This window comes from Triticum aestivum, chromosome 3B (assembly GCF_018294505.1).
Source record: "Triticum aestivum cultivar Chinese Spring chromosome 3B, IWGSC CS RefSeq v2.1, whole genome shotgun sequence".
Classification (NCBI taxonomy): Eukaryota; Viridiplantae; Streptophyta; class Magnoliopsida; order Poales; family Poaceae; genus Triticum; species Triticum aestivum.
This window is the reverse complement of record NC_057801.1, coordinates 837,022,186-837,094,274: the sequence shown is the minus strand read 5'-3', so window position 1 is coordinate 837,094,274 and position 72,089 is coordinate 837,022,186. Positions and strand designations below refer to the sequence as shown.

The 72,089-nt window shown below is 45.6% G+C and overlaps 3 protein-coding genes and 1 non-coding gene across 4 annotated transcripts; all 4 read left to right on the top strand.

Annotated features, from left to right (window-relative positions):
- Positions 1 to 14,701: 14,701 nt before the first annotated feature.
- LOC123066982 (11S globulin seed storage protein 2-like) lies at positions 14,702 to 16,746 on the top strand. The gene is made up of 2 exons (XM_044489952.1): positions 14,702 to 15,736; positions 16,396 to 16,746. Exons 1-2 carry the CDS (start codon positions 14,781 to 14,783, stop codon positions 16,544 to 16,546), a joined length of 1,107 nt encoding a protein of 368 aa, XP_044345887.1. The 5' UTR covers positions 14,702 to 14,780; the 3' UTR covers positions 16,547 to 16,746.
- Positions 16,747 to 35,377: 18,631 nt separating this feature from the next.
- LOC123072820 (protein SODIUM POTASSIUM ROOT DEFECTIVE 3-like) lies at positions 35,378 to 36,657 on the top strand. The gene has a single exon (XM_044496486.1). The coding sequence runs from the start codon at positions 35,482 to 35,484 to the stop codon at positions 36,403 to 36,405; it is 924 nt and encodes a 307-aa protein (XP_044352421.1). The 5' UTR covers positions 35,378 to 35,481; the 3' UTR covers positions 36,406 to 36,657.
- Positions 36,658 to 49,823: 13,166 nt separating this feature from the next.
- Positions 49,824 to 51,071, top strand: LOC123072819 (protein SODIUM POTASSIUM ROOT DEFECTIVE 1). The gene has a single exon (XM_044496485.1). It carries the CDS (start codon positions 49,908 to 49,910, stop codon positions 50,850 to 50,852), a length of 945 nt encoding a protein of 314 aa, XP_044352420.1. The 5' UTR covers positions 49,824 to 49,907; the 3' UTR covers positions 50,853 to 51,071.
- A 2,080-nt stretch (positions 51,072 to 53,151) lies between these two features.
- TRNAR-UCG (transfer RNA arginine (anticodon UCG)) lies at positions 53,152 to 53,225 on the top strand. The gene has a single exon. It is a non-coding gene; the product is annotated as a tRNA-Arg (tRNA).
- The last annotated feature ends 18,864 nt before the right edge of the window (positions 53,226 to 72,089 follow it).

Genomic DNA, 72,089 nt, shown 5'->3' with positions numbered 1-72,089 from the left:
AAATTTTCTGACGGCCTTTCAACTCGAACTTGCGAGAAATTAGTTCCTTTTTGAACCGGACATTGTAAACCGGATTTGAGAGCTTCAAAGCTTCGTGCGAGACAAATTCCCCTTGAACCGGATTGTAAACCGGAATCCTTTCTGATGATCCGGAACCTCTTCATTGAGCCGGGACTTTGTAACTGTCATATACTTTCTAAGCCGGAAATTTTCTGACGGCCTTCGAATAATAGTAGCCTCCGGGACCGGGTTATCTTTCCCTCCATCGTCCCGGGGTTCTTAAATTTGCTGAAACTGGCAAGATTTGTTGAGTTATGTCATCGTAGCCCCCAAGTCTCAAAGGTGACTCGAGGAGTTAGCTTGAGGCTCTCCATATTTGACCGTGATATAAACCGGCATAACTTGTATATCATTGGTGTTGATAGCACGATGTGAATCCATAGAAGGTTGAGGTGACTGCGGTGGGTTATAAATGATCCCGTATGAGCCGTGTCAGCAACTCGGCCAATGGTTCCTTCCAATTGGCTGTTTGAAGTTAACCAAAATGTAGTAGCGGCGACTGGTGCGCCTGCCCATTGAAACATCCAGTGCAGACGGGTGAGTCGGGTGAAGTTTGTAAGCCGGCGCGGACAGCGAGTCGACCGCGGCGTTATAAACCGGTGCGGGCGGGAGAATCGACCGCAGGGGCGAACAATAAGTCAATCGCATGTGTTGATGTAGCGGGGGTAGCAACCTGCGCAGGATGAGCGCTAGTGCAAAAAATAATATCTGCTCACACCCCTTTTGCAACACCTTTTTGTGTGGAATAATGGTCCTGTGAAGAAATAGCATAGACCAAGTAATTGTTCTTTGATAAAAACAATGTGCTAAGAAAAATAAACTTAGATGGATATCACCTGACTCGTCCGGATAACCGCGGCGCTATAAGCTGGTGCTGACGGGCGAGTCAATCGCAGGCGCGGTAAGCCGCGTGGACGGGTGAGTCGACCGCAGGCGCGGTAAGCCGTGCGGATGGGAGAGTCAGCCGCTCGTGTTGATGTAAACCGGACCGTAATATGCGTGCATCCGTGGTATAATGGCATAAACAATTGCCCTGTGTAAAAATGTTACAGGGCAGAATAATTGTTTTTTGACAAAAAACAATAAGTGTTAATAAGATAAACTTAGATGGATATCACCTGATGTTTTGTGAACGGCAGATGACCTGTACGTAAACACTAATTATTAGCTTCTATCTGATCTGATGTGGTTGTTGCCTCACGTAGCCTTCTCTTAACTTTCTTTTTCCTTCCTTTTGATTTCCATCTGGGAAGGAGAGTAACAGTACTTGGTTTTAATGACAGCAACTCCGTGGTCACGTCTATCCGTTTCCGGGTCGCGGCCTTCTCTCAACCTTTTCTTCTTTTTTTTAACTATGCCAGCGGCAGCAGTAGTACTTTCAACTACTCCCTCCGTTCCAGTAATTACGCGGCAGCAGGCGACTTGGTAGTTTGAGGCACAACAGCGGCTGAGGGAGGGTTGGAGTCGAGGGCGACTCGGAACAGGCCGGCTCGGGGCGAGTCGGTGAGGTGGGGACCGCGGCGGCAGCTTTGAAGCAAAGCGGCCGTGGCCGGCTCATAGTGGAGACACCCTACGGCAGCGAGGCCGTGCAACGAGGGCGGCTTGGGGCGGAGCCTGCAGAGATCGGCAAAACAGAGACGGGACGGTGCGTCAGACCGGCGAGGCGAAAACCGAGTCCATGTCCCACATCCTTCCCCGGTTGTCTCCGTACTAACACTACTCCTGGACCCCGTAGAAAGTTCTCTGAGTCCAAATCAATGTTGGGGCTTGCCTTTTATACTTAATCCTTCCTTGGAGTTCGTGCGTGTGTAATGGTTGTACTAGTTGAGAGATCCTTCACGTGAAACAATTTGGAAATCCATCAGGCTTTGGGTTTCGGATTGATTATCAGAAACTTTAATTCATGCAGATCAATCTGGCGATCTCGCGGCCGCAAGCAGCTGTCCCAATCGCAATTTGTACTGGCCGATGACATAGGACGCCTGTCAGCTGTCTCTGATCGCTTTGGGTTTGGACGATAGTACGTGGAGCAGTGACCGTTGCTGATGGATTTTTGACGTATAGCAGGTAGAAATTCCTCCAAACTTTGAAGTAAACAGTACAAGTACGTGCAGCTGCGTGCAGCTGCCGGTTGACCCGGCCTGAGACCCGGCCATTGTTTAATCATATTGAACTAGGCTTTCCTTAGACCGGCGCTGCTTTGAAGAGAATTGCAGGTTCGACGTGGAGTACAAAAATTGATCAATACTTCCCCGGTTGAATTGTATCGGGCTTGCGGCTTTTTCCTTTGCTCCTCACGAGGTAAATCTGAAACCGGTTTACAGGAGATCTTAGAGAAGTACCGATTGCAGACCGTCCAAGAACGCGTGTGTAGATGCCGACTGGATCCGCTTTGCGGTGGCGTGTGAAACATCGTAACGAAACTTCGGAGCTTGATCTTTAGACAAGGCTGACACCGATGCTGATAGAAAAGCAAATCCACCCATGGCTGACGACGGCCGACTAGATTAGACTAGGAAGAACGACCACGGCAGCGACTTTTGCACCGGCTCTTCTTCCGCCAGAAAATTGCGAGATTCTCGAACCCTAGAAAAGATCCTTCCAAGGACTCAACACCAGCATGCGCAAGCCCCACGGTGGGCGCCAACTGTCGTGGATTTGTCGCGAGGCCAACGCATCTATGTGGTAGCTTGAGAGGGGTTGAGCGGAATCGAGAGACGCGATACAAGACAGGGATTTAGACAGGTTCGGGCCCCAGGAAACATCATCCGGTAAAAACCCTACATGCTGTTTGAGGCTAGGTCCCATTATCATCATGAGGGAGTCGCCGGCAATCCGGCTCTCCTCTAATTGTGTCTAGCCCTAAATTATTGATCGTTCTCTCCTCCTTGGGGAGCCCTGCCCCTCCTTATATATGTTGAAGGGGCGAGTTACATGTGGAGTCCTATTAGGATTAGGACTAGTCTCCCTTCTAATACAAACCGGATACAAGTCCGGGTCTTCCTTGTAAAGTAAATATTCCTCACGCCTTTTCTCTTAAACCGGCCCACCATAGCGTGATCCGGCCTTCCATAAACCGCCCGTTGGGCCACCTGGTCTTGTCGCTCCTCTGACCCGCCTGCCGGATTACGAATGAACCGTAAACCGCCATGTCCAAGTGGGTTGCCAGTGAATCGCCAAACTCTAGCCGGGTCATACATCCGGCGGTTTATACCGCGGGGTATATCCCCGACAAGGACCCTGTCAGAAATATGATTCAGTGTCAAACACTGGCTCTTCATACTCGCTCTCGATGATCATGTTGTGCAAGATGACACAGCTAGCAATTTATCATCTCCCGCATCTAAGATCTTGATCAGGTCAGAGCGGGGTACCAGACAATAACAAATCGAGATTGGAGCACACCAAATGCCCGGTGGACATCCTGCCTGCAAGCCTCCTAACACTTAGCAAAGTAGGAGTTCTTGCCTCCTGGCACAGAGTTTGAGATAGTCTTCACAAATGTTGACAATCTTGGATAGATGCCATCTCCTAGGTAGTATCCCTTGTTGTAGTGGCTCCCACTGACTTCGAAGTTCACCGGAGGAGCATGACCTTCAACAAGCTTGGCAAAAACATTCGAGCACTTCAGGATGTTGATGTTGTTGGGGAACATAGCAGAAATTCAAAATTTTCCTACGCGTCACCAAGATCTATCTGTGGAGAGACCAGCAACGAGTAGAAAGAGGAACGCATCTACATACCCTTGTAGATCGCTAAGCGGAAGCGTTCAAGTGAACGGGGTTGATGGAGTCGTACTCGTCGTGATTCAGATCACCGATGATCAAGTGCCGAACGGACGGCACCTCCGCGTTCAACACACGTACAGCCCGGTGACGTCTCCCACGCCTTGATCCAGCAAGGAGAGAGGGAGAGGTTGAGGAAGACTCTATCCAGCAGCAGCACAACGGCATGGTGGTGGTGGAGGAGCGTGGCAATCCCGCAAGGCTTCGCCAAGCACCATGGGAGAAGAGGAGGAGGGAGAGGGGCAGGGCTGCACCAAGAGAGATCAAATCGCGTGTTATGGGCAGCCCCTAGGCCTCATATATATAGGGGAAGGGGAGGGCTGCGCCCCCTTTAGGGTTTCCCACCCCAAGGGGCGGCGGCCAACCTCCAGATGGCATCTGGTGCGGCGGCCAAGAGGGGGGGGAGGAGTCCATCCTCCCCAAGGCACCTCGGAGGTGCCTTCCCCCTTGAGGACTCTTCCCTCTAGGGTTCCCTAGGCGCATGGGCCTCTTGGGGCTGGTGCCCTTGGCCCATGTAGGCCAAGGCGCACCCCCTACAGCCCATCTGGCCCCCCGGGGTAGGTGGCCCCACCCGGTGGGCCCCCGGGACCCTTCCGGTGGTCCCGGTACAATACCGATGACCCCGAAACTTGTCCCGATAGCCGAAACAGGACTTCCTATATATATATCTTTACCTCCGGACCATTCCGGAACTCCTCGTGATGTCCGGGATCTCATCCGGGACTCCGAACAACATTCGGTTACCACATACAAGCTTCCTTTATAACCCTAGCGTCATCGAACCTTAAGTGTGTAGACCCTACGGGTTCGGGAGACATGTAGACATGACCGAGACGTTCTCCGGTCAATAACCAACAGCGGGATCTGGATACCCATGATGGCTCCCACATGTTCCACGATGATCTCATCGGATGAACCACGATGTCAAGGACTCAATCGATCCCGTATACAATTCCCTTTGTCTAGCGGTATTTTACTTGCCCGAGGTTCGATCGTCGGTATCCAATACCTTGTTCAATCTCGTTACCGGCAAGTCACTTTACTCGTTCCGTAACACATCATCCCGTGATCAACTCCTTGGTCACATTGCGCATATGATGATGTCCTACCGAGTGGGCCCAGAGATACCTCTCCGCTTACACGGAGTGACAAATCCCAGTCTCGATTCGTGCCAACCCAACAGACACTTTCGGAGATACCTGTAATGCACCTTTATAGCCACCCAGTTACGTTGTGACGTTTGGTACACCCAAAGCATTCCTACGGTATCCGGGAGTTGCACAATCTCATGGTCTAAGGAAAAGATACTTGACATTTAGAAAAGCTTTAGCATACGAACTACACGATCTTTGTGCTAGGCTTAGGATTGGGTCTTGTCCATCACATCATTCTCCTAATGATGTGATCCCGTTATCAACGACATCCAATGTCCATAGCCAGGAAACCATGACTATCTGTTGATCACAACGAGCTAGTCAACTAGAGGCTCACTAGGGACATATTGTGGTCTATGTATTCACACGTGTATTACGATTTCCGGATAATACAGTTATAGCATGAATAAAAGACAATTATCATGAACAAGGAAATATAATAATAATACTTTTATTATTGCCTCTAGGGCATATTTCCAACAGTCTCCCACTTGCACTAGAGTCAATAATCTAGTTCACATCGCCATGTGATTAACACTCACAGGTCACATCGCCATGTGACTAATACCCAAGAGTTTACTAGAATCAGTAGTCTAGTTCACATCACTATGTGATTAATACTCAATGAGTTTTAAGTTTGATCATGTTGCTTGTGAGAGAGGTTTTAGTCAACGGGTCTGAACCTTTCAGATCCGTGTGTGTTTTACAAATCTCTATGTCATCTCGTAGATGCAGCTACCACGCTCTATTTGGAGCTATTCCAAATAACTGTTCTACTTGGAGCTATTCTAAATTGTTGCTCCATTATATGTATCCGGTATCTCTACTCAGAGCTATCCGGATAGGTGTCAAGCTTGCATCGACGTAACCCTTTACGACGAACTCTTTTACCACCTCCATAATCGAGAAAATTCCTTAGTCCACGAGTTACTAAGGATAACTTTGACCGCTGTCCTGTGATCCATTCATGGATCACTCTTGTACCCCTTGACTGACTCATGGCAAGGCACACTTCAGGTGCGGTACACAGCATAGCATACTGAAGAGCCTACGTCTTAAGCATAGGGGATGACCTTCGTCCTTTCTCTCTATTCTGCCGTGGTCGAGCTTTAAGTCTTAACTTCGTACCTTACAACTCAGGCAAGAACTCCTTCTTTGACTGGTCCATCTTGAACACCTTCAAGATCATGTCAAGGTATGTGCTCATTTGAAAGTATTATTAAGCATTTTGATCTATCCTTATAGATCTTGATGCTCAATGTTCAAGTAGCTTAATCCAGGCTTTCCATTGAAAAACACTTTCAAAATAACCCTATATGCTTTCTAGAAATTCTACATCATCTCTGATCATCAATATGTCAACAACATATACTCATCAGAAATTATATAGTGCTCCCACTCACTTCTTTGGAAATACAAGTTTCTCATAAACTCTGTACACACCCAAAATCTTTGATCATCATCAAAGCATACATTCCAACTCCGAGATGCTCACTCCAGTCCTCAGAAGGATCGCTGGAGCTTTGCATACTTATTAGCATCTTTCGGGATTGACAAAACCTTCCGGTTGTATCACATACAACCTTTCCTCATTAAAATCGTCGAGGAAACAATGTTTTGACATCCTATCTGCAAGATTTCATAAATAATGCAGTAATCGCTAATATAATTCCAACAGACTCTTAGCATCGCTACAAGTGAGAAAATCTCATCGTAGTCAACTCCTTGAACTTGTCGGAAAACATCTTAACAACAAGTCGAGCTTTCTTAATGGTGACATTTACCATCATTGTCCGTCTTCCTTTTGAAATCCATCTGTACTCATTAGCCCTACGACCATCGAGCCGTTCTGCCAAAGTCTACACTTTGTTTTCATACATGGATCCTCTCTCGGATTTCATGGCTTCTAACCATTTGTCGGAATTCGGGCCCACCATCGCTTCTCCATAGCTCGTAGGTTCATTGTTGTCTAGCAACATGACCTTCAAGACAGGATCACCTTACCACTCTGAAGTAGTACGTGTCCTTGTCGTCCTACGAGGTTTGGTAGTGACTTGATCCGAAGTTTCATGATCAATATCATAAGCTTCCACTTCAATTGGTGTAGGTGCCACAGGAACAACTTCCTGTGCCCTGCCACACACTAGTTGAAGAGACGGTTCAATAACCTCATCAAGTCTCCACCATCCTCCCACTCAACTCTTTCGAGAGAAACCTTTCCTCGAGAAAGGACCCGATTCAAGAAACAATCCATATTGCTTTCGGATCTGAATTAGGAGGTATACCCAACTGTTTTGGGTTTCCTATGAAGATGCATTTTATCCGCATTGGGTTCGAGCTTATCAACCTGAAACTTTTTCATATAAGCGTCGCAGCCCCAAACTTTTAAGAAACGACAACTTAGGTTTCTCTAAACCATAATTCATACGGTGTCATCTCAACGGAATTACGTGGTGCCCTATTTAAAGTGAATGTGGTTGTCTCTAATGCATAACCCATGAACGATAGTGGTAATTTGATAAGAGACATCATGGTACGCACCATATCCAATAGGGTGCAACTATGATGTTCGGACACACCATCACATTATGATGTTCCAGGCGGTATTAATTGCGAAACAATTTCCACAATGTCTTAATTGTGTGCCAAAACTCGTAACTCAGATATTCATCTCTATGATCATATCATAGACATTTTATCCTCTTGTCACAATGATCTGCTACTTCACTCTGAAATTACTTGAACCATTCAATAATTCAGACTTGTGTTTCATCAAGTAAATATACTCAACATCTACTCGAATCATCTGTGAAGTAAGAACATAACGATATTTACTGCATGCCTCAGCACTTATTGGACTGCACACATCAAAATGTGTTACTTCCAACAAGTTGCTATCTTGTTCCATCTTATTGAAACCGAGGCTTTTCAGTCATCTTGCCTATGTGGTATGATTTGCATATCTCAAGTGATTCAAAATCAAGTGAGTCCGAACGGTCCATTTGCATGGAGTTTCTTCATGCATATACACCAATAGGCATGGTTCGCATGTCTCAAACTTTTCAAAAACGAGTGAGTCCAAAGATCCATCAACATGGAGCTTCTTCATGCGTTTTATACCAATATGACTTACACAGCAGTGCCATAAGTAAGTGGTACTATCATTACTATCTTATATCTTTTGGCATGAAAATGTGTATCACTACGATCGAGATTCAATAAACCATTTATTTAGGTGCAAGACCATCGAAGGTATTATTCAAATAAATAGAGTAACCATTATTCTCCTTAAATGAATAACCGTATTGCGATAGACATAATCCAATCATGTCTATGCTCAACGCAAACACCAATCTCGGTGGTAGAGGGAGCGTGCGATGTTTGATCACATCAACCTTGGAAACACTTCCAACACATATCGTCAGCTCACCTTTAGCTAGTCTCCGTTTTATTCCGTAGCTTTTTATTTCGAGTTACTAACACTTAGCAACTGAACCGGTATCTTAATACCCTGGTGCTACTAGGAGTACTAGTAAAGTACACATTAAAATAATGTATATCCAATATACTTCTATCGACCTTGCCAGCCTTCTCATCTACCAAGTATCTAGGGTAATGCTGCTCCAGTGGTTGTTCCCCTTATTATAGAAGCACTTAGTCTCGGGTTTGGGTTCAACCTTGGGTTTCTTCACTAGAGCAGCAGCTGAATTGCCGTTTCATGAAGTATCCCTTTGTTCCCTTGCCCTTCTTGAAAACTAGTGGTTTCACCAACCATCAACAATTGATGCTCCTTCTTGATTTCTACTTTCGCGGTGTCAAACATCACGAATATCTCAAGGATCATCATATCTATCCCTGATATGTTATAGTTCATCACGAAGCTCTAGCAGCTCGGTGGCAATGACTTTGGGGAAACATCACTATCTCATCTGGAAGATTAACTCCCACTGGATTCAAGTGATTGTTGCACTCAGACAATCTGAGCACAAGCTCAACGATTGAGCTTTTCTCCCTTAGTTTGCAGGCTAAGAAAATCGTTGGAGGTCTTATACCTCTTGACGTGGGCACGAGCCTGAAATCCCAATTTTAGCCCTCGAAACATCTCATATGTTCCGCGACGTTTCGAAAACATCTTTGGTGCCTCAACTCTAAACCGTTTAACTGAACTATCACGTAGTTATCAAAATGTGTATGTTCGATGTTCGAAACATCCACAAACGACGTTTGGGGTTCAGCACACTGAGCAGTGCATTAAGGACATAAGCTTTCTACTGATCGCATAATCGCTACTATCAACTTTCAACTATATTTCCTCTAGGAACATAACTAAAATAGTAGAACTATAGCGTGAACTACGACATAATTTGCAAAAGGTCTTTTGACTATGTTCAGGATAATTAAGTTCATCTTATGAACTCCCACTTAGATAGACATCCCTCTGGTCATCTAAGTGATTACATGATCCGAGTCAACTAGGCCGTGTCCGATCATCACGTGAGACGAACTAGTTAACGTCGGTGAACATCTTCATGTTGATCGTATCTACTATACGACTCATGCTCGACCTTTCGGTCTCCGTGTTCCGAGGCCATGTCTGTACATGCTAGGCTCGTCAAGTTAACCCTAAGTGTTTTCGCTGTGTAAAACTGTCTTACACCCGTTGTATGTGAACGTAAGAATCCATCACACCCGATCATCACGTGGTGCTTAGAAGCGACGAACTGTAGCAACGGTGCACAGTTAGGGGAGAACACTTCTTGAAATTTTTGTAAGGGATCATCTTATTTACTACCGTCGTCCTAAGTAAACAAGATGCATAAACATAATAAACATCACATGCAATTATACAGTTGTGACATGATATGGCCAATATCATATAGCTCCATTGATCTTCATCTTCGGGGCTCCATGATCATCTTGTCACCGGCTTGACACCATGATCTCCATCATCATGATCTCCATCATCGTGTCTTCATGAAGTTGTCACGCCAACGACTACTTCTACTTCTATGGCTAACGCGTTTAGCAATAAAGTAAAGTAAGTTACATGGCGTTCTTCAATGACACGCAGGTCATACAAAAAATAAAGACAACTCCTATGGCTCCTGCCGGTTGTCATACTCATCGACATGCAAGTCGTGAATCCTATTACAAGAACATGATCAATCTCATACATCACATATATCATTCATCACATCCTTTTGGTCATATCACATCACATAGCATACCCTGCAAAAACAAGTTAGACGTCCTCTAATTGTTGTTTGCATGTTTTACGTGGCTGCTATGGGTTTCTAGCAAGAACGTTTCTTACCTACGCAATACCACAACGTGATATGCCAATTGCTATTTACCCTTCATAAGGACCCTTTTCATCGAACCCGTTCCGACTAAAGTGGGAGAGACTGGCACCCGCTAGCCACCTTATGCACCAAGTGCATGTCAATCGGTGGAACCTGTCTCACGTAAGAGTACGTGTAAGGTCGGTCCGGGCCGCTTCATCCCACAATACCGTCGAAACAAGATTGGACTAGTAACGGTAAGCATATTGAACAACATTAACGCCCACAACTACTTTGTGTTCTACTCGTGCAAAGAATCTACGCAATAGACCTAGCTCATGATACCACTGTTGGGGAACGTAGCAGAAATTCAAAATTTTCCTACGCGTCACCAAGATCTATCTATGGAGAGACCAGCAACGAGTAGAAAGAGGAACGCATCTACATACCCTTGTAGATCGCTAAGCGGAAGCGTTCAAGTGAACGGGGTTGATGGAGTCGTACTCGTCGTGATTCAGATCACCGATGATCAAGTGCCGAACGGACGGCACCTCCGCATTCAACACACGTACAGCCCGGTGACGTCTCCCACGCCTTGATCCAGCAAGGAGAGAGGGAGAGGTTGAGGAAGACTCTATCCAGCAGCAGCACAACGGCATGGTGGTGGTGGAGGAGCGTGGCAATCCCGCAGGGCTTCGCCAAGCACCATGGGAGAAGAGGAGGAGGGAGAGGGGCAGGGCTGCACCAAGAGAGATCAAATCGCGTGTTATGGGCAGCCCCTAGGCCTCATATATATAGGGGAAGGGGAGGGCTGCGCCCCCTTTAGGGTTTCCCACCCCAAGGGGCGGCGGCCAACCTCCAGATGGCATCTGGTGCGGCGGCCAAGAGGGGGGGGAGGAGTCCATCCTCCCCAAGGCACCTCGGAGGTGCCTTCCCCCTTGAGGACTCTTCCCTCTAGGGTTCCCTAGGCGCATGGGCCTCTTGGGGCTGGTTCCCTTGGCCCATGTAGGCCAAGGCGCACCCCCTACAGCCCATGTGGCCCCCCCGGGGCAGGTGGCCCCACCCGGTGGGCCCCCGGGACCCTTCCGGTGGTCCCGGTACAATACCGATGACCCCGAAACTTGTCCCGATAGCCGAAACAGGACTTCCTATATATAAATCTTTACCTCCGGACCATTCCGGAACTCCTCGTGACGTCCGGGATCTCATCCGGGACTCCGAACAACATTCGGTTACCACATACAAGCTTCCTTTATAACCCTAGCGTCATCGAACCTTAAGTGTGTAGACCCTACGGGTTCGGGAGACATGTAGACATGACCGAGACGTTCTCCGGTCAATAACCAACAGCGGGATCTGGATACCCATGATGGCTCCCACGTGTTCCACGATGATCTCATCGGATGAACCACGATGTCAAGGACTCAATCGATCCCGTATACAATTCCCTTTGTCTAGCGGTATTTTACTTGCCCGAGGTTCGATCGTCGGTATCCAATACCTTGTTCAATCTCGTTACCAGCAAGTCACTTTACTCGTTCCGTAACACATCATCCCGTGATCAACTCCTTGGTCACATTGCGCATATGATGATGTCCTACCGAGTGGGCCCAGAGATACCTCTCCGCTTACACGGAGTGACAAATCCCGGTCTCGATTCATGCCAACCCAACAGACACTTTCGGAGATACCTGTAATGCACCTTTATAGCCACCCAGTTACGTTGTGACATTTGGTACACCCAAAGCATTCCTACGGTATCCGGGAGTTGCACAATCTCATGGTCTAAGGAAAAGATACTTGACATTTAGAAAAGCTTTAGCATACGAACTACACGATCTTTGTGCTAGGCTTAGGATTGGGTCTTGTCCATCACATCATTCTCCTAATGATGTGATCCCGTTATCAACGACATCCAATGTCCATAGCCAGGAAACCATGACTATCTGTTGATCACAACGAGCTAGTCAACTAGAGGCTCACTAGGGACATATTGTGGTCTATGTATTCACACGTGTATTACGATTTCCGGATAATACAGTTATAGCATGAATAAAAGACAATTATCATGAACAAGGAAATATAATAATAATACTTTTATTATTGCCTCTAGGGCATATTTCCAACAGATGTCATTGTGAGTTCCTGGCATACCAAAGAAGGAGTGATAAATCCAGAGGTCCTGTGTAGCCACTGCCTCAAGTACCACACTGCAAGCTCCTTTCGCGCCTTTGTACATCCCCTGCCAAGCAAATGAACAATTTTTTCATGCCCAGTGCATGCAGTCGATGCTTTCAAGCATCCCAGGAAATCCTTTTGCTTCATTCTATGCTAGGATCCGAGCAGTGCCTTCAGCATTGGGTGATTGCAAGTATTGTGGTCCAAACACTTCCACCACTGCCCTGCAGAACTTGTACAAACACTCAACGGTGGTGGACTCGGCCATGCGTCCATAGTCATCCTGTATATCACCGGGAGATCCGTATGCAAGCATCCTCATAATTGCCGTGCACTTCTGGAGTGAGGAGAATCCAACTGTGCCGGTACAATCCTTCTTGCAAATGAAATAACTGTCGAACTCCCGGATGACATTCACAATCTTGAGGAAGAGCTCCCGACTCACCCGATAACAGCGCCGAGCACTTTCTCGTCGTGTAGTGGACCGTCAGCGAAGTAGTCGGCGTAGAGCAAGCAATAGCCCTCCATTTGATGCCTCTGCTTGCTCTTGCGGCCGCCCTGCGCCGAGCAAACTCGCCGCGGCTTCGCATTCTTTGCGAACAGGCTTGCCAGAGCGGTGAGGATCATGAGGTGCTCTTCGTCGTTGGTGTCGACCTCGGCTTCCTCCTCCATCAGAGCCGCGAACGGCTCCTCGTCGTCAGAGTCCATCGCCAAACAGACAAATTGTCGAACACCTAGCGGGTGTAGTGGGCGGGTAGCCGTCAGTATCCTCGCCTGCGTGGTCGGAGCCCTGGAAAGCTCGGCCAGGAGCGGGATGAAGGCTGTCACGGCGAAACCCTGCCTTTCAGGCGTGGGAATGGCCTTTCAAGTGGCGGGGCAGCGGTTGTGAGTAGGGGGGATGGCGCCGGTACCGGCATGGCAGCGAAGGGGGAAGTGGCGTTCTGCCACGTGTGGGTCGAATCTAGGCGGGGAAAACACATTTCTCGCATGACAGTGGTGGTCCACGTGCCACTTTTCCTTCCGTCGGAGCCCCCAAGTGCCCGAACAGGTGGAATTTGGCGTCGCAACAGTTCGTATTATTGATGACGGTGTTATTACCACACCATTTGTGACTAATGTATCGCACACAGTTTCATCAGGGGAAAACCCATCGAAGCGAGAGAAAGAAGTATGACCGCATGTAGCATGTAGGAGTGTCTCAATCAGTAATAGTTTATACATATTCATACTCATTGTTGCAAATAATGAGTACAGGTATATTAAAAGTAAAGCTTAATGTCAAGGGATAATTTTCCCCTGCAAAAAAAAAAGTTAAGTGGCAATTTTAAGTAGAAACTAATATTTTTCTTAGAATTGTTACAAATATGTTTCACAGGTTGTCCGCTTGCAAAACTGGACACGGGAGTTTCTTGTCATCCAGCTCCTCGCAAATAGAATGAGAAAGCATGTGAGTTTCTCTAATCCCATAATATTCAAAAATATTACAGTACAGTTAGACACACATTAATAGCCCTCACAAAAAATACACATTAATAGGTAATAGAAAAAGTTAGGGTTTTTATATTGTTTTTTAACATAAAAATTATAATATATATAGTCATAAAAAGATCTAGAATATATCTAAGTTTCTTAGAGGCAGAATGTATCTTGATTTTTTTTTGAGGGCAGGTAAAATATATGTAGATGTGTGTGTATATTTATCAAGTTTGTGAACATGTGTCTATTTTGGATCCGTTGCATTGCACGGGCACTTGGCTTTTTTTAAAGATATGTCCACTTTGCTAGTATTTGTCTAAACAGCTGGCAACCCAAAGCCCATATAGACAACACAACTACCAGGCTCGGCCCATGAATAGTGAAGCGGGCACATGCAGAAACCTACTTCTCAAAAAAAAAACTGTGTCTAAAAAAATTTCTAGTATTTCTTAAAAAAACAAAATAAAAATCTAGTATTTATAAGAAAAGCAAAAAGAAATCTAGTACTCCAGTAGATAATCCTAAATCCCCGAAAAAAAGAAAGAAAATCCAAAACCCGTTCCTGCATGCATGCATATCCGATCATGGCGAAGTCGTTCAGTTCCTATTCAACGGGATGATAAGATCTAAGATGGGATCAAATCAGGCCTCATCAGTTGGAGTCGTTAGCTCCAACAAACTGATCGTTAATCTCTCCGCAAGAAGAACTATTCCCATCGCTAATCATTATCCAACCATCAGGTGACGCACCTATAAATACGCACCCTTCCACCTCCTCCATCGCATCTCATTCACGTCCTTCTCCCCCACGCACGTACCACAATCTCATCGTCTCCACAGCAACAATGGTGCAGCGCAGCTCCAACGCCGAGGTCATGTCCATGGACCTTTCCCCCAAGAAGCCGGCCAAGGCCTACGGCAGCGACGGCGGCGCCTACTACGACTGGTCCCCCGCCGACCTGCCCATGCTCGGCGCGGCCTCCATCGGCGCCGCCAAGCTGCACCTCGCCGCCGGCGGCCTCGCCCTCCCCAGCTACTCCGACTCCGCCAAGGTCTCCTACGTGCTCCAGGGCGCCGGCGCCTGCGGCCTCGTCCTCCCGGAGGCGGCCAAGGAGAAGGTCATCCCCGTCAAGGAGGGCGACGCCCTCGCGCTCCCCTTCGGCGCCGTCACCTGGTGGCACAACGCCGAGGGCTCCTCCGCCGAGCTCGTCGTGCTCTTCCTCGGCGACACCTCTAAGGGCCACACCCCCGGCCGCTTCACCAACTTCCAGCTCACCGGCGCCTCCGGCATCTTCACCGGCTTCTCCACCGAGTTCGTCGCGCGCGCCTGGGATCTCGACCAGGACGCTGCCGCCAAAATCGTCTCCACCCAGCCTGGCTCCGGCGTCGTGAAGATCGCCGCCGGGCACAAGATGCCGGAGCCGCGCGCCGAGGACCGGGAGGGCGTGGTGCTCAACTGCCTTGAGGCGCCGCTGGATGTGGACATCCCGGGCGGCGGCTGCGTTGTGGTGCTCAACACGGCCAACCTGCCGCTGGTGAAGGAGGTCGGGCTGGGCGCCGACCTGGTGAGGATCGGCGGCCGCTCCATGTGCTCGCCGGGCTTCTCGTGCGACTCGGCGTACCAGGTCACCTACATCGTGCGCGGCGGCGGTCGCGTCCAGGTGGTTGGCATCGACGGCACCCGCGTGCTCGAGACCCGTGCGGAGGCAGGGTGCCTCTTCATCGTGCCAAGGTTCTTCGTCGTCTCCAAGATCGCCGACGACACCGGCATGGAGTGGTTCTCCATCATCACCACTCCCAAGTACGTACTACAAGATATACATATGCTCTTTCTCTTGCTACGTACAAGTCACAGGATCTAGACCTAGACTAAACTCGCTTCTAGTTAAAACTCTTCAAGCATGCATGTGTATCTCTGATCTGATGCATTATTTCTGTTTGCTATATTTTGGTTCAGTTCTACAAAATATCACTCTTTCTAAAATAGCACTAAAGCACAATTTTCACGGTATATTTTGCACGGATCTAATGTTAGGTGTCACGAATATAAACATGCATATAGTATAAGATCTGAATGCATATGCAAATTTAGTTTTGTAAATTTCTCAGTGGACTGAAATTGTAAATTTCTCAGTGGACTGAAATTTAGCAAGATTGCTTTCAATTTTATTCAATAATTTTGGATATTCCATATTCTCAACATTGCAAGGTATCTTTTCGAATTGTAGTTTTGTTGCCTATAGCGATATAGGGAAACAAATACTAAAACTGAACTCCTACTGTCATATATACTTTCTATAGGGTGTAGTGTCCATATAATTTGAACGGAGGTATACAAAATTACGTTTGTAGAATTATTGTAATCTCACCGCATGTTGCATTTTACTTTCCCATACATTTCCATTATACTCTCATCAATCTGGTTAACTAAAGTTGTGTTATTCTGTCAAACAAATGCAGCCCAATCTTTAGCCACTTGGCAGGGAAGACGTCGGTGTGGAAGGCAATTTCGCCGGCAGTGCTAGAGACGGCATTCAACACCACCCCGGAGATGGAGAAGCTGTTCCGCTCCAAGAGGCTCGACTCCGAGATCTTCTTCGCCCCCAACTAGATGAGAAGTACATCCGTCTCCGGCATGCTAGGAGCTTAGCTTTTGTTTCTAGATCGTGAATCGAGAGGATAGTTAAATTGGAATGCAGCTATTGAATTCGTAGATGTATTTATAACCAGGAGATTGGTATGATCGTGGTCAATTAGTATTCATGATACTCTTTTGAAATTATTAATATTCAGTGGAGCTCCTCCCATCCATTATTCTAGCCGCTACTTAATTATTTATCTTTGCAATGCAGTGTTCCTTTTTTTCCTCAAATATTAATGGTCGTAGTGTGAGGGTGGGATCGTCGCCTGAATTTTCATTGAAAATTGGCCAGGCGATATAGTAGGCAGAATACAACAGGGTTAAAGGGGAAGACATTAACGCTGTTAGATGCGGTTTTGCCACAGCAGAGCATCCAGAAGCAGGGACGGGTCGTCGAAGACCATCGCATTTTGCTGCTTCCGCAAAGCACCAGAAGCAGTAGCGACGGGGAGTTGCATAGGCAGGTTGAGGAGCTGAAGATCATTAAAGTGATATGCTCTTCAAACTTCTATCTTACATTATGGGATGGAGGGAGTACTACTCCCTCCGTTCGGAATTACTTGTCTCGGAAATGGTTGTATCTAGAACTAAAATACGTCTAGATACATCCATTTCTACGACAAGTAATTCCGAACGGAGGGAGTAGATAGTATCGTTACGGGTATGGTTTTACACTTCGATGTATTTAATTTCTAGATAGTCGATCTGCAGAGAGAACATCCATGCACACCGTACATTTCTGGGCTTGTGTACCTTCAGTACGTAGCTAGCTACATATATAGACGTTTCTTAGACTGTTGTGCTCGCTTTCTTTTTTTTGGAAAGCATAATGAATAGCTTTTTTTAGGGGTTTATTCAGAAATCATAATGAGCGGAATACAAGCAATATCCGGCAGAACCCCTAAGCCACAGATGGCGACCCACCTCCAGAGACGCAACTCCTTTTGCTAGAGAGTGGGCTTCAATTTATTTTCTCTAAACTCAAATCGGAAATCTATGAAAGCAAAGTTACTAGTACAAAGTTTAATATCGTTCAGGACCTGTGCCTATGAAGGTGAAGCTCCCTTATGTTTGTGAGGACCTTGAGACAGTCCGAGGCAACAACCAAATGCCGAATGTTCAAATCTTGTGTCAGAGCAATGGCCTCGCAGCAAGCATGCGCCTCCAAAATAGTCGGATCAACTAGTCCATCAAAAACTACAGCTGATGAACCTAGATAGTTACCGTCCTTGTCCCTTATCAGTGTCGCATTCCACCATCTACATTTGCCTTGCAAATGTGGATGAAGGTCTGAGCGTGTAGTCTCTTGGGAGCCAATTCTCTTCCCATATATGTGTACTTGAACTAGACCCAATGCTCTTAATTAATCCCAAAGCTAGAGTGTCTCTTCATTCTAGTATGGATCTCCACATTTGTGATGGAGCTGACCCCAATGTAGCGTCCATAAGATGATCGTTGGGGTAATACCTTGCTTTTAGAACTCGGGCACTAGGTGACTCCGGTTCCTGTAACAATCTCCATGCTTGGCGAGCAAGGAGAGAAAGGTTAAAAAGCTCGATATCGCGAAAGCCAAGCCCTCATATGAACTTTGGTTTTGTCATTGTTTTCCAAGACACCCATGCCGTCTTCCTTTCTCCATTCTTGCTACCCCACCAAAACTTTCGGATTGGGCCATTAATGTGCTCACATAGACCTCTAGGCAACTTAAAGCAAGCCATGGAATAAGTAAAGATTGATTGAACAACCGACTTAATTATAACTTCCTTACCACCGGCAGATAAACTCTTCTCCATCCAACCTTGGATTCTTTTCCAAATTATATCTTTCAGGTACTTGAAACAACCTTCTTTTGATCTTTACTACAGAACATTGATCCGCGGCATTCAGGCCGGGCCCATCGGCACACAGCAACCGGGCTGTTTCGAGCGAAAGAGTCATACTCCCTTTGTTCCTAAATATTTGTCTTTCTAGACATTTCAAATGACTACTACATACGAATGTATGTAGACATATTTTAGAGTGTAGATTCATTCATTTTGCTCCGTATGTAGTCTCTTGTTGAAATGCCTAGAAAGACAAGTATTTAGGAACGGAGGGAGTACATGCTGTGCATGCATGCGTTTTATTTTCTACGTTCTGCATGCATGCACCATATAAAGTGAACATGGACAAATACTGAATATCGCTCTACCTCTAGTCCTGGATTAGTAGACATTCTAGTAATTGGCTAAGCACAATTAATTTTACGAGATGTTGTAGCAAAACAAAAGTACGGGTAGTGTGAAAGAGTCGATGCAGCAACGAAGGGAGAGGGGTATGCCATTACAATCATGGAATCCATCCATAGACAAATGGTGAAGAGAAAGAACAAAGCTACTCATGGAAGGGGGCCCTCCTATGGCCGTGTTTTTTTACTAAATCACCCCTTTTTAGACTTAATTTGTCCACTGGCCCCTTCAATCTTATTTCCGGATCTGACCCCAAAAATCACGCCAATCCATTTATCATTTTTTAATACACGTGACGACGTCAAACAATTTTCACAATTTAATCCCTGCTGGCTGCCCATCCTATTTGGCAACAAAAGCCAAACACACCTAATGATCTGGCATGTATCCAATCAGTGGCAGAGCTTGACAAGGTTTAACGGGGGCGCCAATTAGAAATCCTCAACAATCGAACGTATTCATCTCTATCGAACAGCTAGTGGTCAACAACGGGAAGGAGGGCAAGAGACGGATCCACTGAGGTAGCCAAAGAGGAATCCCGGAAGGTCGATGAGACGGTGAGGTTTCTGGTGGTTGGCAATGTTGCCTCCGAGCTTAGTGGAGGTTGTCCTCAATGTCGAGAGCACCAGCCAAGCAGAAAGGATGTAGCGCGCACCAGTCAATGAGGTGTGGATGGGTTGGAGTTGCTCCGGTGTGGTTTAGTTGGTGACGGGCGGTGCCATGGTTGAGCGCGTCGGGTGACCGGGGAAGCACCATTGCACATCGCATGCTATGGTGTGGTTGAAGGGAAGCACCGCACCGCACCTTGGCCAGTGATTAGCCGATTTAAGGAACTATAACCCAATTCTTAAAAAAATTTGAATTAGAGCCCCATATGCCCTAGAGAAACCAAGCTAGCTGCCTCTGTTGATATTTGTGTTAACGTCCTCCTCCTCTTGCATTGTACAACAACACTAATGAAATAATGGCCAAGAAAGGATACTGTGTGATAGCCAGAACTCCCCAAAAAACCCGGGGAAAATGTTTTGCTTGAGATCGGTGAATGGAACTCCACTTGCCTGTTTTGGTGCAGGAGCTCGACGCAAACAATTGTTCAAGCGACCGCGACCCCTTTGGGCCGGCTTTTGGGTCATCTCCCTCGCTTGCCGCTGATTACATACATGCCTATCAGATGATCTAGGTGAGGGATTAGATATATCACAAACAAATTGCATGCTGGTCGGGTGCAACAATAGAATCATGACAACATACATGCATATCGGTTGCGAGCATGCATTTGCCTGGTATATATACATCTTCCTCCAGAAGCAAATACTAGTAGCAAGTGAGCTAGCTATGGTATATATAGATGGAAGCATGTAGTGCTGGAATATATAGTAGGTATCCCAGTAATTCACACTAGCTAGCTTGTCTCAAAACCAAGTTATTGGCTATGTGTATACAATTTGGGTGAGATGTTGGAGTGAAACAAACATGCGAGTGTGAGATAGTCAATCCAACTATGGAGGGAAGGAGGTGTGTCATTTCTATCTATACTACTATTAAAAGAGCAAACATAAACTCCCCTAAAACCACACAGTAAACTATACACAGAGTAATCAGGACCCTCGGATTAAGTCAAATTAAATGCATCCTACTGCTCATATTACATCAGTGGGGTAACAATCCGATGAACGTCTGAGATCAATTGTTCTGCCTGGCAGACGCCGTGGTCTGCGAACAGCGGCCGCTCCACCTCGGGTTCCCTGACCCTTCTTCTCTAGGCTGGGCAGAGAAACCATGGCGGTGGATCCGCAGCGTTCACGTCCGCTCCACCTCTGGTAGCGCAGATCACGGCCAGCGGTCCGATGGAGGCGGGTACCGGCGCGGTTGCTATTCTGCCCTGCGCTCCCTCCATGTCTCCTCCTGCGCCTCCGGTGGCCAGACACCTCTTCCACTCCGGCCTAGGTAATTCTCTGCGCTCTGCTCTCCCTCGTGCGTGCGCCCATACCTGCTCCCGTGTGCTATAGGCATCGAGCTGCGGTGAATCATATGCTGGCCATGTCAAGTTCTAGGATTTTCGTCTTTGCATAGGAATCGATTTTGCAGGCGTGGTTCCTTGCTTTTCTAGGCTGATTCAGATTTTTTTTTCTTTTCGATTTATGAATGTCGGAAGAAGAGGTTAGAGACAAACTGTCCAATCTGTTGTGACTTCATATTCACATCAATCTGAATGTAATGTAGACAAACTTCAGTGGTATATTGAAAATGGTTTACCCTTTTCTTCTTGAAACAGATAAATGTTGGATTAGTTGACCCTGTCATTATCTCATTCCACCCCAACACATGGTATAGCTTTTCTTCTTTGATCATCGCTGATCTTACAAACTGCAGGGGCACCCTCATCGTTGGCGCATTTTATATTTCTCAGGTCAGACAGTGTGCAGCCACACCTGGTCATCCAGTTTTAGAAGAATGTATATCTGCAGGTAACCACGACGAGTAAACGATCTTCCGCTGCCTTCCGCTCAATTTTGTTTGGATGGTGCATAATTTCTTTCATCGAGTCTTTGATAAACCAAATAGTTACTAAAGTAGTTAATTAGGAGCCTAATCATGTGTAAACTATTGTGCATCGAGTCTTCAATAAACTAGAGCAGTTTCTTTTTTTTAGAACAAAGATGCCAGGGGCGTTTGGCTTTAACTTAATAAAGCCCACAACAGGCAGCGTGACATGACACAGAATCTTAGTACAACACCAATAGACTAGCTAGAGCAGTTTCTACATGCAAGATGCATCGAATAGTATTTGTTCTTCTTCCGTGGAGTAATGAGCGAGAGAGAGAAAGTGAAAAATGTTTGCAGGTTATTATATACGGTGCTTGTTTCTCACAGCACGCTTTTACATGTGATTATATAATGTCCATTGATTAGTTCGGTTGAATCTGGGCATGCTTTTAGACTTAAAATCAAGGAAAAAAATAGCGCAGCCTTCAAAAAAACGCTATAAATGAAATAGCATGCTAATAGCGCGCTATTTTGCAAAATAGCATTTCACAAAACATTATTCAGATTTCAACATATAGCATACAAATGACAGATATATCAACACAAATGACATATTTCAGCAGCTAAAACCAAGGCTAAAACATTGTTCAGATAACAAAGCACGGTCCAGATATAGGCATATAGCACTGTTCAGAGTTCATACATTCAGATTTCAGACAAACAAAGTAGACAGATAAATTAAATAGCCAACAAGCAAGGTCCAGAATAGCAGAAATAAGGACTTAGAACTTTAGGAGCCAGCCAACAATGATGCAGCAGCTCAATCAGAATCAGATGAACTTGCTGACATGGCGACAACGACCCGAGCAAGAGGATTAGAGGAGGCAACGAAGACCCGAGGAGGCGACGGCGACCCGAGGAGGCGATGTGGCGACCCTAGGAGGCGGCCGACCGTTGCTGGAGGAGACGGGCGAAGCACCGGCGGCCGCAGCTGCCACCGTCGCCTCGTTCGATTTGGGAAGGGCTCGCTCGGTAGGTTGGTTAGGGTTCGCTCGGCTGGAGATATGCTTGGTTACTGGGCCAGAAGGCCCAAAAATATAGTGGGCTGATGAAAAATTCGTCTGAAAAAAAACACCGTCGAAAAAATAGCGCCGATACGCGCTATAGCGCGCAATCGCCGTATTTAGCGCGAATAGCGCCGTAGCGAGTGAAATCTGCATAGCGTAGCATTTAGTTTCCAGAAACGCTATAGCGCGCTATTTTTTTCCTTGCTATGTATTTGTGCAGCGCAGGCGAAGTCGAATGACAAGAACCAGCTAGACGAGGGCATCCATTCGAAATACATATCTAATCTTCTATGTGTGGGATCCTTTTTCTGTTCTGAATTTGTTGTTAGGGCGAGCTTGTTACTCTCTACATGGATTTCAAGTTGGATGAGAGCTACACGCTGAGCAAGATCTCCATCTGGACTGGCGACGGCTTCCACAATCTCAAGGCAATTCCTCTTTTCTGAAGATAGCAGCGAGGTGCCCAGTAAGAGCACACACGAATCTCTGAATTATAAGCGACGGTGAAATTTGTGGCCGGTGAAGGTAGACGGCTACAACCAACTACCAGGGGAGATGCAAACCACTGACAAATACGCTACAACCTGCAAATGGAAAAGCTACAACGCACCGAGAGCTGCAATGGTCAGTGCGCAGAGCTGCGATGGTCACCATGGCGTTTGGGACCATGGTTGCGGCAAGCTGCAGCAGTCACTACGCCAAGCTAGAACGGTGGCTACGATTTGCTGCATCAGCGGTGATGAGCCGGCAAGCTTCGACGCCAGTGTCTCCACTCGTCCATGGTGGAGGGTCGGCGGGGGCTTGGTTGCGGCCGCGCTTCGCCGGTGGCAGCACTGGTTTAGGCAAGCTGAAGAAAAATGTGTTGCTACAAGCCTACAAGGAAGAAGAAGGAACAGAGATGGCAACTTCGTGAAGAGATAAGGTTGTGTTAAAAAAGATGGAAAAAGTCTAAAACAAACCTTAAACTTGTAGACAAAAGCTAAAACAAACCCTGAACTTTCAATCCCTGAAATCAGCACACCGAACTTTTCGATCCCGGTCTATTTTGTACCTAGAGAGTAGTTCACTGGTATTCACTGACGTAGCAAGTGAAATCAGGCCGGCCCATTAGAGCAGTCGCTCACACGCTGGCACTGCTCTGATTTTAACTTGTTTTTCTTTTGTTTTTTATTTTTCATTGATTTTCTTCGGCTTTCTTTTTTACTTCCCTATATTTTTTATTTCCTGATTTTTTTTTGTATTGTTTGTTTCTTCTTTCCTTTTTGTTTCTTTACCGGTTTTAACTATAAAAAATTGTACACACGTCTATTTTTTCTCAGCACACAAAGTACATTTTTAACACACATATGCAATATTTTTTGGCACACTATTGACATATTTCAAATATTTTTTGTATATTTTTTAAAATACATGTTTTCACATTTTTTTGAATACACAATAACGTTTTTCTAAATACACGTTCAACATTTTCTAAAACCGTACGAACATTTTTAACATTGTTTAAAAGGTTCTCCCATTTAAAAAATCAAAAAGTTTTCGGACTTTAAATTTTTGTTCAGGTTTTAAATTCTGTTCAAATTTTTGAAAAACATTAAGTTTCAAAAAGTATTCAATTTTTCAAAACTGATTCTGTTTTCAAAAAGTTGTTCATTTTAAAAAAATTATTCAGCATTTTTCTAAGTCACCTGTTCAGGTTTCAAAAGTTGGTCGCATTTTAAAATTTTCAAAAAGTTTTTACTGTTTAACATTTTGTTCAGGTTCAAAATTGTTTATGTTTCAAACAATGTACCCTTTTTCAAATTGATTCTGTTTTTAAAATGTTGTTCTATTTTTTAAAAAATATTCAGAATTTTTAAAACTAGTCGCGCTTTAATTATTTTCCAGAGATTTCAGAAATTATTTACATTTTTCGTATTTGTTTGACTTTAAAAATGTTTTTCCTAATGTCGATGTTGCGGCGTGTGTTAAATGTTTCGAGCATCCCAATAAATCAATGAGTGCGGGCTGTTGTAGTGGCTTGCATGAGGAGTTAAGTATTGCCAGGTCTCAAGTTCGATCCCTCGGGACGCTCCTTTTGGACGCTCGCAACGATCAGCAGCCATTCACCACGTGTCTTGCTCTGGACGCGCCCTCCGGATTTTAATTTATTTTTATTTTTACCCATGCGTTTTCGGCTTTTTAAACGGGTTTTTCCAGTTTTTTTTCGATGTTTTGGTTTTTCACCGGTCGAAAAAAATTTGCGCGGAAAAATGCTTTTCTTTTTTCCCTTTCGCGAGAGTCACGGTTTTGCTTCCGCGAGAGGCACGTTTTTTTTCACCGGATTTTAATTTATTTTTATTTTTACGCACGCGTTTTCGGCTTTTTAAACGGGTTTTTCCAGTTTTTTTCGATGTTTTGGTTTTTCACCGGTCTTCCTTAGCTTTTCGTAAAAAAAAAGGAAAAAAAATTTGCGCGGAAAAATGCTTTTCTTTTTTTCCCTTTCGCGAGAGTCACGGTTTTGCTTCCGCGAGAGGCACGTTTTTTTTCACGACAGTCACGCGCGTGCCTCTCGGAAACGGGAAAAATAACGTGTTTTCTGTTTTTTCCTTTCGGTAGAGTCACGGTTTTGCTTCCGCGAGAGGCACGGTTGTGCTTTAGCGAGAGTCACGGCCGTGCCTCTCGGAAACGGAAAAAAACGTGTTTTCCTGTTTATGTTTCTTTCGCGAGAGTCACGGTTTTTCTTCCGCGAGAGGCACGCTTGTGCTTTTGCGAGAGTCACGGCCGTGCCTCTCGGAAACGGAAAAAAATACGTTTTCTATTTTTCTTTCCTTTCATGAGAGTCACGGTTTTGCTTCCGCGAGAGGCACGGTTGTGCTTTCGCGAGAGTCACGGCCGTGCCTCCTTGGAAACGAAAAAAAACACATTTCCCCTTCTTTTTTTCCTTTCGTGAGAGTCACGGTTTTGCTTCCGTGAGAGGCACAATTGTGATTTCGTGAGAGGCACGGACGTGCCTCTTTCGGAAAGGAAAAAACCCGTGCTCGTGGTCCGGTTTTTTCGTCCGGTTTTTTTCGTGACAGAAAAGTCATGAAAATCTATCAACATGTGATCTAGTTTTGGAGAGAATTCAACGGTGAAAGCGGTTTGAAATTTGGACGTACGGTTTAAGAGACAAAACGTTTTGAATAAACGGATCTACAGAAAAAGATAAAACTCTCAGGTTGCGACAAGTGGCGCGCTGCATGTGCGCCACTTGCCGCAACCATGGAGTTGGAGTGATCTTTGCAACGAGTACTCCTCAACTAGTGATTTCGGTCTTTTTACACCACATATTATGAAAAAAGAAAAATAATAGACTAAAAACGAAAAAGAAAAAGAAAATCTCGCTTCGCGCCTGTTGGGCCGGCCCAATCGTGTCCGCAGTGAACAGTCCCGGGATTAAACCCGCCACATCCATAATCCCTGTTTGGGAACGCACTCAAGGCTCAAAATAGACTGGGATCGAAAAATTTAATGTGTCCATTTCAGGGATTGAAAATTCAGCGGTCAATTTAGCTTTCGTCTACAAATTAAATGTTTATTTTGGACTTTTTTCAGAAAAAGATAGAGGGCCTAGCCTGTGTGAGCGTGGGTTACGAAGCACGCGATCTAAACAAATCACGTGGCCAGCGCGCGTCTGGCGCAGCGTTTCCGCCGGCGCCCCGGCTAGAAACGTTTACCTTCACATAACCTAGCATGGTTGGAATTGATGAATTTGACTAAAAAAGGTAAGAATTAATGAGTTTGCAATGGATATGGATCGAACCTAATAAATGACAACCTAATTAGCAATTACTAATCACCTCACTTTACTAGCGCTGCTACTATTTAAACCGGGCTAATTGTCTAGGGGATGCCATTCAGACATACTCCTATACTTCATGGAAAAGATGCATAGAGGCCGATTGTCCACCATGGCGAGGTCGGTCGTCACGATGGCGGTGATAGCAGTGCTGCTGGTCCGCTGCACCGCCGTTGGTGCTGATTCTCGTGGGGCGACAATGGAGCGGAGGTTCCCACCCATCCCGACAGAGCCCTTCCCAATGCCACCGTCCCACAAGCACCCACCGCCGGCGCCGGTACATGCGCCTCCTCGCCGCCGGTCCCCGTCGACCGAGCAGCCAACTCACGGCGGCGTTGCTGTTTAGTTATGTTCTATGTGTAGTAGTCTCTTTTGATTATGGATGCACCAGAGATTAAGGTGCTGCCTTCTTACTTCGTAGAGTAATAATTGTCAACCAAGAATAAGATATTGTTAACCCTACCTGGCAAAAAGAACAAAAATAAGATGCATGACCGTGTGTCCGTGTTTCCGAACTGCGATACCGTTGAAATGTGTGGGCATTGGAAATGCCTGTTTCAATTGGGCCGAATAGATTCATGTCGAGATGAATTATAAATAAATAAAGCATTGTGGGTGCCTCCAGCACACAAGAAAAAACAAAAAGGCAATGTGCATATATGACAAACCAAGAAAGAAAGCCCCCAGAAGGAAGCATCGGATTCTATTCGAGCCCATCGTCGTTGTGGCTCCCTCTACCAAACATCCACTGCCGACTATGCTTGTATATGTGCCGCGGTGTGTGTCGATCAAACAAAGCTGGCCAGTCCTTCCAAAGAAATATTCCAAACAATCCATCTCCACACGAATCAAAATCAAAGCAGCACATACACATGTACACGCGAGAGAAAAGGGGGAAAAGGAGATGGAGAAAGATGCGAGTGATCGCTTTGCTTTTGGAAAGACGCTGAGATTTTCATGCGTATTTTGCTCGTTTTAACTTGATGCTTTATCATTGCGTGTACGTTTCTAAGTAGACTTGAATTTTCACAACATGCACCAAGGGTTCGGACTACTAGCACTAACCAAGATTACTGGAGTCGTTTGAGAGGGATTCATGATACTAGTAGTATTATCGATGCCTCCAAACCAGAAGTTTGGCCGCTAGCTTTTATTGTAACATATTTAATATGTAAAATACAACATGTAAAGGTCCACATAGCAAAGCACATATGCTAGATAGATAGTACTCATTCGTGGAGTATTAAGTTTCATCCAAAAAACTGACACCATCAGAAAATGATCCTGTGGCTATGAGGGCGTTCGCTGGAGATTTCCTCCTGGGGAATGGTCGCCAGATAGCATTTCATAAAGAAAATATTAGCCTGAATGGAGCAATGCAAGGAAAGAAAAACATAAAGATGAATGGAAAGGCTATACTACTACCTGGTGCACAAATTAAGAGGACGGTACCCCATTGTTTCAGACTTTCAGTGCAGCTTCTCCGGACGAGGATGAATGCCGGCCGGCCATGATTACACCAGAAAGTCAAAAAGGTACCCAAATTAGCCTAGGTATTCGTGCCGTAGTTGGCTTATTATCTAGTTACTCCATATTGGGCAAGAGGTAGAGCTTGTTGTGGTGCACAAATTAAGGGATCGATTTGACCATTGTGCCAGCTGTGCGTAGCATGTTCTACCGCAACACTTCAAAACATTTCTAGTGCATTCTTTTCTCCCGCCGCTACCGCTGCCTAATTTCAGGTATGCAACTAGCTCGGCGTTACATATGGTTTCATGTTTAGTGCGTCTTTTCTTAGCTTCATGCAAGAAGCTTCTTTTTGTATAAAAAATTGGTAGCTTGTATAAAAAATTGTATAAATTTTTTTGTTGGTTCTTCGCTGGTGCAGGTGTAAATGTGAACAAACTGAAAAGCTCACCCCGATTTTTGTAGCTATAACTTTTTACCGTAAAAGAAGCTGAGTTGGCCGAAAGGTACATGCACGCTCCTATCGGGTCCTTTTCTTCTCTTCCGAGAGTATACACGTTAATAAAACTGTGAGAAAGAAAGGAAGTAAGTAACAAAGGGTGGCGGCTGTGGTTCCAAATGTCTCAAATCCATTCCTCTGGTCCCTTTCTTCTTATTCTTCTTAGAGTATACAATTTCGGTGCATGGATAGCGACGAGCAATAGGCCGGTGAAGATGTACAAGTCGATATTTGTCTCTCGCTCTCTCTATGTGACTTATTTCACAAAGGACCTTTCCTCTGGCTCTATGCGTGTTTGCGCGCGCGCAGTGTGCTACTAGTTGTATTATTTATTTATTTTCAAAAAGGAGGCTACTAGTTGTATTTGATTTAGGTATGTATGAATTTAACCTACTTCGTTCTAGACTGATTTACTATGGATGGATGGTGAATTCGTCCGCCTTGGAGGAGAGATAGGTGCGACCCCTCCCACCCCTCCCGGTCACTCCCGCGAGTGACGCGAAGGGGAAACCCTAGCCGCCAACCTTCGGCCCCCCTCCCACCCCGCCTTCCCTCTCGTCGCCGCCGGCTCGCGCAGAGGGGCGAAGCCCTTCTACGTCGGCGGCGGCGGGACGTTTCTTCCCCTGCATTGTCAAGGGCTGGCGCGGGCCGACGAGGAAAGGTGGTGGCGCAACGCTGGCAGAAGGCGCGGTGGCGGGCGGCGGCGGTGGGACTGGCGCTTGGCGGCTGTGCGGAGGGCCCTGTGGTGGCGGGGCTTGCGCGGGCGCGAGCGGGGCCTCCTGCTCATGTCGCGCCGGATCTGCGGCAGCGGCCGCTGCCGGGTGGCGCACCAACTCCCCTGCGGTGGGTGGCCAGGGCTGATGAGGAAGGCCGCCGTGTCTGGCTGCATGGGCAGCGGGCTGGCGGCGGGCACGGAGCTGGCTCTGGGGTCTCTGCGTTGGCCCCTTGGAGCGGATCTGACGGCGACGACCTCCTCCCCTGCGCCTCTTCTTACCTCGCCGGTCTGCGAGCCGGGCATCCGTGTGCCCGGGGCTCGTGGCTGGTTGGGGATGAAGGGTTGGTGGGTTTGGACCAGGGGAAACCCTTGGTCTGCGGCTGCGTCCACGGTGCCGGCGGCGCTCCGGCGTCTCCAGTTGGGGCGGCATCGAGGTCCGTCCCCCACCCTCTTCCTCCGCGACCTGGGTGAAAGCCTAAACTCTCCGGTTGGGTGGTGATGGCGCTCTGGCGTTGTTGTCCTTCTTGAAGGCGCCGCCTTTGGTCGGCGGATGGGTGGTCGAGGCTTCGTAGGTGGAGGCTTGTCTTCCTCAGTGGTGCTCCTGCTCAGCTTCTTTTGGTCGACGTTGGTCTGGGCTACGGCGGTGATGAAGTATGGGTGTGGCGGTGCGAGGTGAGTCGGCCGTGCTTGCGTCCTCTCCATGGCGGCATGTTGGTCCGGCCTTCCGCTCGGGTGAGCGGCTTTACCTGCCGACGGCGTGGCGCCCTACGGTCTGGGGCGAGAGGGCAGGGGGCCTTCTTCGGGGGTAGAGATGGCTTGTGGACCGACAGTGTTTGAGCCTCGGTGGAGTTGACAGTGCGTGGCCTCCTCCGGCTGCGGGTTACTTCCCTGTCTTTGTCGTGTCGTAGGCAGGACCGGGTTAGCCGAGTTAGAAGTTCTTCCGGTGTCTTGTATCTTTACCGTTCTTGCTCTTTTCTTTCTGTTGTTTTATGCTGGATGTGGTGCTTTATAATATAAAGCGGGGGAGACCCTTTTTCTCAATTCATCCGCCTTGATATTTCTCAGGTAACTGAGAATTTATTTCACGATTAGTCGAATCCGGTGAAACTTTCAGGCTAAAGACAGCGGCACCGGCTGACGATGACGTCATAAGTGGAGGTCAATCCGAGGCATGAGTGGTTTGAATAGGGGCAATGGCGGAGCTATGTTCATGTCGGGCAACTTTGAAATATTTGTGAAGATATTCTTTCTAAAGAGGCACAGATTTAGAGAAAAATAGTTGTTGACCCCCTCAGATTTTCATGATTTGCATTTAGCCCCCCTAAACCTTTTGCCTAGCTCCGCCACTGAATAGGGGTACGGGCTCATCAGAGAAATCTTATTTCCGAGGATGTTTAAGGGAAGGTTGGGGCCGCCGACAGCACAACGGTCTTATGGATGAAGAAGATGAACATAAAAATGCCTAAGGAGAAAGACAGAGGGATTGGTTGTTCCTATTCCCTCCTTCCATCTATACAGTGTCTAATGCGTTTTTCGAGGCAAACTTTGACCAAATGTTAGAGCAATAATATATGATATGCAAGTTACACAAAGCATACCGTCAAATTCGTATGTGAAAGGAGCTCCCAATGATATAATTTTCACATTATACATCTTATATACTATTAATCTTATCAATAGTCAAAGGCGGTCTTAGAAAAAGACATTAGGCCCTATATAGATGGAAAGAGGGAGTAATTTCATTCTACACTGCATTATACGTACATACATGTCTGAAAATTGGATTCTATGTATGTACATTTATTTATGGCGAGAGACAAAGATGTGCGGTGGTGATATTATCAGCATCGGCACTGAAGTAGCTAAATGATTTGTCGCAGGATTCAGAGCATGCTTCGATCTGTTGAGTGAATCTCTCTCTCTCTCTCTCTCTCTAGGTCCGAGCACAAGCGCATGTGCAGATTTGGCACCATCTATCATCGTCGAATCTCTTGGCTGTAAATTAGTAAATACTATTACTAGTTTAAGCAGACAGATCCAGCTCGTACAGCTTGTCCGCATTACACAACAACATTTTGTTTTTACGGTCGATCTATATCTTGCCGACTGGTGAAGTCAGTGTGCAGCGTGCGTGCACTATTCTGCTGGTCTTGTCAAGTTCCAGTAGTGTGGCAGTTAACGAGGTTAATTACAACTCCGTCCATTTCAGATTACCTGGCGTGGTAGGAATTGACGAGGTTGCAATTGACATGAATCGATTGTATTAAATGCCACTTAACTGGCAATCCTTGTGAGCTCACTTTGTTTGATGTACTACTACTTAAACAGGCTAACTAGTGAGGGGATGCAGTTCTCACCCGTCGATCCAATATGTTTGCAAACATATACTCAATGCAAAAGATGCAAGAGTTCCCTTTCCATCTGGAGGATCCCTCCCAATTCCGCCGATCCCAAAACCCTCGTCGCCGACGCCGTTGCATGTGCTTCATCCTCCTCCCGCTCACCACCGCATCACGTAGACCAAGCAACCAATGCACGACGATCCAGTAACTGGACAGGGGATGCAGTTCTCCCCGTCGATCCGATATGTTCGTATACATATACTCCATGCAAAAGATGCGGAGACTTCGGTTAAGGATCATATCGAGGTCCGTGGTCATGGTGGCGGTGATAGTGGTGGTGCTTGTCCATTGCACCATCATTATTGTTGACTTTGGTGGGGCGAGTAAAGTGTTAGGGTCCCCTTCGGACTCGAGGATCCCTTCCCAATCCTGCAGAGCTCAAAGCCCCAGTCGTCGACGCCTGTGCATGCACCTCATCCTCCTCCCCTCACCACCACCCCATGTAGACCAAGCAACCAATGCACGACGCCATTATTGTTTAGTTACATACTACGTGTAGTTTCATTTGATTGTGGAGGCACGAGAAATCAAGGTGTCGTCATTTTGCTTTGTCGAGTAATAATAACTGACAAAGAATAAAATATCATTACCCTACCTGCCAAAATGAAACAAGAATAAGATGCATTATTGCCGGTTGGCATTTGGGAACTGTGATAGTACAATTGAATTGTGTGGTCCTTGAGAACTACCTGTTTCGATTGGGCTGATCCATTGATGTGATGTCTTTGTTTTGGATTATGGAGCAGCACAACCACAACCTAGCTCAGTCATCGGAACATTTGTCATGTTTTTCTTAGTACTACAATGTAGTAAGAATGGATGAGTATCGACAAGTGAAAGGTGGTGTACGGTGTACTTTTAGTGTGTGTTTTTTTGTGGGCAGAGCTGTGAAAGTAACTGTTAGTTTTACAAGGGGTCATTGTTGCCCGTGTTGTTGTTGGGGTTTCAGATCAGTTGAATGAAACCACATGTGCGTGAAAGACGATCAAACAATAAACTAGCTAGTGAACCCCGCAAAAAGTTAACTAGCTGAGAGTTATTTTGATTAAATAAATTAATAAACAAATAAAGCATTTTGGCGCCTCCATCTCTCCAGAAATTTTCAGAAAACAATGTGCACTTTTTTGAGAAAAAAAGGCAATATGCGCATTGCATGAGAAAGCAAAGAAAGAAAGCCCCGCGGTAGGAAGTATCGGATTCTATTCAAGCCCATCGTCGCCGTGGTTTTCTCTACCAAATGCATACATGCCACGGTCGACCACAAAGCTGCAGCTCCTTCCAAAAATATGTTCCCAAACGAAAGAAGCCATACACACACGCGTGAGAGAAAAAGGGAAAGAGGAGATGGAGAAAGACAGGAGTGATAGCTTGCTTTTCAGAAAGACACCCGTGCCCGTTTCTCAGTTGACTACTCAAATTTGGACTGAATGCACCAAGGGTACGTGCTACTAGCACTAAACAAGATTAGTCGAGCCCCCATGAAAAAAAAAAGATTGGTCGAGCCATTTCAGGGGGATTCCTGCACCTTTGGAGGCAAGTACGATGGATGCCTCCAAATCAGGACTTTGGGCATTAGCTTTTATTGTGCGCAAGAAACTTATAGAATGGAGCACCCGAGGGGCCGCTGAACAAGGATATTTGATGATAAATTTTAAAATATTGCATTACCGAAATGCCGCTGAATATATTTCAGTTTTTAGTTTTGATGTATATGTTTTCGTAGTCCAGTTAAAATATTATTTCTCAAAAAATTATGGCTATGTCTAACACCACTACTACTGTTAAGACTAATCTGCATGGGACCGTGGGAGGAAGGCACACTTTGTTTCATCAGTGCAGCTTCTCCGGACGAGGATGCATGCTGGCCGGCCATGATTACACCAAAAAAATAAATTAAGCTTGCCCAAATTGGCCTAGGTATTGGTGCAGTCATTGGCCTTTCTTCCATTATTGGCCAAGAAGTGGCTAGTTGTGGTGCACAAAATAAGGGATCATTTTGACCATTGTGCCCAAATACTACATCTACTGCCTACGCTACACTACTCACCTTTCCTTGAATTTTCTTACTACTTGTGTATTAATCATTCCCTTTTAGCCCTCTCCCGCCGCTGCCTAATTTCGGGTACGTAGGCATCTAGTTAGGCATTTCACGTTTCATGTTAAGTGCGTATTTTCTCAGCTTCGTCATGTTTTTCTTTTCGCTCCTTTTAATAAAAAAAGGAAATTAAAAAAGAAAACGCTAGCAGCTCATGCAATGCTAGTTTGATGGAGCTAGCTAGGTACAAGTCATGAGTAGTAGTGGTAGTAATTGAGCATGACAATAACGGAACACCAACTACTCACGACTTGTGCAGCAATTTGATTATTACACGGGTAATCAAACATTAACACACGAATTTCTATGAACCAAATGCTGCTACTACTAGCTAGACATACCACTCAGTGGAGTTGAGACCAGCCAGTGAGTCGGTCGTCAATAAGACAAAGTTTAATTAAGAGTGGTAAACAGGATTATCATGGTTCTTTGCTGGTGCTGTAAACGTCAAAAAGAAAAACTAAGAGCTGCTGGACACGGATCAGTTTATGTAGCTGTTACTTGCTGCAGAGACGAAGGAAGTTAGCCGATCGAAAGGTACACATGAATACTCCTCCGCTCTCAGGTCCTCTTCTCCTACTCTCAGCTAGAGCAAGTGAGAAAGAAAGGAAAGGGAAAAAGAGTAGATAAAAGGGTGGCGGCTGTGGGTCCAAATGTCTGGAATTTATTCGGGTCCCTCTCTTCTTCCCACTCCCACGTATGTGTATGATTTCGATCGACTGGTTTATGGCGATGGCGAAACGATATAAATCGTTCACTTCCTTTCGCAATCTTACTCGACGAACGATCTCTTCCTCTGACTCTAACTCTACTTGCGTGCGCAGTGTGCTAGTTGTATGGTAAAGGCTTGCGAACGGATGGATGTTAATTCCATTCTACGATCAACTATGACACTAGAATATACTTGCATACTTCCTCCGTACGGTGAAAAGTGTACGTTGGCTTTAAATTCTGTCCACAAAAGAGTGTACATATCTTCCCAATGCACATTAAAATAGAAAAAAATGCTTCTTTCTTATCACATGGTAATCAAGACCAATAGCATTCTACACATGGTCTCCTTAATTTTTACACGCACTTAGATCATTTAGGTAGGATAGTTAAAAAGGAGAGAGATGGTGGCTTGCACCTTTTCAATACATTTTTACTCCACTACATAATTTTTCATAAAATTTCTGTATATAAACATTTCAGATTTCACAGGACTAAGGGAGTATATGTTTACATATCTGACCATCGGATGCCTTCTAATATGTACTAGTGGTATGTTTATTTATGCTCATAGACGAACATCTGTAGTACACTGAGCTTTGCTGCATGATCTATCTGTCTCAGACGCTCGTTTTCATGATTTGATTCAGCAGGCCCATGTGCAGACTTGGCACCACGTAGCGGCAGCTTCATCGAATCTCTAGGCAGGCCGCATCATCTTATCTCTGACCTATACCATAAGCAAACTACTTCATCCGTCTCATAATATAAGAACATTTTTGACATTACATCAGTATATAAAACAGACAAACCAATCTGAAGTACTTGTCCGGCCATGTTACACGACAAAATGGTGCCTGTGGTTACTGACATTGTCGATTACACTCCGTAGTCGCTCGTGTGATCGATCGATCGATGCTGGTCGTGCACGGACTCGAGTTACTAACGGGCTGATTCCACGACATGCATCTGCAGTCAGTCAGTGTGCAACATGCATGCAGTCCTTGCTGATCTTGTCCAGTTATTTGGTGGGTAGGTAGGTGAAGTAGTAAAAGCCAGTAGCTCAATGACCGTAGCCAGTAGCTCAATGACCGACTCACTCACAAACCTGAGTGACTTCTAGCTTTACTCTGACATGGTGTGCACACGTGGTCAAGAAGTTGTGCCACGTGTCTAGTGGCCCACGTCAACACAAGCAGAGTACTCCGTGGCAGTTTTGGATTTGGCTTTGGCCCCTCCCTTCCTTCCAAAGTTGAAGCACGCGAGCGGCAGTGGGCACATACAAATACAATACAAGCCGAAGAAGAAGAGAATCGTCGTTCATTTCATTTCATTGTGCACCACCAACCCAACCCAACCCCAACCCAACCCAGAGACGCAGAGTAATCCGGCCGGCCATCTTGCTCCATTACAGTCCATGGCGTCTCTGCTTCTCAAAGGCGTGCACAAGCGCCTGGGCCTGCCGTCCATCTCCATCTCCTGCTCCTCCGCCGAGGCCACCAACATCATCGCCTCAACCACCACCACCAACGGCGTCGGCAGCAGCAGCGGCCGGGCCCTCGACCGCCACTCGCCCCGCCTCCGCGACCCACACCGCTCCTCCACCTCCAAGCCGCCAAGGCCAAGCACCAGCGCCAGCGCCAAAGACTCGGCGTCCTCCGGCGACTCCAAGCAGCAGCGCGGCCACGGCAACAACAAGAAGAAGAAGAACAAGAGCACCACCGCTCCTGCTGGGACTAAATCTTCAGAGAAGAGGCTGGTAAGCCCGGCGACGTCGTCCAGGTTCCTCCTCAACTCCTCCCGGCTGCAGTCCGACGACCTCGACGTCCTCGCACTTGCCCCGCCGCCGCCGCCGTCGTTCATCGACGTGTTCCCCGGCGGCGAAGGGAAGCCGCCGTCCTTCATCGACGCGTTCCCCCCCGGCAACGCCTCGCTCCCTCTTTCCTTCGCGAAGGAGGCACCGTCGCCGGTACAGCAAGCAGAGACCTCCTCGTCCTCCTCCTCTGCTTCGTCGTCGTCGGAGATCACAGCCCTCCAAGAAGAAGAGGAGCAGCAGAAGGCGGCGGTGCTGGCGCGGTCGTCCACGACCACGGAGAGAAGAACGACGCAGGTGGTGGTTTTGAGGGTGTCGCTGCACTGCAAGGGGTGCGCGGGCAAGGTGAAGAAGCACCTCGCCAAGATGGAGGGCGTGACGTCGTTCGACATCGACATCCCGAGCAAGAAGGTGACGGTGGTCGGCGACGTGACGCCGCTGGGCGTGCTCACCAGCGTCTCCAAGGTCAAACCCGCGCAGTTCTGGCCGTCGCCGCCGCAACCGCCCCGCGCCTCCGCGTCCTTCTGAACGCGCCGGCGATCTCCGCTCTCTCTGAATCACAGCATGATGATTAGCAGAGCATAGCTAGACATCAACGTACGTACGTCAGGCTAGCTGCAGCTCTATCTTTCATCCTTTCTTTTTCATTGAAAGAAAAGAAACGGCACTGAATTTTCTACATTTACTGTAGTGATATGCTACAGTTACTGTACTGATATTTTGTTTACCTTTGCCTGCTTTCTCGTCTGAATTTCGATACAAAGCATATAACTTGTGTAATCGATCGTGCACCCAAAACATCGAGATTCATAAATACTCGCAAAAAAAAAAAATGGAGATTCGAGAGAAAACAAAGGGGGAAATTAAAGTTGAGTGGAGAAGAAAGTGTAGAATCGAACTTATTTTGTCATTGTTTAGTACTAACATTTTGATTCTACTCCGGTGGACGACATGGATGGGTCTCACAAAGATGACTACGAGTATCACATTTTTCTTTGGATTATACATATCTTATTATTCTCCATCGACCACTAGCAGCAGCACAAGTGCAAAAGCCAAGATATTCATCCCTCTTAAGTTGATTGATATCCATCATTAGCCGCCGTGTAGTAGTACATCAGCAGCAGTGAAAGAGCAATTGGAAGCTTGGACGTCAACATTCTTCATATATTACTCTCATCAGCTAAAGAAATCAACTTGTTTCCCTGTCACAGAGATCGATAGGGAGTTCATTCTTGTTAACAGATTTTGGTTGGTTTGGGTGGAGGGGTCATGACTGATATGATATAAGATGAGTCCATCGACCAGGAAAATCAAGCCCAGATAAGATAGGTCAAAAACTCAGAACCCGAAAAATATATATGCAATCCTTCTTTGCATAGTTGTATATGCACGCGCGAAAAGCTCCTCTGCTCTAAACTACGGAGTACCTTGCTGTCAAAGCGACTCATAAGATAGTACTCCAAAGAGAAAACAACAACAATACATCCATCCATCAATCCATCGGCAGCTTCCGCACGGTTTCCTACTTCGCTACAAACATAACAAAAAACAACACTAACCGCCGGCCTAGATAGCTAGCATGTTTCCTATTTAGTTAGCTACTCCAAAGAGTGCTGCACAATTAGTAGTCGTATGTTGTAATGTTTTTTCGTATCTATAATCACATACAGACCTAGTGAGGGAGTCCTGGACTAGGGGGTGTCCGGATAGCCGAACTATCATCATCGGCCGGACTCCAAGACTATAAAAATATAAGATTGAAGACTTCGTCCCGTGTTCGGATGGGACTTTCCTTGGCGTGGAAGGCAAACTTGGCGATACGGATATGTAGATCTCCTACCATTGTAACCGACTTTGTGTAACCCTAGCCCTCTCCGGTGTCTATATAAACCGGATGACTTTAGTCCATAGGACGAACAACAATCATACCATAGGCTAGTTTCTAGGGTTTAGCCTCCTTGATCTCGTGGTAGATCCCCTCTTGTAACACACATCATCAATATTAATCAAGCAGGACGTAGGGTTTTACCTCCATCAAGAGGGCCCGAACCTGGGTAAAACATCGTGTCCCTTGTCTCCTATTACCATCCGCCTAAACGCACAGTTCGGGACCCCTATCCGAGATCCGCCGGTTTTGACACAGACAGCAGGCTTATGGCCACGGCAAACAGCCTCAAGAAAAAGCAGCAACAGCTTAGAGCTGATCAGGATCTGCTAGCCGACAGATGGACAGAAGTCCTGGCGGCCGAAGAGCATGAGCTCGAACGCCCCTCCAAAAGCTACCCCAAACGCAAGTTGCTCCCCTGATTAGAGGAGGAGGCATATAAACCTGCATCACCAGAGCACAATACGGCTGACCGGCCACCTCGTGGCCGCGACAGAGAGGCCTCTAGGCCCTTCACTATAACCGTACCCCGGCACCGCTCGAGCAGCACAAGGCCATAGGGGAATGCTCCGGACTTGCGAGATATATTGGAGGATAAGGCAAGACAATCAAGGTCGATCTACGGATCGCCTGGGCGCCCCATGATACGTGACGACAACCGTCGCGCCGGACACAGTAAGTCCGGCCGGGCCGAACACAATAGACAAAGCTCGTTGGAGCTTCGTCGCGATATAGCCCAATACAGAGGCGCCGCACACCCACTATGCTTCACAGACGAAGTTATGGATCATCAAATCTCCGAAGGGTTTAAACCCATGAATATCGAATCCTATGACGGCACAACAGACCCCGCGGTTTGGATCAAAGACTATCTCCTTCATATCCACATGGCCCGCGGTGACGATCTTCACGCCATCAAATGCCTCCCACTCAAGCTTAAAGGACCAGCTCGGCATTGGCTTAACAGCTTGCCAGCAGAATCAATTGGATGTTGGGAGGACCTGGAAGCCGCATTCCTTGATAACTTCCATGGCACGTATGTGCGACCACCAGACGCTGACGACCTAAGCCACATAATTCAGCAGCCAGACGAATCAGTCAGACAATTCTGGACACGGTTCTTAACTAAGAAAAATCAAATCATCGACTGTCCGGATGCGGAGGCCCTCGCAGCCTTCAAACATAACATCCGCGACGAGTGGCTTGCCCGGCACCTGGGACAGGAAAAGCCGAAATCCATGGCAGCCCTCACATCACTCATGACCCGCTTTTGTGCGGGAGAGGACAGCTGCCTAGCTCGCAGCAACAACCTCAGCAAAAATTTCGGCAGTCCGGATACCAAGGATCGCAATGGCAGGTCACGTCGCAACAAGAATAAACGCCGCATTAACGGCGACAATAATGAGGATACGACAGTCAACGCCGGATTCAGAGGCTCGAAACCCGGTTAGCGGAAGAAGCCATTCAAAAGAACTACTACGGGTCCGTCCAATTTGGACCGAATACTCGATCGCTCGTGCCAGATACACGACACCCCCGAAAAGCCAGCCAACCACACCAACAGGAACTGTTGGGTATTCAAGCAGGCAGGCAAGCTAATCGCCGAAAACAATGACAAGGGGCTGCATAGCGATGACGAAGAAGAGACCCGACCGCCGAACAACAGAGGACAGAAGGGTTTCCCCCCATAAGTGTGGACGGTGAATATGATATACGCAACCCACATACCCAAGAGGGAGCGGAAGCGTGCACTCAGGGACGTATACGCGATGGAGCCAGTCGCCCCGAAGTTCAACCCATGGTCCTCCTGCTCGATCACTTTTGATCGAAGGGACCACCCCACCAGCATCCGCCACTGAGGATTCGCCGCATTGGTTTTAGACCCAATCGTCGATGGATTTCACCTCACCAGAGTCCTGATGGGCGGCGGCAGCAGCACGAACCTGCTTTATCAGGACACAGTGCGCAAGATGGGCATAGACCCCTCAAGGATTAAACCCACAAAGACGACCTTCAAAGGTGTCATACCAAGTGTAGAGGCCAATTGTACGGGCTCAGTCACACTGGAAGTGGTCTTCGGATCCCCGGATAACTTCCGAAGCGAGGAATTAATCTTCGACATAATTCCGTTCCGCAGCGGCTATCATGCTCTGCTCGGACGGACCGCGTTTGCAAAGTTCAACGCAGAGCCGCACTACGCATACCTCAAGCTCAAGATGGCAGGCCCTCGAGGAGTCATCACGGTCAACGGAAACACCGAGCGCTCCCTCCGAACGGAGGAACATACAGCGGCTCTCGCAGCAGAAGTACAATGTAGCCTCTTAAGGCAATTCTCGAGTCCGGCCGTTAAGCGACCGGACACAGTCAAACGCGCCCGCAGTAACCTACAACAAGACCACCTGGCGCGTTCCGAGCACGCGTAGCAATGCGACCCAAACCCCAGCCCTCGCAAGATTGCAAGACTGGTCCTTCGCGTACATCATTACGCTCTGGAGATACCATGGGCATAGGAGAAGGGGCACGACCACGACAGGCCCAGAATGCGGCTCAACCACATCAGGGGCTCCTAAGTGTGTCATTTCTTTTTTTCTTTTTTTCCTTACCCACAGGACTACGTTTACCAGAGGCCCTGTCCGGCAGTAGACCGGCCGAACTCACGATGCAACAACCAGGGAAGGAGAAAGGCTGTGACGAATATCCAGGTGGTCTCCCTTACAAGAATTTAATCTGCTTTATACACCACTCCGCAGCCTACCCCTGGAGGGGGACATGTTTAACAGTCCCGTCCCTTGCTTATCGCACTATTTGTATCATTCTGCATTCATAGCAGTACTTCTTGAATAAAATAATGCAGCACCTTTTTGCTTATAATTGCATTTCTTTCTTATACATATGTTCATTTACGACATGTTGCATCCGTACACTTTGGTACGGCTAAAAACACCAGGGGCTTATGTTCCCCACATCATGGTGTGGTAAGTCCGAACACTTTCACAAGTGCGGCACTCTGAACTTATAGCATTATATGCATCAGCTTCGAATCATGTCTTGGGTCAATAGTTGGGTTTGCCCGGCTCCCATGTTTTGGTACCTTACGTTCCGTTGTATCGGCTAAGGTAGCACTGGGAGAACCACTACGATTGCGCCCCAGTTGAGCTGGGTTAACGCCTCAGTGGAGAAAGCTAAAACTGACCGTCATGATGAGGCGAGAGTCGGTCGCTGTTCGAGAGGTTTTTTCGAGTCCCTAAAGACTTATGCCGCTTAGAGCGAGGAACCGGCTCTGTCCGGCCCAGGCGTGGATAGTGCCCCGAATTCGTCCTTCCGAACACTAGGGGCTTCGCCGAAATTTAAAATTATAGAATTCTATGGCTAAGTGAGAGTGTTCAAGCATTATAAGTCTGGTTGCCTAGTCCGTCGTGTTGAGCGCCTCCCTAGATGGACCCAAATATGGGAACAAGAGTGCTCAAATTTATACCGAACACCCCAGCACTCGTGGCATGGGGCCCGAAGCCGACGACTTGCCATCTCTCAGATTTGATAAACAGCCGCACAGAAGGTAATATTTTAAATCAACAAGCGTTGCTTAGCGCATATGAACAAAGTTTTCTGCACACAGGATAACAAAATGCGAGTTTACTCAAATATTACATTATTGGAGCACTCACCCGCAATAGTGCGGGCACCCTTCAGGACACTCTTATAATACATCTCGGGCGTGCGATACTCCTTGCCCGGCGGTGGCGCGTCCGTCACAAGCTTCTCAGCATCCATCTTGCCCCAGTGCACCTTAGCACGGGCAAGGGTCCAACGGGCACCTTCAATACAGGCGGATCGCTTGATGACCTCAACCCATGGACACGCATCCACCAGCTGCCGCACCGGGCCGAAGTAGCTCCCAGGCATGGCCTCATTGGGCCACAGCCGAACTATGAGGCCCTTCATGGCCTGTTCGGCCACCTTGTGGAGCTCGACCAGCTGCTTCAGCTGGTCGCTAAGGGGAATCTGATGTCCGGCCTCAGCATACTGAGACCAGAAGACCTTCTCTGTCGAGCTCCCTCCCTCGGCCTTGTAGAAAGCGGCAACATCGGACACGCTGCGGGGCAGATCTGCGAACGCTCCTGGAGAGCTCCGAATTCGGGTAAGTAACACGTAATACACATCCACATGCTTGCTTTGCATGAAAAATGCTTTACCCGACGCTATTTTCTTCAACGCCTCGATTTCCTGGAGGGCCTTGTAGGCTTCGGCCTTAGCGGCTTGGCACTCTCAAGAGCCGATGCAAGCTCGGACTCTCGAGTCTTCGAGTCACGCTCCAAACTCTCATGTTTTTCCACGAGAGCCTCGAGCTCTTGCCGTACCTCCGCCACCCGCGCCTCCTGCTTCTCTCGCTCGGCGCGCTCCGCGGCCGCATTACGTTCGGCCACGGACACTGCCTCCTTCAGGGTCGCCACCTCGTTTGTGGCCCCTGCAATACCCACATTATCCTTGTCATTCTTTTTGCAACCAAATCCTTTTCTGTAAGGTACAACTTTAATAAGGTTCTACTCACCTTCTTTGTCCTCGAGTTGCTTCTTGGCACGGCCAAGCTCGTTCTCGGACCGCTCGAGGTTTTGCTTCAAAGCATTGACCTCCGCACTTGCGGCGGCAGAGATCAGCAGGGTAGCTTGCAATCCCATATCGACATATTTTTTATGACTCCTGCGTACATCTTTTTAGATCCTCAGTCCGGCTTTTCTTTCCGAACACCGAACCGAGCATCAGGGGCTACTGTCTATGCGGTACTATTTTACATATATTAACATTCTTACCTCAAAGCCTGATAGAAGGCTGCTGCAGGCTTCGGTCAGCCCGCTTTTGGTGAGCTGGACCTTCTGAATCACCGCACTCATGACAGTGCGGTGTTCCTCCTCGATGGAAGCGCCGTTGAGCGCCTCCAGCAAGTTATCCGGCGCCTCCAGTTGGACGGAGGCCGCCGGCGCCACGGTCTTGCCCTTCTTGCGAAGGGGCCGCCTGCCGGACTCCAGAACCACTGCAGGTTCCGGTGCGGAGTCCGGCACGAAGTCCGGGAGGTCGCCCTGTGCTACCTCCGGGTCCTCCTCCTCCGGATGGGTCCCTCTCTGGGATCCCACCTCGACGTTGTCAGCGTCGCGGGGAGAATAGGCGGTTGGAAGTGAAGTGCTGTTCACATCCGACGAACCCAAGGACCCGCTCGACGAAGCGGGAAGATCGTCCTTGGGCCGACTGCAGGGTTGTATGCGGCGTTAGAAAGACACCAAGTGGCAAAAAGAAAAATTATGAAGTCATTCGGGAGTCCGGATACTTACGATCTCGCCAGGGGCTTGGCCCTCGGAGGCCAATCCTCGTCGTCGTCACCGGTGTTGGCAGAACAGTCCGGGGGAAGAGTTCTTCCCTTCTTGGACCCTTCGGCCTCCCTCGTTGGGGAGGTCCTCCTTTTCTTCCCTCCCCCCGCTGGGGGAGAGGCCCTTTTCTTCTTCTCCTCATCCTCGGGGGAGGAGTCCGCCTCGGAGTCATCGGACACCTTCTTGGCCTTCTTCTCCGGCACCACATGGGGTGCCGGAACCAACAGCCCCGCCATGTGGCCATCCACTGGGTCTTCTGGCAAGGGGGCCGGACAGTTAGTCTGCTCGGCCTTCTTCAGCCAGTCCTGTCAAAGGAAAGGGAGTTTAGATCCCGCATAGAGTCAAACTATGAAAAACAAGTATCCCGTAAAGGGTAAAATCATTTACCTCGTCAGCCTGACGCTGCGAGCGGAATCCGCGATCTTCGGTAGCGGATGCGGGGGCCTCAACGCCCTTAAAAAGCACCTTCCAGGCATCTTCGTACCTAGTGTCGAAGAGCCCGCTCAAGGTTCGGTGCTGAGCCGGATCGAACTCCCACAGTTTAAAGGCCCGTTGTTGGCACGGGAGGATCCGGCGGATGAGCATGACCTGGACGACGTTGACAAGCTTGAGCTTCTTGTCCACCAGCTTCTGGATACAGTCTTGGAGTCCGGTCAGCTCCTCCGAATCGCCCCAAGTCAGGCCACTCTCCTTCCAAGAGGTGAGCTATGTGGGGATGCCAGATCTGAATTCGGGGGCCGCTACCCATTTAGGGTCATGCGGCTCGGTGATGTAGAACCACCCCGATTGCCACCCCTTGATGGTTTCCACGAAGGCGCCCTCGAGCCAAGTAACGTTGGGTATCTTGCCCACCATGGCGCCTCCGCATTCCGCTTGATTCCCCTTCACGACCTTCGGCTTGACATTGAAGATCTTGAGCCACAAGCCGAAGTGGGGCTGGATGCAGAGGAAAGCCTCGCACACGACGATAAACACCGAGATGTTGAGGATGAAATTTGGGGCCAGATCATGGAAATCCAGGCCGTAGTATAACATGAGCCCCCGGACAAAGGGTGAAGTGGGAAGCCCAGTCCGCGGAGGAAATGGGGAAGGAATACCACCCTCTCATGGGGCCTGGGGCTAGGGATGAGCTGCCCCTTGTTGGGGAGCCGGTGCGCGATGTCGCTGGACAGGTATCCGGCGCCGCGCAGCCTCTCGATGTGCCCCTCCGTAACGGAGGAGGCCATCCACTTGCCTCCCGCTCCGGACATGGCTGGAGAAGGTCGAGGCGAGATGTGCGGACTTGGGCGCTGGAGCTCGAGTGCGCGGAGATGGATAAGCAAAGGAGGAAGAAGGCGCAGGTAAAAAGGTGGATCCTTATCCCCTTATATATGGGCAGACGAAACTATGCGTCCCCACCGGCCTGGTAAAACTCGTTTTTCTCCCAAGCGCCGCAATCAATGGCGCGGTTGGGTTACCCACGTCCGTATTGATGAGAATCCCGGAATAAGGGGAGCACGATCTCTGCTTCGACAAGACGTGCCAAGGAAACCGCTTCGCTAAACGCGCTAAGGTGGTATAATAAAAACTATTCAAGTAAAGGCTTGGTTGTGGTGTGACATCGCGCCACGAAATAAGTCAGCAGATTGAATTTGTGTAAATATTATTCTCTCTACGGTGGAATGTGGAATTTATTTTGCAGAGCCGGACACTATCCTGGTGTTCACAATCTTCTACAGATTATTCGGAGAAGGAACCCGCCTTGCAATGTCGAAGACAATATACGCGCCGGACTCATCGTCATTGAAGCCTGGTTCAGGGGCTACTGAGGGAGTCCTGGACTAGGGGGTGTCCGGATAGCCGAACTATCATCATCGGCCGGACTCCAAGACTATGAAGATACAAGATTGGAGACTTCGTCCTGTGTCCGGATGGGACTTTCCTTGGCGTGGAAGACAAGCTTGGCGATGCAGATATGTAGATCTCCTACCATTGTAACCGACTCTGTGTAACCCTAGCCCTCTCCGGTGTCTATATAAACCGGATGGTTTTAGTCCGTAGGACGACGACAATAACAACAATCATACCATAGGCTAGCTTCTAGGGTTTAGCCTTCTTGATCTCGTGGTAGATCTACTCTTGTAATACCCACATCATCAATATCAATCAAGCAGGACGTAGGGTTTTACCTTCATCAAGAGGGCCCAAACCTGGGTAAAACATCGTGTCCCTTGTCTCCTGTTACCATCCGCCTAGACGCACAGTTCGAGACCCCCTATCCGAGATCCGCCGGTTTTAACATTGACAGGCTCCATTACGCGATGCAGCAGGGGAGCAGGTGGTGTCCCAAGAGAGCTATGTGGGTGAGCTCCCTACTGGCGATGCAGGATCAGGTTGAAGCCGCAATGAGAATCATACCTGATGCCACAAGTTTTCGGATTCCGATACGGATAACCTCACAAGAAGTCGATGGGATCCTGCTTCGTGGAAATCTCCTCCGAGATAGGCATCCAATATGGCCGCTTATGAAGGCAAAGAGGCATAGCCACGGTGAGCTATTACGCAATGGCAATGGGAAGGGATGTGGAGGTTGTGGGTAAATAGGATGAGCTATTTAGTCATAGTGGAGGTGAACTATTCAGCCATGGTAATTGCGATGGAAGTGCATGGAGCAGGGAAAGAGGATGAGCAATTTGGTCATGGCGACGGTCTTCTTATAGACGCGGGCGCCGGCCGGTGAAATGTGTCAAGAAAGGTGGCGAGAGGCAGGAAAACGTTGCGTTAATGGCAGCAGAAAGTTGGCACGTGGTCTATTGCCATTAACTGCCACGATGTGCTATTGAGACGTGGCGTCTGCCCTCTCCGCCATCAATAGGGCGGAGAGGATCAATGGAACTATGGAAGTAACACTTAGTTTTACAAGGGCTCTTTGTTCCCCGTGTTGTTTTCAGTTTTTCAAATCGGATGAATGAAACCACATGCCTGTAAAAGACGACCAATCCATAACTAGCTAGGAGATCCCCGCAAAATAAAAACTAATTAGGAGTTAAATTAAATAAAAATAAAGCAATGAGGTGCCCTCCAACTCTCCAGATAATTTCAGAAAGCAATGTGCACGTTTTCTTTAAGAAAACGGAAAAGCAGTGCGCACATTGTATGACAAAACCAATAATGAAAGAAAGTGCCCCCGGTAGGAAGCATCAGATTCTATTCGAGCCCATTGTGGTCGTGGCTCCCTCTACCAAACGTATACATGCCGCGTGGTGTGTGTGTGGACCAAACAAACATGCATACACACGCGAGAGAAAAAGCTCCTTCCATAAAAATGTTCCTGAAGGGTTCATCACCACACGAAAAGAGATAGGAGTGATAGCTTGCTTTTTAGAAACGCGCTGGGTTTTTCCAGGATGCTTTGCATACCCGTGCCCGTTTCTCAGTTGACTAATCGAACTAGGACTGCATGCACCAAGGATACTCCCATAGCAGAACTTTTTATTGTGCCTAACATACTTATAAAATGGAAGGGTCCGCTGAATAACACATGTACTCTAATCTCGGTGTACCGTTTACAAAGGTTATTTGATGATGAATTTTAAAATATGTATAACCCAAATGGTGCTGAAGATATTTCAGTTTTCATTTTGGATGTAAATGATTTTAATGGTTGTTTCCGTAGTGCAGCCAAAATATTATTCGATACTGCCAGTACTAATTGGTAGTGAGTAGATTGTCAAGAATAAACACCATCTGACAATGTAAGGAAAGCACACTTTGGCAGCACAACAAATGCAAGGGAAAAAAAATCTCTTCTTTATATCTATATCTATATATCTAGCTAAAAAGAATGTAAGGTTTTATGTTTCACTTTTCTTACCACCACCCCTTCTCTCAACATTCTCCGTATGATAATGAGTCACTTTAATTTACTTACCTTCTGAACCAATTTCAGCTTCTCATGAAGATATAAGTTAGAGGGTGCTTGGATCCAAGGGACTTATTTTAGTCTGACTAAAAATAGTCTCTTTAAGAGACTAAAGTTCCAAGCACCCCTAACTAAAGAGGGGCTAAAACTAGTCTTGAGACTAAATTTTTTAGTCAGGGGTACCCCTACTAAAATGTGAATTAGTCCCTCTCTCCTCATTTAACTCCTCTTCTTTAACACAGATGAGTTCTGGATTGGAGGGTTTGAAGGATAATAAATGCTCATTAACTTGATTTTAGTCTCTTTAGTAGTATTTGTATCCAAGCATGGATGAGGCTAGCTAGCAAGTTTTAGTCCCACTGCTTTTAGTCACGGGACTAAAACGTATCAAGCACCCTCTTAATCAAAATTTCTTTTCAAAAAGTTGCATCTGGAAAGGCTATACTAGTCCACAAAAGATGCAGAAATTAAGGAGACAGTACACCTGCGTCTGCGTGTCATTGTTTCAGTGCAGCTTCTCCGGACGAGGATGCATGCCCGCCGGCCATGATTACACCAGAAAGTTAATTAAGTGGCCCAAATTGGCCTAGGTACTGATGCAGTAATTGGCTTATTATCTTCCATATTGGACAAGAAGCGGCTAGTTGCGGCGCACAAATTAAGGTATCAATTAGACCATTGTGCCAGCCAACTATGCTTAGCATGTTCTACCTACATATATGTATCGCAACACTATAAATTCACCTTTCGTTGGAATTTGTTGGTGTATTCTTCCTTTCTAGCCGTCTCCCGCCGCTGCCTATTTTCAGGTACGCATGCATCTAGCTCGGCATTACACGTGGTTCATGTTTAGTGCGACTTTTCTTTGTTTCATGCGAGCTTTCCTTTTGGCACCTTTCAATAAAAGAAATGTTAAAAGCAATGCAAGTTCGATGGAGCTTGGTACAAGTCATGATTAGTTGTAATAGTTATTCAGTAGTATGAAAATAACGGAACACCAACTACGACGACGACTAATGAGTAGTGCCGCAATTTGTAGTGGTACAATCAAATATGCAATCCATGCATTTCACAAAACGAAAACGTTAGACAAACCAGTCAACAGCAGTGAGTCGGTCAATATATAAGAGTGATCTGCACCAAATCGATCGTTGCGTTGCTTCCTCGCTGGTCGTGTGTAAATGTCAACAAAATAAAAGGCGGACAGTGACATGATGACATGTGTAGTTGTTTCTTACAGCAGACGACGAGGAAAGTTGATCGTGCTCCTCTCAGGTCCTTTTCTCCTTCTCCCGGCCGACTACGGAGGAAGAAGGAGTGGCGGCTGTTGTAGCAAATGTCGAATATATTCGGGTCCCTTTCTTCCTATTCTTCTTCTGACTGACTTGTTCTGTACGATTTTGATCGATGGACGGATGGCGATGAGGAGTAACCCGACGAAGCTGCACAAATCGATGTCTCGCTCTCGGTCTCTCTACGTGTGTCTTTATTCCAGGGCCTCTTCCTTTGGCTTTGTGTGCGTGTGCAGTGTGCTAATTGTGTTTGAATTGCTTGGTACTCCCTCCGTTCGGAATTACTTGTCTCGAAAATGGATGTATCTACATCTAGATACATCCATTTCTACGATAAGTAATTCCAAACGAAGGGAGTAGGAACGTACGAACCTGAGGAAATCAATTCACACAATTTTCTTAAATTTTCAGGCTTACAGTGAAGGGTAAGCAGTCCCGGATATTATTCTACACTAAACTTTACAGTTATACTAAATTAACGACACTTATTTTAACACGGGAGAGTACATACAATGATACAAACAGCCGTATCTGAACATGAACATCGGATGCCATACATAACATTGACACTGAAGGTTAGTGACGAACATGTGCAGTACACAACATTGACACTGAAGGTAGTTTTGGGGATCCGTCGCAGCGGCTAGTTTTGGGCATCAATTCATCTCTCTGCTGATTTAGCGAATCTCTCTTTGTGTATGCCATCTCAGCTGCGTCGCCTTTAAACTAGTGCAGACAGCTTCAGAGCTTGTTCGCGTTAATCAACAAAATTTACGGCAAGTACAGATTAGACCCTCCTGCTGCTGATTACACGATCGATCGAGGTAATTACGCCAAGTAACGGGCTGATTCCAGAAAGGACATGTATCTGCCGACTGATGATGTCAGTGAGCAGTATGCATGCAGATGCACAGCTCTGTCTGCTGGTCTTGTCCGGCTGGTAGGTACACTCGGTAGGTGAAGCTAGTGGCCAGTAGCACACTCACTGACTCACTCACTCACTACGGTCCGAAACTGTCCAGCTGGATCGTAGCATGCATGCATATGCTCCACTGCATTTATCCATATGTGCTACTCACTCACATGAATGCTAGGGAGCATATGGCTACTCGGTCTATCCGTTAGGACTATCTTTAACCGATTTGTATGACGGTCGTGTAATAGGATAGGTGTTTCGTCACCTATTTATCTTTATTTTGTCGGTTGTGGCTATCCGTTTCTATGTTTTTAGCTCTATGCGAGCATTATCAATCCCAGAGGCCGGGATAACCTTTTTTTTAAAAAAAAATGCATGAATCCCAGAGGTCGGGATAACCTTTTTTTAAAAAAAATGCATGCATATGCTGGAGCTACACGCACACGTGGACCGGCAGTTGCGCCACGTACATGCCCCACGTCAACCCAAGAAGCAGAGCACACTCGTTGGCAGCGGTTTTGGCTTTTGCTTTGGCCGCTTCCTTCCTTCCTTCCAAAGCCCCAAGTTTAAAAGCTCCTTTCTCGCGGAGAAGAAGAGAATCATCATTCATTTCATCTCATTGTGCACCAGCACCACCAACCCAACCCAGAGACCGGCCATCTTGCTTCGTTCCATGGCGTCTCTGCTTCTCAAGGGCGTGCACAAGCGGCTGGGCCTGCCCACCATCTCCATCTCCTGCACCTCCGCCGACGCCACCAACATCATCGCCTCCACTGGCACCGGCGCCGTCGTCGGCAGCAGCGGCCGGGCCATCGACCGCCACTCGCCGCGCCTCCGCGACCCGCACCGCTCCTCCGCCTCCAAGCCGCCCAGGCCAAGCACCAGTAGCACCACCAAAGACTCGGCGTCCTCCGACGACCCCAAGCAGCAGCAGCAGCACGGCCACGGCAGCAAGAAGAAGAAGAAGAGCACCACCGCTGCTGCTGCCGGTATCAGTGGCAGTAGATCTTCAGAGAAGAGGCTGGTGAGCCCGGCCACCTCCTCCAGGTTCCTCCTCAACTCCTCCCGCCTGCAGTCCGACGACCTCGACGTCCTCGCGCTGCCGCCGCCTCCGCCGCCGTCCTTCATCGACGCGTTCCCTGGTGGCGAAGGGAAGCCGAACCCGCCGTCCTTCATCGACGCGTTCCCGGTCGACGGCTCCCTGCCGGTTCCCTTTGTCAAGGAGGCGCCGCCGTCGACTGGGCACCAAGCAGAGTCTTCGTCGTCGGGGACGTCCTCCTCTGCTTCGTCGTCGTCGGAGATCACGGCCGTCCAAGAAGAGGAGCAGCACAAGCCGGCGGCGCTGGCGCGGTCGTCCTCGACGACGGCGGCGGCGAGGACGACGCAGGTGGTTGTGCTTCGGGTGTCGCTGCACTGCAAGGGGTGCGCGGGCAAGGTGAAGAAGCACCTCGCCAAGATGGAGGGCGTGACGTCGTTCGACATCGACATCCCGAGCAAGAAGGTGACGGTGGTCGGCGACGTGACGCCGCTGGGGGTGCTCACCAGCGTCTCCAAGGTCAAGCCCGCCCAGTTCTGGCCGTCGACGCCGTGCCCCCCGCGGGCCTCAGCTTCCTTCTGAACGCGCCAACCAGTGGTCGTCCATGGCGGATCACTTGATCGAAGTACGTAGTAGAACCACGAGCGAGATGGACGGCTGCCAATAGCTCCATATTTTCTTCCTTTTTTTTTCCTTGAAAAGAAACGGCATTGAAGCTCCTTGTCTTGGCATGCATGTGCACCCATATGCTTGTACTCTGAATTGAGATATATTACTGGAGTACCACAGTTCCTAGTACTACTACTGCTACTTATTTTTTACCTTGCTCTGCTTTCTTGTCTGAATTTCGAAACATACTGCATACGAGTACTACTGCTAGATGGTGCATTCAGCCACGCGTAGGGAGGAACGCAACCAAAATATCGAGAGAAAACAAAAGGGAAACTTAAAGGTGAGTGGGGGAAGAAAGTGTAGAATCGAACATATCCTGGTGGTGCCGTCCTGCTTATACTGTAATTGTTTAGTGGAGAGCCGTGCTAGCTGCTCTGATTCTGTTCCGCTGGGAGTGAGACCGATCGATCGACCACAGATTAAGATAACTATCCTCTTTCTCAGATTAAGATGACATTTTTGGTTTTGGATTATGCTTATATAAGTATCCTCTTTCTCAGAGTTCTTTCTCACCACTATCACATACACCTCATCTTTCTCGAAAAAGCAAAGACACGTCATTAGCTAGCCATGCACATCGACGTGCGGCAGTGAAGGACGAAATTCTTCTTCCAAGTTGACGACAAAGGTAGGTACCAGTAAACAAATGACGAATTCGTAGAATTTCATGGCCACCAAGCTTAATTCAACGTCAACTTTGCATATATTATTGAGAAAAACAACTTATTTCCCTATCGGAGAGATCGGCAGGGAATTCATTCGTGCTTCTTAATTGATTTTGGTTGGGTTGGGTGGAGGTGTCATGATTGATACGATAAGATCGATCCATCGACCAGCAAAATCAAAGCCTAAAGTAGGTCCGAAACCAAAATATATATACTACTCCTTTGGATAGTACTGTACGTAGTAGTATATGCACACTGAGAGGGGCTCTACATGACTACCTTGCTGTCAAAGCGATTGCCAATGTACAGAAAACAACAACACTCGTCGGTCAGGAAGCTCCATCCATGAGTAGCTTCCGCACGGTTTCCTACCTAATACAGACATAGCAAAAGCCAAAAGACACCAATTGATTAACAACTTACGGTTCAAATGTATATTTGCTAACCACTTGCCATATTCAAGTTGCCAACAAATTTCATGAGTTTTCGAACTTATCCTGGTGTTGGCATGTTTTTCATTGTTTATTTATTGGAGAGTGGTGCATTCATGTTTTGATTCTGCATTTCTGCTCCTGTGGACATTTTTCTAGATGAATGGATTGATCAACCGCAAAGATAAGATGTATCACATTTTTTGATATATATATGTATATATATTATTCTCTCCATCGATCACTAGCAGCTGCATGGTGCAGAAGCCAAGACACCTAAACCCTCAAAGATGATTTAAATCATCACTAGCCATGCAGTACCTCAAGAGCAGCAAGAAGAAGAAAGTCTAATTCCATGTGTTAACATAAACAAAATACGATCAGGCTAATACGGAATCCCATGGAATTTTACGGCCACAACTTCAAAACAATTCGACGTCAACGTAATATCTATAAAACTTACTGTGATATAGAAAAACAAACTTGTTTCCCTTTCACAGGGATTTATCTAGCTAGGATATTTTTGGTGGATTTGGGTGGAGGTGTCATGATTAATTGATACGATAAGATGGATGGATCAGGGAAATCAAGGCAATACAGGTAGTAGGTCCATGCCCAAAAATATACTACTACTTGCACACCGGGCTACTTTAGTTTGCTCTAAACTACACTGGTACCACGTACACAGCTCCATCACTCGGAAAGCTCCATCCATGGACCCATCGATCGATCAGCAGCTCGAGGTACATATATAAAAATTGACAGAGCAAAAGACACCACTAAAAATTACACTGCTACCTAACCGCCGGCCTAAGCTTGTTAATTGTGTTAGCTAACCGGTGGGTTAGCCTGGCCCACGAGTGCTGCATATCAAGCAAAATGTATGCTTTGGACTCTTCCTCTTGCAAGCTGTGCATCGACCTCAGAATGCACTGTTCGTTCCCTTTTTGCATTCTGAATTTGCACTTTGACATGTGTATGTGTATTTGAACGATTATGATCCGGAGCAGTACGTTCTTGTTTCAGATATCTCATTTGGGATCGCTAAAACCATTAGACTTCTAAAAACATTTCTGTGCACTTATTGACTTTGAACGTACAGCTTACAATTATGACCGCATAGCGCAGTGGATTAGCGCGTCTGACTTCGGATCAGAAGGTCGTGGGTTCGACTCCCACTGTGGTCGTTTTTTTTTCTATCACAAACTTTTCTTCAGAGTATGTCCGGCCGAAAATTCAGAAACTTCAGGTAGAACATTCAGAAACTTCACATCATAGGCAAACAGAGCGCCGTCCCAGCGAACACTTCTTCCTGACCAGTCCTCCAGTCTCAAGGGTGTCCCTCAGATCACCACCGTTCAGTGAATCCACATCTCCACCTCACACCGTATTACAAACTCCGGTGTAAAAATAATTGCTCCCATGAAACTGTACAATTTCAATAGGGTACCTAAAATTCTACATCGATGATGTGCAGCGGCTTATGGTGGCCGAGGTCCAGGGAAATCCTAGCAGCGAAATAGTAAAACCATAAAAGGGAAATTTTGCAAGTATATCTGCTTATTGGTTAGCAGGAATACTTTTATGCTTGTCCCTTTTTTAAGCCATTCATCCATATCCGACGATTCAACTAACACCGTATATAAAGGCAGATTAATGGTCGGACGTCACAACCTGCATATGGTGTCACATATCGTTCAAACCTAGCATGGATGCCTCATATATCCATGTCAGGCTGTCATTATGAAGTTGGGGCCATTTATCCATTGTCCAAAAAACACCAGTTGAGAGGAGTGTGCCAGACTATGCCAGACCGGTGCATCCGTGAGCATGTAGTTTTTCCTAATTTGTATGCCTGTGTTATTTGCAGTTTCCGTCATTAACAATCAACATGAACATTTTCTTATGTCCCGACCATTTCTTGAAATTTGTCAACAATTTTGGAATTTCAAATTATGTATGAAAATCTTACAAACTTGAACACTTTTTCCAAAATTGTTCATAAACCCCAACAATTCATACCATTATTGAACAAATATTGCAAACAACTTACTTCTTTTAAAAAAAATCGAAATGCAAACATTTTTAAATTTGATAACTTTTTTTTTTGAAAAACAAGAACATTTTACGAAATTGCAGAACATAGATAAAACATTTTCTGGTATTCCAAACAATTTTTAAATTTTTTTGAACAGGTTTAAAAATGAATAATAAATTTGAAAATAGAAAAAAGATAATTAACCAAAAGATAGAAGAAAACATAAAAAATAAAGAAAATGCTTAGGCCTTGGCCCAACTAGGCGACAGCATCGCCCATTCAGGTGCCTATTGGGCCGGCCCAAGCGTTCACAGATTTGCAAAAAAATTATAGATTTTGAGAAAAATGTTCACTTATTTGAAACTTTTCCTAGATTTCAATAGAGTACCTAAGTATCTACATCGATGATCTGCAACTGCTTCTGGTGGTTGAGGTCTAGGGAAATACTGGCAGCGAAATACTCAAAGCATAAAAGATATATTTGGAGTATATCCGCTTATAGGTTGGCAGGAATGCTTTTATGTTGGTCCCCTTTTTAAGCAATTGTTCAACATCCAATGACTCACGTAACACCGTATATAAACTACGGATTAAAAGTTAGCTAAAGTTGATGATTTCGGAAATGCAAGTCTAAACATAGCAAATCGTACAAAAGAAATATACTCTTGAGTTTTGCGTGTTTCATTTGGTGAATTTAGTTCCGTAGACCATGTCGTCCACTACTTCTATATGCCACCGTGTAACTACCCTTTACGGTGCCCTTGCGCCTCTTCCTCAGTGGAGATGCATGTCTCACCACTAGTAGATGAGAGGGGACACGTGGGGACTCTAAGAAATACAAAAAAAACATGATTAACACCCAAACATTCAATGTTGTAAGAACGAGTTGAACCGGAACAACGCGGTTCATCAACCCTCTGGCACGGTAATTTACCCAACATAAATTGCCAAATAGACCAAAAAATGTATATATATGAGAATGGTTAGCTATACCTCGTAAGCCGAGAAATGAAGAACGTGTGCCAATCAATGTCCAAGGGAATGGAATACCAATGGCACATGGAGTGTGTGTGAGGTGAATCCACCAGCTCCTCCATCGCCTCGGTTTCAAGGTCGACTGTGTAAACACGGGACAAGTTGTCGCTGATGAGCATTGTGCCACACTTATTTATCAAGACACACAGTTCTTTTCCTTCATTGTCCTTACCGGGTCGTCTTAGCTCGATCTTTCCGGTACATAACCATTTTGAAGTACCGCTCATGTTTTTGGGGTGCTCCCATTGTTCCCACATCTCTAGTTGGGGACCTCCCTTTTGCATCCAGAGCACTGATAGCATTCCGTTGATGCCTGAAGTAAGGAATGCATGACTGGTGGGGTTGAAGTTCACCCTGAAAGGGCGCATCGTCAAGGAGACTTGGCCGGTGTGCGCATTTCGATTGATGACATGAAGGCACCATTCTCCATGATGATGAGATATCCAGTGTGTCACACCACAACACACAATGGCATCGCTAAACAATGCGCAGTGGTTCAACTGTGCATTACTGTTGTAGCAATTGGTACCCATGCTCCAATTTTCTTTGTTGGACGAGCAGTCATTGAGACAATACCTCGAGCCATCACAGTTATAGCTAATGATTACCACTTTGAAGAAAGATGAGTTGCTCGGTAGCACTGACGATGACAATCATCTTTAGATCAACAACCCGTGCTGGTTAGAATGGCATAGCCATTACAATCATGATCGTAAAAGATTGGGCTCCCTTTTAGAGGAGGAAGCATGACGCATGTGCCGCCGAGTAGGTTGCATAATGCCAATTGAAAGATGGTTTTGTACGGATAGCCGGGGGTGCCGTGTGCTTCGACTTGGAGGCACACAACAACAAGGCCATGGCTCCGGGCATGGAAAAGGCGCGGGGTCCCCTTTCCCGTGGCGATTTCCCTGGGTGAAGAAGCTGACGTAGGAGGACGATGAGTCACCCGCATCCTCTGGACAGTGGCGACAGAGGAAGCAGGGACCGACAATGGCATAGCGGAAGAGAGTAGCCACATCCTTGACGCGACCGAGGATCTCTAGGAGAAGGTCGCCATGGCCGCCGGCTCTACTTTCAAGATTGGATTAAATAGGCTATGAGACCTAGGTATGTAGACTAAATCTTTTTTTACACATGTTTTCGTTTTTATGAGGTTGTCTCTACCCGGTCTCCAATCTATATAACTAATAATAAAGGGGCTATTGCTTCTTACGATATGTCACCAACATTGCCCCCAAAGTTGCAAAATTTTATCCACTAATGCCATCTATAAGTATAAAAAATGTTTCACATAGGGGAATCCTCTGCCTAGGCAGTCCATGCAGTAGGGGCCTCCTATACTTCCCTCTGCGTGCTGGGAGAAGACACAACGCGTCCGTTTGGGAATGCCCATGTCCCGGGGGCCCTTTTTTAAAATTCTTTTTTTATTTTCCGTTTTTGTTACTTTAAATAATTTGGTACTTCAAAAAATATCTGAAAATTAAAAACTTGGAAATTTTAAATAAAACATTCTATAAATCATAAAATAGTTGTGGATTCAAAAAATGTTCATAATTTTTTAAAAATATCCGCATATTAAAAAAATTTGCCATTTTGAAAACAAATGTTTGGGAAATAAAACAAATCAATGATTTTTTCAAAAAGTTCATTTATTTAAAGTTATTAAGAAATTGAACAAAATGTTTGCCAAAGTGTTATCGGTGATGCATCAAAATGCTGTCATGGCCATTGGATATTACGATATTATTTTTCTCCCATTGTAATGCATGGGCCCTTTTACTAGTCTGTATCTAATAATAAATGGGTTATAGCTTCTGTTGGTACATCACCTAAATTGCACCCAAAATTGCAAATATTACCCACCGGTACCACCTATAAGTGATAAAAAATTTCACACATTTAAAAAAGTTCATGGAATGGAAACACATCCTAAAATTTCAAAAACCGTTTGTGTCTTCGAAAATAGTTTATTTATTCATAAAGTGTTCGCTGATTCAAAAAATGATCATGCATTTCAAAAAATGTTCGTTAAATCAAATAAAATGTTCGTGAATTTCAAAAATTGTTCCACTAATTTCCAAAAATAGGTTCATCAATTCTAGAAATTGCCGATTCAAGAATATTATTTAAAACAATGTTCACGATTTTAAAAAAATATTTGAAAATAATATATAATATTCATGAATTCATTTTTTCTTCTAAATTTTTGAAAATATTCAAAAAATTGTAAAAGTGTTCACGAATTTGAAAAGTGTTAACGAGTTTAAAAAAATGTTTATGATTTAAAAAATTATTCATGATTTCACAAATTGAGAGTGATAGTGTATCTCGGTGATGCAAGAAAATGTGGTCATGGCCGTTGGAGATTATGAGTTTTTTTCTCATTGCAACACACGGGCCCTTTTGCTAGTCTAATGTGCGTACGTGCATGTTTTTCTCTTTTTTTTTGTTGAGGGAAAACCTTCATGGTGGTTTTATTTTGGCAAAACACTTTGATAACACAGCCACAAGAAAATTAGAAGGATCCTCTTGCCACACAAGGGGGCTAATCTCCGACTTACCAGCTAAAATATGTTTTCCTCTCTTGTTTGAACACACATACAAGTTTTCCTTAATCATCACCTAATCTTTGTTTTTACGTTGGAAAACTCAAGCAGGCATATAAGTTCTCCGAGGGACGTAGGATCAGCATAAAGTGGAACTCGTCTAGGTGACTTTGTAGGAATGGTCTTCGGGGTTGATGGGACCACTGTCTCTGTCATCGCGGTGGTTACCGAAGCCGAACAACGGACACGACATTCGTCCCTGGGCTTGGTGTTGGTGTCGTGCTTGCTGTGCCGCTACCGCATCTCCTCCTTGACGCGGAGCTTACGCTTCGACTAGTAGATCCCGATCTAGAGGATGTCCTAGCTGATCTGACGTCGGTGTCGGACGTCGACCTCCTTGGTGGTCTTGGACTGGTCCAAGCTGTGAGCTCCAGGTCGGCGAGGACCCTTGTCAGCGGCACTTGTGAGGGGTTTCGAGCTCCCGGACAAGAAGGACGTGCACCTAGACCTGGCATTGACGAGGTAATACTTAAGGTGGGCGCATGGTTGTGGCGAGGACGAAGCTTGCTTTTCTTCAAGGGGGGGGGGGGGGGGGGGGGGGGGGGGATGTCATTGGGTGCCGATGCGGCGAGGAGGCCGACACAGCTGGCGCCCAACGCGACATCCTATCCAAACACCTCGGTTTCTCGATGGGAACAGTGCCCGCTGTGGCCCCAGATCGTGGAAGGATGTCCAGAGCCCTAACAAGAGCGGCTCCTCTTCCACATTCTGCGGTCTCAGGCCCATGGGTCGGCAAGGCCTCCTCCTCTGTGGACTGAAGGAAATATGCCCTAGAGGCAATAATAAAGTTATTATTTATTTCCTTATTTCATGATAAATGTTTATTATTCATGCTAGAATTGTATTAACCGGAAACATAATACATGTGTGAATACATAGACAAACATAGTGTCACTAGTATGCCTCTACTTACCTAGCTTGTTGATCAAAGATGGTTGTTTTCCTAGCCATAGACATGAGTTGTCATTTTATTAACGGGATCACATCATTAGAAGAATGATGTGATTGACTTGACCCATTCCGTTAGCTTAGCACTTGATCGTTTAGTATGTTGCTATTGCTTTCTTCATGACTTATACATGTTCCTATGACTATGAGATTATGCAACTCCCGTTTACCGGAGGAACACTTTGTGTGCTACCAAACGTCACAACGTAACTGGGTGATTATAAAGGGGCTCTACAGGTGTCTCCGAAGGTACATGTTGAGTTGGCATATTTTGAGATTAGGATTTGTCACTCCGATTGTCGGAGAGGTATCTCTGGGCCCTCTTGGTAATACACATCACTATAAGCCTTGCAAGCAATGTAGCCAATGAATTAGTTACAGAATGATGCATTACGTAATGAGTAAAGAGACTTGCCGGTAACGAGATTGAACTAGGTATTGGGATACCGACGATCAAATCTCGGGCAAGTATCATACCGATGACAAAGGGAACAACATATGTTGTTATGCGGTTTGACCGATAAAGATCTTCGTAGAATATGTAGGAGCCAATATGAGCATCCAGGTTCCGCTATTGGTTATTGACCGGAATCGTGTCTCGGTCATGTCTACATAGTTCTCGAACCCGTAGGGTCCGCACGCTTAAGGTTTCGTTGACAGTTTTTATTATGATGAGTTTATGAGTTTTGATGTACCGAAGGTTGTTCGGAGTCCCGGATGTGATCACGGACACGACGAGGAGTCTCGAATTGGTCGAGACATAAAGATCGATATATTGGACGACTATATTTGGACACCGTAAAGGTTCCAGGTGAGATTGGGACAATACCGGAGCTCCGGGAGGTTATCGGAACCCCCCGGGAGGTATATGGGCCTTATTGGGCCTTAGTGGAAAGGAGGGGAGAGGAGCAAAGGAGGGGGCCCGCCCCCCCAAGCCCAATCCGAATTGGGAGGGGGCCCGGCCCCCCTTTCCTTCCTCCCTCCCTCCTCTTCCTTCCCTCTCCCTCTCCTAATAGGAAAGGGGGGAGTCCTACTCCCGGTGGGGGTTGGACTCCCCCCAGGGCGCGCCACCCCCCTTGGCCGGCCCCCTCCTCCACTCCTTTATATACGGGTGGGGGGGCACCCCATAGACACAATAATTGATCTCTTGATCTCTTAGCCGTGTGCGGTGCCCCCCTCCACCATAGTCCTCCTCGATAATATTGTAGCGATGCTTAGGCGAAGCCCTGCGATGGTAGAACATCAAGATCATCACCACGCCGTCGTGCTGATGGAACTCTTCCCCAACATTCTGCTGGATCGGAGTACGGGGATCGTCATCAAGCTGAACGTGTGCTAGAACTCGAAGGTGCCGTAGTTTCGGTGCTTGATCGGTCGGGCCGTGAAGACGTACGACTACATCAACCGCGTTGTTCTAACGCTTCCGCTTTCGGTCTATGAGGGTACGTGGACAACACTCTCCCCTCTTGTTGCTATGCATCACCATGATCTTGCGTGTGCGTAGGAAAATTTTGAAATTATTACGTTCCCCAACAGTGGCATCCGAGCCTGGTTTTATGCGTAGATGTTATATGCACGAGTAGAACACAAGTGAGTTGTGGGCGATACAAGTCATACTGCTTACCAGCATGTCATACTTTGGTTCGGCGATATTGTTGGATGAAGCGGCCCGGACTGACATTACGCGTACGCTTACGCAAGACTGGTTCTACCGACGTGCTTTGCACACAGGTGGCTGGCGGGTGTCTGTTTCTCCAACTTTAGTTGAACCGAGTGTGGCTACGCCCGGTCCTTGCGAAGGTTAAAATAGCACTAACTTGATGAACTATCGTTGTGGTTTTTGATGCGTAGGTAAGAACGGTTCTTGCTCAGCCCGTAGCAGCCACGTAAAATTTGCAACAACAAAGTAGAGGACGTCTAACTTGTTTTTGCGGGGCATGTTGTGATGTGATATGGTCAAGACTTGATGCTATATTTTATTGTATGAGATGATCATGTTTTGTAACCGAAGTTATCGGCAACTGGCAGGAGCCATATGGTTGTCGCTTTATTGTATGAAATGCAAACGCCCTGTAATTGCTTTACTTTATCACTAAGTGGTAGCGATAGTCGTAGAAGCAATAGATGGCGTAACGATAACGATGCTACGATGGAGATCAAGGTGTCGCGCCGGTGACAATGGTGATCACGACGGTGCTTCGGAGATGGAGATCACAAGCACAAGATGATGATGGCCATATCATATCACTTATATTGATTGCATGTGATGTTTATCCTTTATGCATCTTATCTTGCTTTGATTGACAGTAGCATTTTAAGATGATCTCTCACTAAATTATCAAGAAGTGTTCTCCCTGAGTATGCACCGTTGCGAAAGTTCTTCGTGCTGAGACACCACGTGATGATCGGGTGTGATAGGCTCTATGTTCAAATACAACGGGTGAAAAACAGTTGCACACACGGAATACTCAGGTTAAAATTGACGAGCCTAGCATATATAGATATGGCCTCGGAACACGGAGACCGAAAGGTCGAACGTGAATCATATAGTAGATATGATCAACATAGTGATGTTCACCATTGAAAACTACTCCATCTCACATGATGATCGGACATGGTTTAGTTGATTTGGATCACGTGATCACTTAGATGACTAGAGAGATGTCTTTCTAAGTGGGAGTTCTTTAGTAATATGATTAATTGAACTTAAATTTATCATGAACTTAGTCCTGATAGTATTTTGCAAATTATGTTGTAGATCAATAGCTCACGTTGTTGCTTTCGTATGTTTATTTTGATATGTTCCTAGAGAAAACTATGTTGAAAGATGTTAGTAGCAATGATGCGGATTGGATCCGTGATCTGAGGATTGTCCTAATTGCTGCACAGAAGAATTATGTCCTTGATGCACCGCTAGGTGACGGACCTATTGCAGGAGCAGATGCAGACATTATGAATGTTTGGCTAGCTCAATATGATGACTACTTAATAGTTTAGTGCACCATGTTTAACGGCTTAGAATCGGGACATCAAAAGACGTTTTGAACGTCATGGGCCATATGAGATGTTCCAGGAGTTGAAGTTAATATTTCAAGCAAATACCTGAGTTGAGAGATATGAAGTCTCCAACAAGTTCTATAGCTAAAATATGGAGGAGAATCGCTCAACTAGTGAGCAAGTGGTCAGATTGTCTGGGTACTACAATCACTTGAATCAAGTGGGAGTTTATCTTCCAGATAAGATAGTGATTGACAGAGTTCTCTAGTCACCATCACCAAGTCGCTAGAACTTCGTGATGAACTAAAGTATGCAAGGGATGACGAAAACAATTCCCGAGCTCCGCGCAAGACAAGAATTTTTCGCTATTTACGATTTCATATTCTTGTTACTAGATGTTCTATAGGAATAAGAAGAAATCGCAACTCCTTTGCGCTACACATAAAATTGGATTTCGAAGGTCCTTTTTTTCAGAATGATGTTGAAATCGACGAAGGTACAAATCAAGAAAGAGCATCAAGTGTTGATGATTGACAAGACCACTAGTTTCAAGAAAAGGGCAAAGGGAAAGAAAGGGAACTTCAAGTAGAATGACAAGCAAGTTGTCACTCCCGTGAAGAAGCCCAAAGCTAGACCTAAGCCTGAAACTGAGTGCTTCTACTGCAAAGGAAATGGTCACTGGAAGTGGAACTACTCCAAATATTTGGTGGATAAGAAGGATGGCAAAGTGAACAAGGGTATATTTGATATACAGGTTATTGATGTGTACATTACTAGTGTTTATAGTAGCCCCTGAGTATTTGATACTTGTTCGGTTGCTAAGATTAGTAACTCGAAACAGGAAGTTACAGAATAAACAGAGACTGGTTGAAGGGGAAGTGACGACAAGTGTTGGAAGTAGTTCCAAGATTGATATGATCATCATCACACACTCCTTATACTTTCGGGATTAGTGTTAAACCTAAATAAATGTTATTTGACATTTGCGTTGAGCGTGAATATGATTTGATCATGTTTATTGCAATACGGTTATTCATTTAAAGTCAGAGAATAATTGTTGTTCTGTTTACATGAATAAAACCATGAATGGTCATACACCCAATGGAAATAGTTTGTTGGATCTCGATCGTAGTGATACACATATTCATAATATTGATGCTAAATGATGCAAAAGTTAATAATGATAGTGCAACTTATTTGTGGCACTACCGTTTGGGTCATATTGGTGTAAAGCGCATGAAGAAACTCCATACTGATGGACTTCTGAAATCACTCGATTATGAATCACTTGGTACTTGTGAACCATGCCTCATGGGCAAGATGACTAAAACACCGTTCTCCGAAATTATGGAGCGAGTAACTGATTTGTTGGAAATCATACATACTGATGTATGTGGTCCTATGAATATTGAGGCTCGCGGCGGGTATCATTATTTTCTCACATTCACAGATGATTTGAGCAGATATGGGTATATCTACTTGATGAAACACAAGTCTGAAACATTTGAAAAGTTCAAAGAATTTCAGAGTGAAGTGGAAAATCATCGTAACAAGAAAATAAAGTTTCTACGATCTGATCGTGGAGGAGAATATTTGAGTTACGAGTTTGGTTTACATTTGAAGCAATGCGGAATAGTTTCGCAACTCACGCCACCCGGAACACCACAACGAAATGGTGTGTTCGAACGTCGTAATCGTACTTTACTAGATATGGTGCGATCTATGATGTCTCTTACTGATTTACCGCTATCATTTTGGGGTTATGCTTTAGAGACGGCCGCATTCACGTTAAATAGGGCACCATCAAAATCCATTGAGATGACGCCTTATGAACTATGGTTTGGCAAGAAACCAAAGTTGTCGTTTCTGAAAGTTTGGGGCTGCGATTCTTATGTGAAGAAACTTCAACCAGATAAGCTCGAACCCAAATCGAAGAAATGTGTCTTCATAGGATACCCAAAAGAGACTATTGGGTACACCTTCTATCACAGATTTGAGGGCAAGATTTTTGTTGCTAAATTCGGATCCTTTCTAGAGAAGGGTTTCTCTCGAAAGAAATGAGTGGGAGGAAAGTAGAACTTGATTAACTGTACCTGCTCCCTTATTGGAAAGTAGTTCATCGCAGAAACCGGTTCCTGTGACAACTACATCAATTAGTGAGGAAGCTAATGATATTGATCATGAAACTTCAGATCAAGTTACTACCGAACCTCGTAGGTCAACCAGAGTAAGATCCGCACCAGAGTTGTACGGTAATCCTATTCTGGAAGTCATGTTACTTGACCATGGCGAACCTGCGAACTATGAGGAAGCGATGATGAGCCTAGATTCCGCGAAATGGCTTGAGGCCATGAAATCTGAGATGGGATCCATGTATGAGAACAAAGTGTGGACTTTGGTGGAGTTGCCCAATGATCGGCAAGCCATATTGTATAAATGGATCTTCAAGAGGAAGACAGACGCTGATAGTAGTGTTACTATCTACAAAGCTCGACTTGTCGCAAAAGGTTTTTTGACAAGTTCAAGGTGTTGAATACGACAAGATTTTCTCACTCATATCGATGCTTAAAGTCTGTCCGAATCATGTTAGCAATTGCCACATTTTATGAAATCTGGCAATGGATGTCAAAACTGCATTCCTTAATGGATTTATTAAAGAAGAGTTGTATATGATACAACCAGAAGGTTTTGTCAATCCTAAAGGTGCTAACAAAATGTGCAAGCTCCAGCGATCCATCTATGGACTGGTGCAAGCATCTCGGAGTTGGAATATACGCTTTGACGAGTTGATCAAAAGCATATGGTTTTTACAGACTTTTGGAGAAGCCTGTATTTACAATAAAGTGAGTGGGAGCACAACCGCCTTTCTGATAAATATATGTGAGTAACATATTGTTGATCAGAAATGATGTAGAATTTTTCTGGAAAGCATAAAGGAGTATTCGAAAGGAGTTCTTTAAAAGACAGACCTCAGTAAAGCTACTTACATATTGAGCATCAAGATCTATTGAGATAGATCAAGACGCTTGATAAGTTTTTTCAATAAGTACATACCTTGTCAAGATTTTGAAATAGTTCAAAATGTCAAAGAAAGAGTTCTTGCCTGTGTTGCAAAGGTGTGAAATTGAGTAAGACTCAAATCCCGACCACGGCAGAAAATAGAAAAGAGAATGAAAGTCATTCCCTATGCCTCAGCGATACGTCCATTTTGCATCATGCTTTTATATCGATATTTATCGCATTATGGGCTGTTATTTCACGTTATGTCACATTACTTATGGCTATTCTCTCTTATTTTACAAGGTTTACCATGAAGAGGGGGAATGGCGGCAGCTGGAATTCTGGATGGAAAAGGAGCAAATATTGGAGACCTATTCTGCGCAACTCCAAAAGTCCTGAAACTCCACGGAATATCTTAAAAGAAATAAAGAAAAATCGTCGCCAAAGATGAAGGCCAGGGGGCCCACACCCTGCTCACGAGGGTGGGGGGCGCGCCCCTCCCCCTGGGCGCGCCCCCCTACCTCATGGGCCCCCTGGTTGCTCTCCGACGCCCATCTTCTCCTATATGAAGTCTTTCGGTGAGAAAAAAATAAGATGCAATCTTTCGGGACGAGACTCCGCTGCCACGAGGCGGAACCTTGGCGGAACCAATCTAGGGCTCCGGCAGAGCTGTTCTGCCGGGGACACTTCCCTCCGGGAGGGGGAAATCATCACCATCGTCATCACCAACGCTCCTCTCATCGGGAGAGGGCAATCTCCATCAACATCTTCACCAGCACCATCTCATCTCCAAACCCTAGTTCATCTCTTGTATCCAATTCTTGTCTCCAAGTCCGGGATTGGTGCTAGTAGGTTGCTAGTAGTGTTGATTACTCCTTGTAGTTGATGCTAGTTGGTTTATTTGGTGGAAGATCATATGTTCAGATCCTTTATGCACATTATATCCCCTCTGATTATGAACATGAATATGCTTTGTGAGTAGTTACGTTTGTTCCTGAGGACAAGGGAGAAGTCTTGCTATTAGTAGTCATGTGAATTTGGTATTCGTTCGATATTTTGATAAGATGTATGTTGTCTAACCTCTAGTGGTGTTATGTGAACGTCGACTACATAACACTTCACCATTATTTGGGCCTAGAGGAAGGCATTGGGAAGTAATAAGTAGATGATGGGTTGCTAGAGTGACAGAAGCTTAAACCCTAGTTTATGCGTTGCTTCGTAAGGGGCTGATTTGGATCCATATGTTTCATGCTATGGTTAGGTTTACCTTAATACTTTTGTTGTAGTTGCGGATGCTTGCAATAGAGGTTAATCATAAGTGGGATGCTTGTCCAAGTAAGGGCAGTACCCAAGCACCGGTCCACCCACATATCAAATTATCAAAGTACCGAACGCGAATCATATGAGCGTGATGAAAACTAGCTTGACGATATTCCCATGTGTCCTCGGGAGCGCTTTTCCTATTATAAGAGTTTGTTCCAGGCTTGTCCTTTGCTACAAAAAGGATTGGGCCACCTTGCTGCACTTTATTTACTTTTGTTACTTGTTGCTCGTTACAATTTATCTTATCACAAAACTATCTGTTACCACTTATTTCAGTACTTGCAGAGAATACCTTGCTGAAAACCGCTTATCATTTCCTTCTGCTCCTCGTTGGGTTCGACACTCTTACTTATCGAAAGGACTACGATAGATCCCCTATACTTGTGCGTCATCAAGACTCTTTTGTGGCGCCGTTGCCGGGGAGTGTAGCGCCTTTGGTAAGTGGAATTTGGTAAGGAAAAATTTATATAGTGTGCTGAAATTTTCTGTCACTTGTTACTATGGAAAGTGAATCTCTGAGGGGCTTGTTCGGGGTATCTTCACCCCGTCCAGTAGAGCCAAGAGTTGCTCCTCAACCTACTGAACCTATTGAAAATGAAACTCCTTTTGAATTTCCTTCGGGTATTATGGAAAAACTGTTGGCTAATACTTTTATAGGAGATGGGACGAAGCATCCCGACGAGCGTCTACGCTATTTGGATGATATTTGTGGATTATTTAAGCTTGCAGGTATACCCGATGATGTTGTTAAGAAGAAGGCTTTCCCTTTATCTTTGAAGGGAGATGCATCGACATGGTATAGGCTATGTGATGATACGAGATCATGGAACTATAAAAGAATGAAATTGGAATTTCATCAAAAATATTACCCTATGCATCTTGTTCATCGTGATCGCAATTATATATACAATTTTTGGCCTCGCGAAGGAGAAAGCATCGCTCAAGCTTGGGGGAGGCTTAAATCCATGTTATATTCATGCCCAATCATGAGCTCTCAAAATTGACAATTCTTCAGAATTTTTATGCTCGGCTCTCTGATAATAATAAAACCATGCTCGATACTTCTTGTGCTGGCTCTTTTATGATGAAGCCTATTGAATTCATATGGAATTTATTGGATAGAATTAAACGCAACTCTGAAGATTGGGACCTCGACGAAGGTAAGGAGTCAGGTATGACACCTAAGTTTGATTGTGTTATATCTTTTATGGATACCGATATTTTCCGTAAGTTTAGCACTAAATATGGACTTGACTCTGAGATAGTAGCTTCTTTCTGTGAATCTTTTGCTAATTATGTTGATCTCCCCAAGGAGAAGTGGTTTAAATATCATCCTCCCATAGAAGTAAAAGCAGCCGCACCTATTAAAGTTGAAGAAGAAACCATCACTTATAATTATCCTATTGTTCCTACCTCTTATGTTGAGAAACCACCTTTCCCTGCTAGAGTAAAGGATCATGCTAAAGCTTCAACTGTTGTTCGTAAAAGCAATACTAGAACTTTTACACCTCCTGAGCAAGTCAAAGTAGAACCTAATATTGCTATTGTTAAAGATCTCTTGTCCGATAATATTGATGGGCATGTCATTGAATTCTCTGGTGAAACTGCTAGAATTGCTAAACCCTGTGATAGAGATAAACATAGACCCGTGGTAGGCGTGCCTGTTATTTCTGTTAAAATAGGAGATCATTGTTATCATGGCTTATGTGATATGGGTGTGAGTGCTAGTGTTATACCACATACTTTATACGAAGAAATTAAGAATGAAATTGCACCTGCTGAATTAGAAGGTATTGATGTCACAATTAAACTTGCCAATAGAGATACTATTTCACCAGTGGGAATTGTTAGAGATGTTGAAGTCTTGTGTGGGAAAACCAAATATCCCGCTGATTTTCTTGTTCTTGGTTCCCCGCAAGATAGATTTTGTCCCATTATATTTGGTAGACCATTCTTGAATACTGTTAATGCTATGATAGACTGTAAAAAGAATGTTGTTACTGTTGGCTTGGATGATATGGTTCATGAGTTTAATTTCTCTAAGTTTAGTAAACAACATCGTGAGGAAGAATTGCCTAGTAAGGATGAAATTATTGGTCTTGCTTCTATTGCCGTACCTCCTAGTGATCCTTTAGAACACTATTTGCTAGACCATGAAAATGAGATGTTCATGAATGAAAGAAGGGAAATAGATGAAGTATTCTTTGAACAGAAACCTATTCTGAAACACAATTTGCCTGTTGAAATCCTAGGGGATCCTCCTCCACCCAAGGGTGATCCTGTGTTTGAGCTTAAACCGTTGCCTGATAATCTTAAGTATGCTTATCTTGATGAAAAGAAAATATATCCTGTTATTATTAGTGCTAACCTTTCAGAGCATGAAGAAGAAAGATTATTGAAAACTCTGAAAAAGCACCGTGCCGCTATTGGATATACTCTGGATGATCTTAAGGGCATCAGTCCCACTCTATGTCAACATAAAATAAATTTGGAAGCTGATGCCAAACCAGTTTGTGATCCTCAACGACGTTTGAATCCTAAAATGAAAGAAGTGGTAAGAAAGAAATACTCAAGCTTCTGGAGGCAGGTATAATTTATCCCGTTGCTGATAGTCAGTGGGTAAGTCCTGTCCATTGTGTCCCTAAGAAGGGAGGTATTACTGTTGTCCCTAATGATAAAGATGAATTGATCCCGCAAAGAATTATCACAGGTTATAGGATGGTAATTGATTTCCGCAAATTAAATAAAGCTACTAAGAAAGATCATTACCCCTTACCTTTTATTGATCAAATGCTAGAAAGATTATGCAAACATACACATTATTGCTTTCTAGATGGTTATTCTGGTTTCTCTCAAATACCTGTGTCGGCTAAAGATCAATCAAAGACTACTTTTACATGCCCTTTTGGTACTTTTGCTTATAGACGTATGCCTTTTGGTTTATGTAATGCACCTGCTACCTTTCAAAGATGCATGATGGCTATATTCTCTGATTTTTGTGAAAAGATTTGTGAGGTTTTCATGGACGACTTTTCCGTCTATGGTTCCTCTTTTGATGATTGCTTGAGCAATCTTGATCGAGTTTTGCAGAGATGTGAAGAAACTAATCTTGTCTTGAATTGGGAAAAGTGCCACTTTATGGTTAATGAAGGTATTGTCTTGGGGCACAAAGTTTCTGAAAGAGGTATTGAAGTTGATAAAGCCAAGGTTGACGCTATTGAAAAGATGCCATGTCCCAAGGACATCAAAGGTATAAGAAGTTTCCTTGGTCACGCCGGATTTTATAGGAGGTTCATTAAGGACTTCTCGAAAATTTCTCGGCCTCTGACTAATTTATTACAAAAAGATGTACCATTTGTCTTTGATGATGATTGTGTAGAAGCATTTGAAATACTTAAGAAAGCATTAGTCTCTGCACCTATTGTTCAGCCACCTGATTGGAATTTACCTTTTGAAATTATGTGTGATGCTAGTGATTATGCTGTAGGTGCTGTTCTAGGGCAAAGAGTTGATAAGAAATTAAATGTTATCCATTATGCTAGTAAGACTCTAGACAATGCTCAAAGAAATTATGCTACTACCGAAAAGGAACTTTTAGCGGTTGTATTTACTTGTGATAAATTCAGACCCTATATTGTTGATTCTAGAGTAACTATTCACACCGATCATGCTGCTATTAAATATCTTATGGAAAAGAAAGATGCTAAACCTAGACTCATTAGATGGGTTCTCTTGCTCCAAGAATTTGATTTACATATTGTTGATAGAAAATGAGTTGAGAACCCCGTTGTAGACAACTTGTCTAGGCTAGAGAATGTTCTTGATGACCCACTACCTATTGATGATAGCTTTCCTGATGAGCAATTAAATGTCATAAGTACTTCTTGTAGCACTCTGTGGTATGCTGACTATGCTAATTATATTGTTGCTAAATTTATACCACCTAGCTTCACATACCAACAAAAGAAAAGGTTTTTCTATGATTTGCGACATTACTTTTGGGATGACCCACATCTTTATAAAGAAGGAGTAGATGGTGTTATTAGACGTTGTGTACCTGAGCATGAACAGGAACAGATCCTACGCAAGTGTCACTCCGAAACTTATGGAGGACATCACGCTGGAGATAGAACTGCACATAAGGTATTGCAATCCGGTTTTTATTGGCCTACTCTCTTCAAGGATGCCCGTAAGTTTGTTTTATCTTGTGATGAATGTCAAAGAATTGGTAATATCAGTAGACGTCAAGAAATGCCTATGAATTATTCACTTGTTATTGAGCCATTTGATGTTTGGGGCTTTGATTATATGGGACCTTTTCCTGCCTCTAATGGTTACACTCATATTTTAGTTGCTGTTGATTACGTTACTAAGTGGGTAGAAGCTATTCCAACTAGTAGTGCTGATCATAACACTTCTATTAAAATGCTTAAGGAAGTTATTTTTCCGAGGTTTGGAGTCCCTAGATACTTAATGACTGATGGTGGTTCACACTTTATTCATGGTGCTTTCCGTAAGATGCTTGCTAAATACGATGTTAATCACAGAATTGCATCTCCTTATCACCCGCAGTCTAGTGGTCAGGTAGAGTTGAGCAATAGAGAGCTCAAATTAATTTTGCAAAAGACTGTCAATAGGTCTAGAAAGAATTGGTCCAAAAAACTGAATGATGCATTATGGGCCTATAGAACTGCGTACAAAAATCCTATGGGTATGTCTCCGTATAAAATGGTTTATGGAAAAGCATGTCATTTACCTCTTGAACTAGAACATAAGGCGTATTGGGCTATCAAAGAGCTCAATTATGACTTCAAACTTGCCGGTGAGAAGAGGCTGTTTGATATTAGCTCACTTGATGAATGGAGAACCCAAGCTTATGAAAATGCCAAGCTGTTTAAAGAAAAAGTTAAAAGGTGGCATGATAAAAGGATACAAAAGCGTGAGTTTAATGTAGGTGACTATGTATTGCTATACAACTCTCGTTTAAGATTTTTTGCAGGAAAACTTCTCTCCAAATGGGAAGGTCCTTACGTTATCGAGGAGGTCTATCATTCTGGTGCCATAAAAATCAACAACTTCGCAGGCACGAATTCGAAGGTGGTAAACGGTCAAAGAATCAAACATTATATCTCAGGTAATCCCATAAATGTTGAAACCAATATTATTGAAACCGTAACCCCGGAGGAATACATAAGGGACACTTTCCAGAACGTTCCAGACTCCGAAAAGGAATAGGTATGTGGTACGGTAAGTAAACCGACCCCAAAACAATTTTTAAAGCAATATTTCTCCGTTTTGGAATATTTAGAAAAATAGAAAAATAAGTAGCAGTCCGGGGAGGACACGAGGCCTCCACGAGGGTGGAGGGCGCGCCCTACCCCCCTGGGCGCGCCCCCTACCTCGTGAGCACCCCGTGTGCCCTTCGGACTCTGTTTTCTTGCACGATACATATTTTGGTCGGTAAAAATTCATTATATATTCTCCCGAAGGTTTTGACGACCGTATCACGCAAATATCCTCTATTTTAGTTTCGAGCTGTTTCCGTTGCAAATTTGAGGATTCCGGAGACTCGATCATCCTTCTATGAGGGTGAGCCTATGCCATGGAGGGTGGACGACAAGCTTCCATCATCAACAACACCTCCACCACCAACAACAAAGAAGGAGATATAATCACATGGGTAGGGGCACTCCCCTTGGCAACTGCCAAGCTTAGGGGAGGTGCCCCGGTATCGTATCACATCACAACTCCTATCTTTATTGTTTTTCTTAGTTTGATCCTATTAGTAGTATATTGATTTAGTAGAATAAAATTCATTGCATGATCTAGTTTTGAAGTTTTGCTTTATGATCCCTCTATGCAATCGAGTCCATGAGCTATATATAATAAAGATTAGTGTTGAGTCAAGGGCTTGCTTATTTTGCCATGATCTTGGGTAAATAAAAGAAAAGAATAAAAAGAAACAAAGAGTTTATATTGATCTTATTGAGAGCAATAACTTTACATAGAAAGAGTATGAAGATTAAAAAGTTGTTTGGAGTTGGCAAATATAGCTTTGGTCATCGTAGCAATAAATAGGAAGTAATAAGAAGAGAGAGGTTTCA

Coding starts and splice junctions, on each gene's coding strand:
- LOC123066982 (XM_044489952.1), top strand. CDS start 14,781: ATGGTGCAGCGCAGCTCCAACGCCGAGGTCATGTCCATGGACCTTTCC. Junction 15,737..16,395: donor TCCATCATCACCACTCCCAA/GTACGTACTACA, acceptor AAACAAATGCAG/CCCAATCTTTAGCCACTTGG.
- LOC123072820 (XM_044496486.1), top strand. CDS start 35,482: ATGGCGTCTCTGCTTCTCAAAGGCGTGCACAAGCGCCTGGGCCTGCCG.
- LOC123072819 (XM_044496485.1), top strand. CDS start 49,908: ATGGCGTCTCTGCTTCTCAAGGGCGTGCACAAGCGGCTGGGCCTGCCC.